This window comes from Hemicordylus capensis, chromosome 4 (genome assembly GCF_027244095.1).
Source record: "Hemicordylus capensis ecotype Gifberg chromosome 4, rHemCap1.1.pri, whole genome shotgun sequence".
Taxonomy (NCBI): domain Eukaryota; kingdom Metazoa; phylum Chordata; class Lepidosauria; order Squamata; family Cordylidae; genus Hemicordylus; species Hemicordylus capensis.
The window spans coordinates 283,910,932-283,983,020 of NC_069660.1; the positions used below are offsets into that span (position 1 = coordinate 283,910,932).

Consider the following 72,089-nt stretch of genomic DNA (forward strand, 5'->3'; position numbering starts at 1 on the left):
ACATCAGTAAAGGCAAGACTTATTTTAAAGAAATACAAGGACATAAACGAGGTTTCAAAAACAAACCTCATTGGGACCAATGATTTGTTCAACACTATGCTCATTTTGGGCAAATGGAAACTGAACCAAACAAGTCCCATTCTGTTTTTGTTTTCATTCATCCTGGAACTAATGCACACTCCTGTTGTCCACATCTAGAAGGATAAGGGGCTACCAAAACAGAAATGAGTGCTATTCACTACTTCTTTCCTGACTCTGGGTGAAGCAGGACAAGCTTCATAATTTGGAGGGCCAGCACAACAGCACAAACGGCAAGTGGGGGGGGGGCATTAGTGGAGCAATGTGTGATCAAGCAGTGCATCTCAACCTTCTCTATGCCATTACCAAGGCATGCTGGAGCATTCCCCTTTCCTCGGATCATGGGGTGTGACGATGTGGAGAGAGAGAATGTCCTGGGCTGGCCTCATGGAGCAAAAGTCCTATTGGACTGGAAAATCTCATATCCAGCCATTGTCCAATGACACTGACATCTGCAAAGTAAAGATCACATGCTACATGGTTGAATATGGCAGCACTCTGGGGAATGTGTCAGGCAAGACATTTTTGGAGATCCCAGTTGGAACGTGAAAGAACACAGGATAAGGAGGTTGTGTCAGGAGAGCTGATCTTGTGGTAACAAGCATGAATTATCCTCTTTTCTAAGCAGGGTCCACCCTGGTTTGCATTTGAATGGGAGACTACATGTGAGCACTGTAAAATATCCCCTTAGGGGATGGGGCCACTCTGGGAATAGCACCTGCATGCTGTCATGCAGAAGGTGCAAGTTCCTTCCCTGGCATCTCCAAGAAAGGACTGAGAGATACTCCTGCCTGCAACTTTGGAGAAGCCGCTGCCAGCTTGTGGAGATAATATTGAGCTCGATGGACCAATGGTCTGACTCGGTAGAAGGCAGCTTCCTGTGTTCCTATGCAGAGGCGCTCTTACCCCTGGACTTCGGTGCTGAAGTCCAGGGCCTCCACACCCCCTGGGGTACCCCCCAAATCATCTTTAGTCTGTTCTGGGTGGTGTGGTTTGTGCCCTCAAGAACCTACATGTTAAAAAATGATGCTTAACTTGCAGCGGCAGGGCCTCCAAAAGCCTTTAGGGCCAGGCTCCAAAATTACCCAGGTGTACCAAGACATCAACTGATCTTCACTAAAAGTGGGAAGAACTACAAGCTCTGCATTCATTATGCATATGACATGCAATCCTTTGTATATTTGTTAGAATCTTGAAAAGAAAGTTATATCAAGATGGAGGGAGGTATAAGTAAGAAGAATAAAGAAGTGTGTAAAGACCACCTTGATTGTTCAAAGTGATTCATTCCACACATTATCTCCGTAAGCCACATGTATTGTCTCTGCAATCCTTACAACAAACTTGTTAGGTAGGTCATTATTATCCCAGACAGCAGTTAGAGTGGGGGACAGCAACTTGCTTAGGGCCACTTAGTGAGTATGGCTCAGGTAAGATTTGAACCAAGGTCTTCCTGGCCCCTACCTCACACACTTCAGCACTATACCATATTTCACATGTGCAGACAAGTATCAGCAAACCTGAAAAACCAGATCAAGCTTATCTGGCAAAAAGGCTGCTCCTTTTCTCTCCTCCCCCCCCATCCAAAATAGCAGACGACAAATGTGTTTGCAAGGGCTATTGAGTTATTAAGAAAAAAGCTGAAGACCAGAGACACTTCATGGCAACCTTTTCCACGGCTCCTCTTTAGGTACCCAGAACATACACCATGCCCAACTGTGCATCTCAGTCCAAAGATATAGCACTTCATAATCCCAACCATGCCTATAAAGTTAAAATGAAGCAGCACACCAATCACAAACATTGCACAACACGGTTTCGTATTGACATTGGCAATGCTGAACTAGTCCATTAGAGGAAAAGGGGGGAGCTGATGACGTCACTTAGCCCTCACCCTCACACAGTGACCCACATCAAAGGCATTTTAATCACTGCCCAGAGGAATGGACATTCTAGAACGCAAAATGAATCACATTTCAAAGTCCTTAGAGGTCAGACACAGCTTCTGGCAAATCCAGAGGAGAGACGCAATGTGGACAACCTCTCTTTACAAGCAACCCCAGAGAGACTGTAATACTGACAGTTCTTGTGAAGGACTGCCTCAAAGGGGTTAGCCAGAGTCCTTCATGATGACTGATTAATGAGATGTGATCAATGACTCCCCAGAGACACCAATACATAGATTATCTTGCTGTTACCCTGCCTGACACAGCGAAGAAAATTTGTTATAAAAATCTGAAGTTAAAAAATGGTCAGGGCAGAATGGACACGCAAGTTGGTTGTGCTATGCATGCTGGCAATAGCCTAAGGCAGGGATTCTTGACCTTCTGGCTCCCCAGAAGGTGCTGGACTACAGCTCCCATCATCAATGGCCTTTAGCAATTGTAGGTGGGGATTATGGGGATTGTAGTCCAACAACATCTGGAGCCCTGAAGCTGAGAACCCCTGGCCTAAGGAGTTAATCTGTAAGTGCTGGAGCATGAAGAAAACCCAGAACCACGCTTTGCACGTGCGTGGTGTACTGGTTAGAGTGCTGGACTAGGACCGAGGAGACCTGAGTTCAAATCCCCATTCAGCCATGATACTTGCTGGGTGACTCTGGGCCAGTCACTTCTCTCTCAGCCTAACCTACTTCACAGGGTTGTTGTGAGGAGAAACTTAAGTATGTAGTACACCGCTCTGGGCTCCTTGGAGGAAGAGTGGGATATAAATTATAAAATAAAATAAAATAAAATAATAATATTTTGTTGTTGTTGTTGTTGTTGTTATTAGTGTATCGAGAGTGAAGCCCCAAGATCTTTGGCTTAGAGGTAGCAGGTCAGAAAGCTCATACCGCCAACTCCTGAAGCAACCACTAGCAGAGAGGCTACTTAAAGATGTGTGGAACATAAGGAGGTGCCTTATACTGAGTCAGGCCATTTGTCCATCTAGCTCAGTATGGTCTACACTGACTGGCAGCAGTTTTTCCAAGGCTTCAGGCAGGAGTGTTTCCCTTGGGCCTGTGCAGCACTGGAAATATCGGGTCAGTTCTGATCCAATAACTATTCTAAACAAACAAACAATGGCCTCTCCAACACTTTGGGCATCCATATATACAGTTGGAATTGACCTGATATTTTACTGAAATACTTATCAGAATCCTCCCCCCATCCACCCCGCCATTCACTGTACATTTAAAGTTTAAAAGGACTCATCACTGCCCCTGCTGCCTGATGGCCACTGATCCTGGCCCTGCCGCCCCTGTGGGGCCAGGATCCGGCCCTATGGCCACTACAGGGTTGTGCCACCATCTCCATGGGAGGCCTCCAGCACTGGCCCCACTGCTCCTGCAACCAACCCTGCTCCGCCAGGCAATCACTCCACACCACTGCCCCACCACGCCTCCATCAGAGGCTGCGGCACAGACCCCGCAGCTCCTGCCACTGTTTCTGCCACCACTCCTGCCCCTCCAGGCAGCAGGCCTGTGACACCACTGCTGCTTCAGCAGCGCTGAAGAATCTTCGGAAGCAAGAGCAGGAAGAGGCCATTTTTAAAAGGCAAAGAGTGCCTTTTTGGGCCCTTGCTTTTTTGCGAATGCCCAGAAGGAGATGGGATTGTGGGGGCATTTGCATGCAGAAGGTCCCACATTCAATCCCTGGCATCTCCAGGTAGGGCAGGGAAAGTGGGCATTTCCTGGGCATTTCCACAAAGGCAAGCACCAAGTAAGGCACCATTTGCTTTTTTTAAAAATGGACTTTCCCGCTTTCACTGCAGAAGAGCCTTTGGCGCTGTCAAAGCAGCATTGGTACCAGCCGCTCGGAAGAGCAAGGTCAGCAGCGGCAGCAGGGCCAACACCGGAGGCCTCCCATGGAGGTGTGGCCCTATAGAGGCCATTGGGCCAGAGTAAGCAGCAGGGGCAGGAATAAAGGCCATCAGGCAGCCGGATGGCAGGAAAGGCAGTGATGACTGGAGATGCAGCAATGAGTTCTTCTAAACTTTAAATGTAAAGCGGAGGGTGGGGGCAGGTTCCAATAAGCATATTGGAAATAAGTTTCATTCCAGAATGATAGGAGGGGTTAGTCTTGGAGTTTGGACTCTTGGGTGCTCTATTCCAGAATTATTGCTGATACAGGTTGAGTATCCCTTATCCGAACTGCTTGGGACCAGGAGCGTTCCGGATTTCAGGCTTTTCTGGATTTTTAAATATTTGCATACTGTATGAGATATCTTGGGCATGGGATCCAAGTCTAAATACGGAAGGTTACTGTACACTGTATTTTTTTATTTTTTTTTAGGTTTTATTTAAGTATAAAAACAAATAAGCATTGAATTTACAATAACTACAGGTAGCTGTAAATGTAATGAAAACTAATTGCGAAAACATTTTCAACGCAATAATGTTTCTGGATTTTGGAGCAGTGCAGATTTTCGGATGTCCGGATTAGGGATACTTAACCTGTAATACCAATATGGGTGTTATCAGATTTATCCAACTGCACAGGCCAACTTTCCCTGCCCTACCTGGAGATGCCAGGGATTGAACCTGGGACCTTCTGCATGCAAAGCAGATGCTCTGCCACTGAGCTATGGCTCTAGTATCAAGATGTGTGGAACATAGGAAGCTGCCTTATAATGAATCAGATCATTGATCTTTCTAGTGTGTGCCCTGAGTAGAAGGCAGAAAGGAAAGAACCCAAGTGAGGGAGCTCCTGCCATCAGCTCCTCCAGAGACCAGCACGAGCCTGAGAGAACTGAGTTGGGGTCGCACCCTTCCCCTCCAGTTCCCAGACCTGTGTGTGCCCGGAGTCAAGAAAAGAAGGAACTCCAGGCCAGGGAGTTCATGCGTTCATTTTCTGCAGGGACCACCAATGGACGGAGACAATCTAATTGCGTTGTCTTTTAGCATTTTAAACTGAAGATTGCCCTGAGTGCCTTTGCAGAACAGTGTTACAGGAATGCTGTACATAAGCAAACAGAAAGCAACTCCAGAACCCTAGAAATATTCATCAATATGTACTTTCAAAACTAAAGGCAACTTTTGATAGTCTTTTAGGGTATTTAACTATGGTAACAGAGAGAAGAATGAAGTATCAGATTAAAGGACAGAATAGATATATTTGCAAAATAATAATAATAATAATTCATGGTTTTGCCAATTGCCTCCCCCTGCAAAAAGAAAACCAGATAGCCTGCAATTTTTAACACACACACACACTGCAACTTGCATTATATGTGTGTGTGTGTGTGTATATAAAATTTGCATTGAGAGCTCTGACTTCAGTTGATTGAAAGGACTTCTTTGTGGCTCAACAGTTGAGGTGTTATAAAATATTCATAAACATTCCAAATTCTGAGGGGTCCTTTTTTTTTTTTTGCATGTACAAAACTCATATATGAAAATACTGTATGAGTACTGTGAATGTATGTGTAAGTATATGTAAATGGGGATGTGAGTGCGAGTGAAGGCAGAGTGCACATGGATGAAATATTATATGCAATGATACACAAAACACATACACAGAGGTATGCAGGTTTCCACTACTTATCGTCTGAGCAAGCATGAAGACATAGCATTCTAGTCTTTAAAGCAGCACTAATTATCCCAAAAGATGAACTGGAGCCCCACAAGGCTCTTCCTCCCAGCCAGCTGCAGGGCACAGACTTCTTCCTTCTTCACTGACTACATTCCTAGTATTTTCACTCTGGTGTCCTCCAGAGCCTATGGGGTGTTTCATAGCTAGTAACCACCAACCATCAATGCCTCTAGAAACACTAACTGTCCATTGGGACCCATTAGCAAGCAATCAAGTTATTCAGAAGATAACGATTTCTTCAGCATCATACAACAGAACATACATTTAACAAACTCCTAGGCTTACCTACAACAGAGATAAGGGAGAAGAGTGACCAAAGCAGTAAAAAAAAAGAGGAAGAGTAAGGTTTCGATGGCCTCAGTCTTACATGTGCAACAACTCCAGGGGTGATTAATTGTCATAAAATTGCCCAGCCATTTTTCAAATCCAGCTACAGTGTTTGACTCTTGGCGACCTCTTCTAGTAGCGCATTCTTCAGGTTGACGCCATGCTGTGTGAAAGAAACAGGTCCATGTATTTCTTCTCTCTTCATTTAATGGTCATTAGTTTTTAGCCTTTGGGAAATGAGAAATATGCATGATTGTGTGCAGAATTCTGGTTTTATGTGTAACTTTGCTGTAACATGGAACACATTGACTCATTTAATGAAGTCCCAGACTGGCTTGTCTTTGACGTGAGCAGCAGGAGCGACAAAGGAGTTCAGAAGTCCTTTGGAAGAGGAGGAGAACGGATGCCAGGTGTTCAATGAGCAACCTGGGAAAATGCAGAGGGTCAGGATGACAAAACCCAATCCCACCAATCTCCATACAGACATAAAGTAATTTAGCTGATTTATTCCAGATAGGCTTATACCAATTGTTTCTCTTCTTTAAATCTTTTTATAATTTTTTTCTAATAAAAATGTATTTTACAAGTCATATATATATGTCAGAAAATCAGTCACAGTAACATGCCAGTTATCATGATTCTCATTTTTCAGTCAGAACCCATCATTTCCCAAATACGTTTTGAGCAACGTGTTTCCTTTTTTTATCTCCCGCTTTTACCCTGACATAATTTTACCCTGACATAAGGGGTTCTCAAACTTGGGTCCCCAGATAACGTTGGATGACAATGACCATTGTCGCCTGCCAAAGGCCATTGTGGCAGGGATAGTGGGAGCTTTAGTCCAACAATATCACACTACATGTGATGTTAAATCTGTCTTTGTGTTTCCAGCTGTTCTTTTTTTAAACACCAGCAGCAGGGCTCTGCCCTACCCAGAAGCTGTACCCGGCTGTTTAATGAGGCAGGAGGGAAAGTAGCCTCACCCAGCAGGAGCCTCACAGATCATCATTGCCCATGCCTTGTTTCTTACTCACACAAACCCTTGTTTCACAGATCATCATTGCCCATACCTTGTTTCTTACTCACACAATGAGGCTGTTCACACGAGCAATCTCTCAACGCACTGCACCATACTCCTTGCATGGTGCATTGTGGGATTTCTGAAGGCTGGCAGCATTTCCCCAGCCTCCAGAATGCTGTGAATGTGTGGGAAATGTGGGAAACCAGGATATTACAGCTGTTACTGGGGCATCAGCAACTTCCTCCCTGCCCTCGCCAAGGCAGAAGCAAATATTTCATTACATTTCTAACTCAGGTCAATGGTTTAGTTTGCATTTATTCCCCTTCTCTGTTCCCTTCTCTTTCACCTTAATGAGTTCGTATTTGATTTCCAATAATATTTATAATTCTAAAAGGGACAGGCTTTATCTGAAATATTACAGAGGGCTAATATGTTTCTTTTTCGGTAGGAATCTCTGCTTTCTATACATTTATGGAATACGTATACTGACTACAGAAATCATCCTTTTAAAGAATACTTCATTTACACAAAATGCCAATTCAAATCTAACAGAGATAAATACTTTCTCTTAATGTCATAATGTAGGACTCTCTTGCTCAAATATCAGTTCAGAAGTACTGATATAAAATATTTTTTAATACCAGAACAGCATGTCTTTCTCTAGTAGTTTCTCTAGTTGGGATGTGTGCAATAATTGCTGTTCTTCATTGATACTGTTGTATTAGTTGGTTCTGCTGTTATTTACACCTTGTAACTAGTTGGGGTAGTTAGCAGAGACATCGGGCCAGGAGAAGGAGAGGAAATCAGTGAGTGGGGGGGCCTATTTTAAAATCTCATCTCTGGGCCCACTCCAACCTTGCTACGCCCCTGCACGCTTGACTATACTTTCCCACTCCAGCCCTGTTGATCCTTACCTGCTGCTCCTGATCCTTATCTTGTCCTGTCCTGACCACATCATCTGCCACTGCCTGCCCTATGCTGATTGTGCCAGAATCGGACCCCAGCTGCAGCCTGTCTTAGAACTCAGACAAGGCCTGGCAAGCCCATTCAAATGTGTGGTCTAATCTCTTCCTATCCAACAGTCCCAGTTGAGGAACTAAAAATTTAATGAGTGACAAAGTGAAAAAGTAAACAGGAGAAGAGTGGCCAGAACGGAAAGGGAGGAAATTTCAAGTGCTCTTGCCATAAATGCAAACACTCAGTAGTTCTTGGTCTTTTCCTCGTTTTAATTGTTAAGGTATCCAGAGATTATTCGGACCCTCCTTCGTGTATATGAACTGCTAATATTTCAAAAGTCAAATGGATTGGGCTGTTACTGCAGATTTCTATAATAATGTGCTGTTATGAACCAGGCAGTCCAGCAAAAAGGATATTACAGCTTCCCTCATTCCTAGAAAAAGTCACTTTGCTTCATTTTTCTAACGCATACTATTTTATTGCTGGTGAATTTTATACAAGCTTTGATTTGTGGGGGTTGTCCTGGATACTTTCCCCTAAACAATTACCCTGCAAACCATTCTGTTATAGCAGGACATTTAACTGATATGGCATTATCCTGTGTTAAAACGTTGCAGTGTTAAGTAAACTTGACCTGCAGCAACAAAGCATTCGTTTTCCTTTCGTTACATCATCCATTTGAAATGCATAGGCAAATATATAGCATTCTGCCTTCTACAGCTGAACAACAAACACAGAACCAGCTTTAGAGATCATTAGGCCATTTAGTTTTGCTTCTTGTATAACATAACGAAGTTGTGGCTGACAGTCTAACAAGAACAACTTTAACTCAGATTAAACTCATGAGTTTACAGGGTTATATAGATGCTATAAAAGCAACAACATTACTTTGAGGAAAGGAAATCCAAATCCCAGCTTCATGAGTACATGACCTGGATTTGGGAGCTGTGTGTGCTCCCAATTTTCAGTTGTGTAGAAGCAAGGTAGGAGGAAAACCTGGATAGAAGTGATTGTATAGAAGCAAGATAGGAGGAAAACATACCCAGGTTTTCCTCCTACTTTGCTTCCACACAATCACTTCTACCCAGATTTTCCTCCTACCTTGCTTCCACACAACCAAAATTTGGGAGCACATGCCGTTCCCAAACCTGGGTAGAACACAGTTTTTGATTGTGTGAATGGCCTCACAGAGTCAGTGGCTGACATTTTCTAGTCTAAGTACAATGAACAAAAATGTGTACACACACACACACACACACACACACGCAGAAAGGTCGCATGGCTGAGCAGACGCTTAACATGGTGCAATCTCTTATGGTCTCGCTATGCTTGTGGAAGTGTTGTGCTTGTGCAGCAAGGATTGTGGGTCACTTTGCACCATTCCTTGCAACATTTATGGGTTGAGGGAGAGGCTTTTCAGCAGAGGGCGCACCACCGCCAGTTGCGCAAGCACACCCTCTTGCGCTGGTGCAACGCTCATCTGTAATGCAAGCTCCTGACTTAGTGAAACTTGCCCATGCAACATGCTTGCACTAGTATATTAGTCTGGATGTCAGCCACAAGTGCTCATATGCTGTGCAGAGAAATGCTAATGGGGGAAAGAGGCACACCTGCACTGCTGTGAGCCTCTCCAAAGCATGCCAGCCCTGATGTGGAGGCAGGCTGCTTCACATCTCCTAAGCACTGCACAATTGCTGTTGCAGTGCTACTTCTCCTGGAGGCTTTGCACATGGGGCTTCTCCTGCGGGAGAGAGTGTGTGCGTTCACACACCAGCCGAACTTACCCCGAACTCCCGATGAGATCCTTGGACCCACTCCAAGTCGGGCTTTGTGATGTACGTTTTAGCTTATCTCGAGGTATTTCTGGTTTTTTTAAATGCTGGTTTTAAGCTACTTTTTCTGAAAACGCCAGAGCAAATGAGAGAGGCACTGACATGGAATCATTTGCATGAAAAGAGGGATACCCTCTTTAGAAATGCAGATACAGCTCTTTAGAAAGCTAGCGCTCTCTCCCTCTCTCTCTCTCCCTCTCCCTTCCCCCCATTGGGTAGAAGGAAAATACGGAGGCATGCCATGTGAACTTGCATCAAAACAAAACCTGAGAGCAGAGGAGAGGGGCTGCTTCCCACAATGCCACGAGTGTGATTCGAAGTGGCTTCGCTCAACATTTACCCCAAAGCCTGAAGCCAAGTGTGAATAACCTCCTGGAAATAATTTCCCAACTGTGATTGTACAATTTGTGCATGACAGCAGTGCAGGCGTCTCTCTCCCCCATCAGCATTTCTCTGCATAGTATGTGCTTAAGAGTTCCTGTTTTTCTAGTCCGTGTGCCAGGTGGGCCACTCTCCCATATAAATGATACACACACAGCTTTTCAATGAACCTCCCAAAGCAGCATGAGATTTTGTTCACTCTTAAAGCAGGTTGGATTGTGTCTGCCTCCACTCTTCGCCCTTCAGAGCAAGGGGGTCTTCAGGTGGCTCTGTGGTGGTAGCTGGTGGAGGGAGGGAGGGAGCGGCCTCCTCAGCTGGAAACTGGAGATTGAACCTGGGACCTTCTGCCTGCAAAGCAGCTGTGTTTTTTCTACAGACCCTGTTGGATCGGCCTTTTGCACCAACTATCCTAATGACCACTAGGGGCATTGGGAGCAGAGGTAGTTAGTGAGGGTCTCTTTCCCTGTCCGTACTTGCTTCTACTCTATGACTCCTGCTTTGACTCCTCAGGTACTTCCTGTGCTGAGTCACAATCCTTCCTTTCCTCCTAGAGGGAAGATGGAAACATCTCTCTCTCTCTCTACCTATTCATTATGTAGCTGATAGATAGGATAGGTCTTTCCTGTCTCAATAAACCAATTTAATTTAGACTCTACAGTGAACTCCACGCGTGTTACTTAAATAGTTGCAACAACTAAACTCTGCACTCTGTAACTGGAGTAGTAGTTTCCTTGGTGCTTTGCTAAATAACCACAAAGCCCAACGATCACATCATGTGGCAGCCTTGGACAGCTGTTGGGGCCCATGTTGGAGATGAACTTCCAGTGCATTGACCTTTTGCACCAACTGTCCTAATGACCACTAGGGTCATTGGGAGTAGAGACAGTGAGTAAGGGTCTCCCTATCTATCCCTACTCTATGACCCCTGCTTTGACTCCTCAGGTACTTCCTGTGCTGAGTCACAATCCTTCCTTTCCTCCTAGAGAGCAGATGGAAACATCTCTCTCTCTCTCTCTCTGTCTCTCTGTCTCTCTCTCTCTCTCTCTCTCTCTCCTTACCTATCCATTATGTAGTCCTTTAATCTAAATCTAGATCTCTAATCTAAGGTCTTTCCTATCCAAGTGTATTTAACCAATAAATATTTGGTTTTTAGTTCTACAAGGATCTCCATGTGTTTTCTCTAAACAACTGCAATATCCAAACCATCCTCTGCTACCTACTCTGTAACTGGAGTGTGTGCTCATTCCTTAGTGCTCTGTTGTTTTACCTATTGTGGGTAAAAAATCAACAACCTCTAACAGCCCAAGTGTCCTGTGGGGGCCACCTGAGGTCTGCCTGGGAGTCCCCTGGGGAGGATTGGGCTCAGCCAGCAACCAGCAACCAGCACCTACTGCCAGAGGAGCGAGCCCCCTCCCCTTACAGCTTCAGGCAGCAGACTCTGGGCCAGTTCACAGGACAGCAGGAATGGCCTGCAAAGGAAGGAAGGTGAAAGCGTGCCACGCTGCTTTTCTCCTTCTCTTCCTACTAGAACAGAAAGGAAAGGGGAGAGATTTGAAAGAAGGAAGGAACTGGGGTTATGATTTTAATAGTGGGGAAAGAGAAGGGTTAAGGAAGGGATGGGCACCATCTGGTGCTTTGCCTCAGGCAGCAAAATGTCATGGCCAGCACTGCTGCTGCATATCTACATGCTGAGAGTGATGTCTGCACAGGGCTTTTGCCTGCAAAGTAGAACACACACAGGCTTGAACGATGTGGTTGTTTCCCAGACTTTATGTGGGTTACTCACCACAGGGTTTGGCTTACAGGCATTGAAATTGATTTCCACAGGTTCTATGCAAATCGTACATTAAATGTGTGGATGTCTGCATGGCCCAAACAGGTGCATCCAGTGTTGTGTGTGTTTGTGTGTGCGTGCAACAAGCTAGGAGCATATTCTCTGAAGCAAACTGGGAGGGTAATTTAGTCCACTCCAGACTGTTTGTTAAGTAAGTTTTAGAATTATGAATAAAGTTGATGGTTGTTAAAGCCAAGATGTTGCAAGCCTGTACATGAGTGTCCAGAGATGTAACTAGGGTGGCCCTTTCATGAGGCAAGGTGAGGTAACTGCCTCAGGTGGCAAATTTTTACGGCATCAGCAAGGCAGCAAAATGTCCCTCCTCACTGCCATTGAAGCACTTCTTCAGGACCAATCTGTCTCTCCCTTGCAAATGTTGCAAGGAGCATCTCTTCTCACACTCTTTGCCAAGCTTTCAAGAAGCACAAGGGGAGAAGAGGAGGCTGCAGGCAATCACCTTCCTGCTCCTGCACCACTTTCAAAACTTGCAAGGGTCAGGATTGAAAGAGGGCTGGACCCCAGCAGGGTTGTGGGGCAAGGTAGCATTTGGTGCCTTTCCTCAGGCACTGCAATACCTGGGCCACTCCTGTGTTGACATACTATAGATGGGGTGGGAAAGTAGGCCCAATCCCTCTGCCCCACTGCACATCGGCTGTGCATATTTAGAGCCACATCTGAGCTCCCCCTCTGAAGCGACTTGGCTGCTCCATTACTGTTATCTTCTCACACGTGATCTGCAAGGAACTTATCACCCATAAGTTCTGGAGCAAAGGTTTGCTTGCTTTCCCCTCCCCTCTGCTGCAGGACACTTTTGAAGGCCTTTAGGTGCAACTTTAATGACTGGCAGTCAACATAAAACAATGGATTAAGCATTGGGCCATTGCCCTGATACATCTCAGCCATTCTGAAGAGGGAGGAAAAACTCAAATTGGTTATGCAAACCAAGCAGCTGTGCTGCAAGGGCCAAAAAGCGGCGGGGTGGGGGTGGAAACAGACCCAAAAACCCAAAAACTATTAGCTCCTGGCAGAAAGCCAACAATCCATTAATGACAGCCTGGTATCTCTCCAGGAATGTAAAATGTTTAACTGAATAAACATTAAAGCAGGAAGCCGTCGGCTTCTGTCACTAAGCGAAAACTTCAGTGTGATCCTGCCCCGCCAGAAATCAGAAGTGGGCAAGAAAACTTTGTTAAGCTGATAAAAGAGCTATTTGGTACCAGGAGAAGCCGGCAAGATGTATTCTTACTCTGTCTTACAAAGCATGATGTATGAGGTATGATACTTTTATTGGATCAAGTCACTGGTGATACATAAAGAAGAGAAGAAAGAAGGATATCGGCTGAGAACACAACAGATAATGCTTAGTAATTAAACCACAGAATTCCTGTACGATTTCAAGATGAGCAAAGAAAGAAAACATATGAAGGTGAAGGCTTAAAATATGGAGAAAGAGCAGTTGAAGAATATTTCTTCCACATAAAAACTAATCCTAATAAGATTAAAAATAGGGCTGTCAGCCAGTTAAAGGATTTTAGAGACCAGCCTTTTCATTGTAGTATCAGTTAATGAATTACATCTAAATATATTTGCATATTTCCAGAATCTCCTTATATGTGCTTCTCTGAGAAAATGGATGTTTGAGATAATTCAAAATTTAATAAACAAATATTGCAACTAGTGAGAAATGCTATCTTTATATTTTCTTTTTTCATTCTTTATTACATTAGCATACCATACAAGCAAACTAAAAAAATAAACATGCATGCCTCAGCCACCCAAATTAAAATTTAATTTTAAAATTAACCTAGTGTTTTAAATTTCATCTATTAAATTTTGACCTCCACCTATTATTCAACTTGTGCTTTAGCTGATTAATCAGCTTATTAAACCAATTAAAGCCTGCAGCCCTAATAGAATGTCTTATGTAAAATCCAATCACTATTAATTCGGGAAAGAACTCACTAGACATTTCTCATGTGCTAGTCCCATTGTTATGAATGGATTTTGCAAAGGAGAATTGTGGATCGTAGATTGTGCCCTTAGAGGGTAAATCCTAAAAATGTTTGTGGGGTGGAGGGGAGTAAATTGCAAATAATAATTTCTTCATTTTGTCTGTAAATGTTTTATGTTTGTGCATGAGTGGACCCTCTTACTGCAAAATACGCTCTTTGACTTGCACAGGCTGCAAGAGGCTCTGAACCCTACAAACTAGGCACATTGTGGCAGCAGCCAAAATCTGCAAGCACTGTAGCCACAGGGACCACTGCTATTCAGTTCACTTGTCAGTGGCAGCACCAGAAAAGTTGGGGGGGGGGGTGCAGAAGGGCTAGAATGCATTTCTTGGTGGGTGAGCTGTGCCCCACATGTTAGCTTTCTGCAACATAAAGCGGCGGAGGGGGGAGAAAACTGCTTGTCTGAGAGGGCACTCCCTGCCCCCACCCCCAGCAACCCTTATCACTGGCTCTCAAAGATATTGGCACATAAACCAATGTTTCTGTGAGGAGGTCTGCCTGCAGTTGCTACCAGCTCATCTGATAGCAACCTGGTGTTGGGCCTTCTCGGATGCTAGCTCTGAGCTTTGAAGCACAATCTCTGCAAGAGAGTTTTTAAAATGGCCTTGAATATGTACCTTTTAAATCAGGCATTGGGTGCTGGATTGTTTTGTTTTAACTGTTGATTTTAATAATTTTCATAAACTGCCTAGATATATTTTAAGTAGGCAGTAGAAGAATATAATGAACGAATGGATAAAATAAACCACTGACAAAAAATTAGAATGGTGCTAAAGCTAAGAAAAAAGTATTTAAAATGCTATGTAAGTATGAGCCTCCCCATCTCTGACAGCTTTTAAAAGGGCCATTAAGACACATTTATTCACCTAGGCTTTTAACTAAATTAAGGAATCTATCATTGTTTTAATGTTTAAACTTTGTTTTTAATCTGTTTATGGAAAACCTCCCAGAGAGGTGAGCTTTGGGCAGTATACAAACATGCTAGCAAGCTATATATATATATATATATATATATATATATATATATATATATATATATATATTTCGACCAGTTCTCCCGAATGCTGGATTTGATAGAATACTGTTCTGCAAGAATTCTATTCATTTCATCCCTATAACATTATATACTAAAATTATCTCTTTAATCTTTTAAAAGATTCATTAACTGTCAGGTACTCACTCACTTTAGCACCCTTCCTCATTGGCTGTTCTGTCACTCTATGTTACATTTTTCAAAGCTGGGAAGCGAATTTGGACAGATAGATACTACATTCAGAAAGCAGCTTGAATTTTTTGTTACTAAGAGAACTATCTCAGTAACAGACAATTGTTACTGGAAAAACAGTTAGTTGTTGTCTGCTCCTTCCACACGCCTTTAACATTTCCCACTATTATGATTTATGGGGTGGCTTTTTTTCTCTTTGCCCACTTGAGGAGGTTTTAGTAATAAGCCAATTAGCAAGAACTTCTCTACAGAAATTCTCTCCTCAAGAGGGATAAATGGATCCTCCACGTAAATGTATGAACAGTTAGAAAGCCACTGATGAAAACTCATAGTTGAAACAAGTCCATCTTACTTTACAGAAGAATTATAAGACTATATTTTGGGACTTTCCAAAAAACTTTATTTTTGCCAGTCACTTCATATTATGTTTTTATGAACCACATTATCTGATTTAATTTTTTAAGTGTTTTGACAAATATTTAGCAATTTCCTATTTATTGATGTAGGTAAAGTGTGCCATCAAGTCGGTGTTGACTCCTGGCAACCAGTGACCACGGAGCCCTGTGGTTTTGCTTTGGTAGAATACAGGAGGGGTTTACCATTGCCATCTCCCACAAAGTATGAGATGATGCCTTTCAGCATCTTCCTATATCGCTGCTGCCCGATATAGATGTTTCCCATAGTCTGGAACATACCAGGTGGGATTCGAACCGGAATATAAATGTAAACTTTTAGCGAATAAATACCATCTGTTTGCACATGATACCCCTGATCCTCTTTATAATATGAGGTGGGTCTCACGATCAGTGAGACCCACCTCGAGAGGGTTAGTGGGGAGATGAGCAGGAAGGCAGCCCTGGGCGGCCAGATCAGCTGCCCACACAACTGCTGGCTTCGTTACGGAGCCAGCGAGGGCTGGGGGAATTGGGGGCCATGCGGCCCCCGGAAGCTCCAGCATGCCCTGCGTGAGCGCGCAGGGCATGCTGGAGAGACCCCCGAGCCGGGAGGCTGCTTTTAAGCCTCCCAGTCAGGGGTCTACTTGTGAGTTGCCACGGCAACGCACAATCGAAAAGCCTGGGTTAGCGGAGTGCTTGCGCCACTAAACTCGGCTAAGGGGAGGGGCATTTCAGCAGGTTACCCGCTTTGGTGAAACCAGGCTCGGCTGTGAGCCCGTTGGTGCTCACGGTCATACAAAATCAGGCTAGGCTCCGATTTTGTATGACCATGAGAATAGCCTCTTTGTCTCTCTTTTTTAATCATTACTGCACATGGAGTCATTGGTCATGTTCCCATCTGTGAGAAAGTCTAAGAACGACATGTCTACCTCATCTGCGTTTATGTGAGCCCTAGAAGCAGCACAGGGTTTAACCTGGGCTGCATGTACTTTGTCTTTCCAGCTTCTAAGATTTCACCAGTCATTGTTTCAGTTCTGTCTTGGCCACCACTTTCAGTTCTATCTTGGCTACCTTAAGGGTTAGAAACTTGTTTTTTAATTTAATTTTTAAAAGTCAATGGTCCTATTAAAAAATAGCATTTGAATGGTCACAGAACAAGTACCATGTTATTCACCGGGTCCCCTACCCTTTCCTTCTGTGTAAATAATACCCACACTGTTTATGCGAGCATGAAGCTCCTTTATAAATATTCATGACGGCTGTGATATGGCTTAGATTGGAAGACTATGCCTGCTATCGGTAACAGAAGTGCCAATGTTTATTTCGGCGATCTTCCAATACGAAGCCACCTGTCTCTTCCCGCAGGCCACACACATATTTCTGCAACCACTCATTTCTACTACCATAAAAAGGGAGAATCCCTTTGATTTTTTTTTTTTTTAAAGAGTGCAGCAATTACGTTGTGCATGTTGTGTCAAGCTAGGTCAGGTAATAGCCTTTGTGGTATGCATGAAACACTCATATGCTTAGTAAAATGTCTATGGATGGTTATCCACTATCAGCATCTGCTTGGTCTGAGGAGCTTCTCATCTACAATACAATAAAACACAGGACCTTTCTTCCACAGAAATACATCTCAGGAATTAAGCCCATTTGCTTTCTGTGAAGAAAATGCCATTTGGAACAACATTTTGATTCTTATGTTTACTGCAGTGCTACCTGAGGACTCTGTAGAGGGGGAGAGGCAAACAGTACATTAAACAAAACCAAATATAAAGTGCCAAAGACCTGTAACCAGGGTTTTAGTCATGGGAGGGGGAGAGAGTAAGATCACCCGGCATTCCATCTGTGTGTCCGTCCATGTCCCTGCCCCTTACCTATCAACTTCGCAATGCCTGGACCAATATAAACCAAATCAGGTACAGTTCTAGGGACACATAGGGACACCTCAAGTGTGTCGTTTGTGATGATGTCATCCACCCCAATTCAAGATGGCAGCCACGTGAATGTTCAAGGTGCAAGTGGGATCTGATTTGGACCGAATTTGGTATAGTTGCAGAGACACATTTGGACTCCTCAGATGCATAGTTTGTGATGATATTGTCCATCCCAATTCAAGATGGTGGACACATGAATGTCTGAGGTGCAAGTGGACTAACTGGTGAAATGCCTGACTGATCTGGACCAAATTTAGTCCATTTGTAAGGAAACTGAAAGATAAGTAGGCAGATTAGTTCTTAATAGAACTTGTTTATTTCCTTATTTGCCCTGCTCCCCCATCCATAGTTCACACACCTTTACTGAATTTTCAGTTTCCACTTTTTAAAAAAGCAAGTCTCTGACACTTATGCTTTTGGACACACAAGAGAGTATACTACCTAATTGCTCAGCAAATTAAAACTACTCCTGTCTTCTAGAATTCAGGCCAATGAGTGCAACGATACTGGTATGCCTGAAAAGAAAGGGAAACTGATCTCCTCTATTATTTCTCTGCACTGCACAGAGACAAACCACTGTGCTCTTGCACAGCTCCACTAAGTTCCTTCTTATGGGGGCTTGTACAGGGAAGCTTGCTTGCTTGCTCTCAGTATCAGAAGCAGCCTTGGGCATGCAAAGAAGGTGGGGTGGGGGATGTTTCTGCATTTTGCATTCCTAAGAATGCAGCTCAGGCATTCTTCATAGAATTAGAAAAAGGGAACAGGCAGTACATAGTACACACTACTAATACTAATACTAATACTAATATTAATACTAATACTAATACTAATACTACTGCACCACTTTTCAACAGAAGTTCTCAAAGCAGTTTACAAAGAAAAATAAAGTAAATTAATAAGATGGTTCTTATTTATGAAAAATAATGTATTTACTTTATCCATCATATTTATTATGGATATTTTTAAAGGATAAGGTAAATAAATAAGGTAAACAATAAGATAGAAACAATGCAGCAAGCATCCTGCCCTCTCTTAAGAGGTTCATACATATGGCACAGAGTCTAGAATATTTCTTGGAAACCATGTGCTGCTGGCAATGTGAAACTGGGGTTCACCAGCTATCAGCTGGACTTTAGGTAATGAGCCCTTCGTTTCAGCACTTGACACCGAGTAGAGCAGTGCGAGAGCCAAGTCAGAACTTATTCCTCATCCCTTCTGCCTGTACATAGACTCTGACTCATCCGCACATATTTTCGTGTCCAGAGTCAACAGCTGAATGTTTTCTAGGTGTGCCCTAAATGTTACATTTGGTTTTCAGAGGGATCGGAGAGATACATGACCCTCAAATACCAGCAATGACCTGACTCTCACACCATCTTATGACTTTAACAGAATTCATAACAGAAACCTCCTTCCCAAATTGAGAGCAGGCATCGGTGGCGGAGGGGGAGCGCAGGAGGCAGCAAAGTGTTTCCTTCTGAATCATGCGCTAACCCACTCTGTTGCATCATATCGCAGCCCAGCTGCAGAGAACTTAACACTGTGTAAAACTAGACTGATGTTAAGCACTTTTGGCACCTTCGGTGAAATAGTAAAATGGTTCCTGCCCTCCCCTCCCATCTGCCTCCCAAGTCTTCTGGATTTCCAGGGCCTGGCAGGGCTCCTTTTCAGCCATCCTTTCTACCCTGTGACTGATCATCAGGACCATGCATATGCTGTAATAATTCCTCAGGGGCACAGAAAAAGCACTGGATGTTGTGTAAGGTGCAGGCTCCAGTTTTTTAAGGATCTTTTTATTAAAAAGATAAGCTTCTAGTTCTAGCCTGTGTGGGAGGGGCAGTTACTCAGTGTAGAGAACCTAATTTGCATGCAGGAGGTCCTAGGTTCCATTCCTGAGAAGGAGCCCTCTCTGACGTCCTGAGAGCCCAGTCAATATAAAGAACTCTGAGCTAGTTGAAACAATGATCTGACGCCGTATAAGGCAGCTTTATATGTTTATATACTTGACATTCTGCCAGCAATGCCTTCAGAAATCACAAAGGACTTGAGATGAAGAAATGTCCAGTGGTGTGGTGGAGATGTGAGGTTTTAAAAATCTTTTGAGGATGAGTTGTTGGCAAAATTTAAAATACACAAATAATGCCAAGTCCTGCAATGACACTTCTATGTGTATTTGAAAAATTGCATGAGGGGTTATCTCACAATGATATCTAATCACTGGGGGAGAAATCAGATCAGTTGTCATTGGAGCTGTGGTATCAGAGAGTTTGGCATATTGCTCTATTAGAAGAACTGAAAAATGAAATTAGATCAAAAGGGCTGCAGAGACTCCAATGCTTTTATTACAGTACGGTTTAATTTCATTTTATACACCAACACCATGTGACCACCATCCATTCACAACATCTGGAAGGAACTTCTTGGATGAACGTTTTGTGAACATTTTATGGTCCCTGGCCTTGGACCTTTCATTCTTAGAATCTTAAAATACCTCCCTTAAAAGAACGCCTTCTTCTTCATCAACCTCGCCACCTATTAAGATCATCTGGAGAGGTCTGGTTGCGGTTACCATTGGCTCAACTGGTAGCGACTCAAAACCGAGCCATTTCTAGAGTCGCCCCAAGGCTCTGGAATGCACTGCCTCATGGAATTAGAGTTTCTCCTTCTCTGAATGTTTTTAAGAAGAACCTAAAAACATACCTGTTCAGACAGAATTTGAGTTTATAGTTTTAAAGCTTCAGGTTTTAGAGTGTTTGCTTTTATTTTAAAATTGTTTTAATAGTGTTAAAGTTTTAATGGTTTTTGGATTGTGAACCACCTAGGGACTCTTGTGTGGGGTGGTATAGAAATGTACCAAATAAATAAATAATCATTTGTACAACAGCCTATTATATGTTTATGGAAATTATTGTTTTTTAATGTCTAGTAGCTTGGAACAAGGCATAGCTCTTTTGCCTCCTTTCATGATAAGCCAAACTAGAATAAATGATACAATTCTTTCAAAAGCAAAATGCAGGAAGCATCATGCAAAGTAAGATTAATGTACACAGGTAACAGAATCCAGATTTTCTTGGCATCAAACATGGATTGCCTTGGCATGATTTTCTTTTCTTTTAGCAGTGTCTGCACATAGCACTTATTCTTATACCTTAGTAGGGCCTCCTTCCTCCTCATCACAACCCCCACTAAGTTATTTTAAATATATAAATAACAATTAGCTATTTCTCTCCTGTCCCTCCAGCACATTATTACTTGGGTGGGGCAGCATACAGTAAAACGCAATAAAATAGTGAGGTCATTCACACACTCAAAAACTGTGTTCTGCATGGGTTTGGGAGCTGTGTGTGCTCTGAATTTTTGTTTGTGTGGAAGCAAGGTAGGAAGAAAAGCTGGGTAGAAGTGATTGTGTGGAAGCAAGGTAGGATCAAAGGCTTCCCAGGTTTTCCTCCTACCTTGCTTCCACACAACCACAAATTCAGAGCACACACAGCTCCCAAACCCAGGTAGAACATGGTTTTGGATGGTGTGAATGACCTCAAAACAAAACAAAAATAAACTTGCACGCAGCCTGTACTGACCTCCAAGACCCCATGTCTGCCTTACAAATAAATATAGGTATAGATCTTTCTGTGTTGCTGCAGCACCTCAAGGAAGGGCTCCTTTGCAGGGTCAGCATCAGGAGTTAGTGCAATTGGGCAACTGGAGTCCCTGGCCATACTGCTTCTATGGTTGCAGAATCAGACCCAGCTGATTCTGCACGTGACTTCTGTGCAGTGCAAATCTTAGATCCTGAAATCCTGGCCTTCATCAAGGCCATCAGGGCTTAACCAAATGCCATGAGCATGCGAAGCAGACGGTATGGTGGCCCAGTATTGGAAATGACTTTAAAACCAAGGTCTCTTGTGATTATTGCAGAAAGAATAGACCAACTCAGTGAAAAGAGCCTTTAATTACCACACCCTTGCCTACTAGACCTTAGAAGAGACTTGCAGCAGACCTGTGTGAATTTCAAGGCCGACACTACTTGGTCATCATAGACTATTTTCCCAGATATATTGAGATTCTTTCCTTGTCCACTATCACATGTCGCAGCGTCATTACACAACAGAATGCTGCAAATCCATCAAACAGTAGAGGAGGAGAAAAGAGGCCTTGAAGAATATATCAAGGACAGTGAAGAAGATGCACTTCAAATGGTCAATAGCGAGAAACTATTCAACACCAATCAAACAAAGCAGGCCTACAAGAAAGAACAAGTCAAGAACCGAGCAGAAAAATGGAAAAATAAGCCCCTGCATGGTCAATATTTGCACAATATAAGTGGAAAATCAGACATCACCAAGACCTGGCAATGGCTTAAGAATGGCAACTTGAAGAAAGAAACAGAGGGTTTAATACTGGCTGCACAAGAACAAGCACTAAGAACAAATGCAGTAAGAGTTAAAGTCAAAAAATCCACAACAAACAGCAAGTGCCGCCTTTGTAAAGAAGCAGATGAAACTGTGGATCACCTAATCAGCTGTTGTAAAAAGATCGCACAGACTGACTACAAACAAAGGCATGACAAGGTAGCAGGGATGATACACTGGAACATCTGCAAAACATACAAGCTACCTGTAGCCAAAAATTGGTGGGACCATAAAATTGAAAAAGTTGTAGAAAATGAAGATGTAAAAATATTATGGGACTTCCGACTACAAACAGACAAACATCTGCCACACAATACACCAGATATAACTGTAGTCGAGAAGAAAGAAAAACAAGTTAAAATAATCGACATAGCAATACTAGGGGATAGCAAAATAGAAGAAAAAGAAATAGAAAAAAATCACAAAATACAAAGATCTACAAATTGAAATTGAAAGGCTGTGGCAGAAAAAGACCAAAGTAATCCCAGTGGTAATTGGCGCCCTGGGTGCAGTTCCAAAAGACCTTGAAGAGCACCTCAACACCATAGGGGCCACAGAAATCACCATCAGCCAGTTACAAAAAGCAACTTTACTGGGAACAGCCTATATTCTGCAACGATATCTATAACAACAGCAACAGCATTGACAATAAAATTCAGCCATCCCAGGTCCTTGGGAAGGACTCCATGTCTGGATAAAACAAACCAGTCAATAACACCTGTCTGACTGTGTAAATAAATAAATAAATAAATAATAGCTTTTTGTTGCGGCTGTTGCTTTAAGAAAGCGGGGAGTGTGTGTGGAAATGTTGCTCTAATGTGTCCAGCCAGTAGGTGGCACTAGCATTTCCTACTGGTGATCCTCATTGGAGGATCCTCACTAGTGGTCCTCATTGATTTGAAACTATGAACTGGTTCCAAGTTACTTTACTCTCAGCATACCCGCATGCCTAACTAAATTCCGCTGTGTTGTGCCTCTTACCAGAGAGAATTCCCAACAAGAAGCACTCCAGCCTTCTGACATCACCACACCCCTCTTGTAAGCCAAAATCCGTGGACTCATTTAACACATTGAATCAAACAAATATTACGCACGCATGTAAACCTCCTGCTGCTATAACTGAATTCAGAAAGCCTAAAAAATCTTTACTTTTTCTTTCCTTTCCCTATTTGCCACACTAAAAGACAACCACCCTCCTTGCAGCTAACTAATTCCTTTCTCCTGCTTCTACTCTCTGTGCAACTGCTAAATAATCCCTCCCTACCGCACAAGAGTATTAAGCCCTTGAAGTTCCAACAGCTTCTCCTCGTCGTTGCTGTTTGTCTTCTGCTCCAAACATGCAAACAATGACAAGAGTGAGGAAGAGCAGCCATCGCCAGCCGCTTCTCCCTCTCCCGGCACTGCAGATGGGGCGCAAAGGGAGAGGGTGAATGAGTGGGTAGTGGTAAAAGAGGCAAGAAGATGGGTCCAGTCAGGGAGATGGGACCAGAGAGGCCGTGGGGGCACCAGGTGGTTGCAGGGAGCTTCGAGGCAAAACATGGCACTGGGTCCTCTGTGACACTTTAGGCTTTCCCACCTCCCAAGATTACCAGAGAAGGGGGGGAAGGAGTCATAGTCAGTGTTGTTGGTGGAGGCTGCTTGACTCCTGAAGCCATCCCTGCACTGAAGGCACCTTGCCCAGATTCCGCCAATACCTGGAACCAGCCCTGCTCTCATGAACAAAATTTGTAACAGAGAAAGCAGCCTTGAATGCCAGGGGCATGGCGGGGTATGAACCAGACTCAACTGCTGGGTGAAGACGTATGACCTAACAAATGGCCTGCAGTTCTGCATGATGAGCCAAGCAAGGATTGGGAATCCAGAGGCAGACCATAAAAGCAAAGCAGATCTGTAGGCAAAACATGACAGGATGGACAGCAGGTGGGATGGGGGTAACAGAAGGGATGCAAGTTGAGAACTTAGAAAGAGGTAGGCAGGTGCCCCAAAAGCAAACCTGACAAAGTGGATTGCCAGCAAGTCCCAGCCAGAATAAGTGCGGTGAAAGATTGACCTATCCCATGAAAACACATATTTTAAAATCTTGATTGGAAATTACTGATCAGAGCAAATGACAAGACTTCCTTAGCATCTGTCACTGAAGTGAAATTGCAGACCACAAAACCTTGGAAATGAAATATAATGATAATCCTGTCATTAATATCAAAATACCTTCTTGCTATATTTATATTCGGAAAGAACGAACGCAGCAATGTGAGTAAAGTGGATTGGAGACTGGCTATTTCTGCAGTTTAAATGGAAAATGGATTTCCTCCAATAAAACCGCATTAAACAAAAGTACAGAGAAGTATGTTTATTTCATCCCATTGAATTAAAAGGAAAGGGAATACGACAAATTTGATGCAGGGAGCTTTTTAAAAAGCACTCTATCCAAATACTGTCATCTGCTCAGGACAGCAGTAATTACACCCTACCGCTGCACCACATGCAGTGCCTCTTTCAACCAGCCCAAAGAAAATGGCAAGAATTTAACAGTTAACTTCAAGTGTGAACTGTACAGTGGTAGGAGCACAATCCACAGTAGTTCCATAAAGAAACCAGTGCAAATGCTATCTGTGAATGTGGTTTTTAGGCCTTTTAAAAACAAAACAAAACCCCATATTTTTGTGCTTACAAGAAGTTGTTTACCTCATATCCACATCAGCAATTAATTTCTGCTGAAGTCATATTTAACAAGAACCAGCCTAATTCCCGCATAAGCCAAGATACCAGTATTATGTAGCTCTGTTGTATTCATTCAAGCTTAGGCACACAGGTAAAGCGCTCCATTCCCTCAGTATAAACAGCAAGGGAGGCTACACCAGACTCCTCACCTATCTCTCTTCGCTGCTCACTCCCATTTGTCTGTTTTTCACCGCTTGTACCCAGGAAAAAGCAGCAAAAGGATAGTGTGAGCACTACCAGAGCCTCTGTTGTTCTTAACGCTGGAGGCGAAAGAGTCCTTTGACTGTGTCTCCACTTGAGTGAACATAAAGGTAAAGTGTGTCGTTGAGTCGATTTCAGCTCTTGGCGACCAGAGAGCCCTGTGGTCATCTTTGGTAGAATACAGGAGGGGTTTGCCATTGCCTCCTCCCATACAGTATGCGAAGATACCTTTCAGCATCTTCCAGTATTGCTGCTGTCCAATACAGTGAATATAACAGTTACATCATTGTGTGTGAGGGGCTAGTAGCTATGCTAGCGACGGGGGAATTGTCCGTCCAGCTTCCAGTTGCTTATCCCTACACTAGGCAGATGTCCCATTTTAAAACATGTGCTGTGCATCTAAGAATGTGACAGGACAGTCACTTCACTTATTTTACTGTGCTGCAGTGTGATTGGGGAAGTTGCAATATCTGTTTCCATGGCTCATCGAATCTTGCTCCCTCTTCTGGCCAGCAATGTATTTATTGAGGATTTAGATCCTGCTCTACAGGGTGGCAGTGAGCTCCCCAAAGTGGTTAATAAAGTTTCAACAAAACAAAATAATCATTCAGATTTTTTTTTTTTTAGAAACAGCATAACACAGTTATAGCAGCAGTAACTTACAAAGAAAAACAATGCATAAAACTCTGAAAAGCCTGAGCAAATAAGATCTTCATCTGGCACCAAAAAGACATCAGAGTCAGCACTAGATCAACCTCCCTGGCATGTGGATTCCAGAATTAGGGTGCCACAGAGAGGAGGCCATATCACAGCTCACCACTCATCTCCAATGGCATAGGGACCTCCAGCAGGACCTTAGGACAAATCTTAGTGTCTGGCAAGCTCATATGGGAGCAGGCGCTCCTTGAGGTATTCTTGTCCCAAGCCATTAAGGACTTTAAAAGTTAAAACCAGCTCCTTGAATTCAACACAGAAATGGACTGGGAGACAGTGTAATGTCCCCTGGAGACAGCCATCCAGGTACAACCAGGCCACCTGGCCACCACAATGTTGCTGCTCCTCGTCTGCAGTAAGAGTCATTCCAGAAAGATAGCATGGTTGGCTCAATGGTATCAAAAGCTGCTGAGAGATCCAGGACAACCAATTCATTGTGAAGGGTACAGTGCCTTCACTGCCCCACCCCTCTCCCGACATAAATACCAAGAGCCATTTTGTTGTCACAACTGGGTCCGAAACCATATTCCCAGTTCTTTCAACTTATTTTCAAACACCAAGAGGACTGAATGGAGACTTTGAATAAGAGAATCTGAAAGGAAAAGTACACTCATACCAAACAGAGAGGTATATCCTGCTTACAAGCTCTCCTACTAAATGCATTAATTTATTTTTAAAAGACAAGATTGAATATTGCATTAATAGATTTAAAAGTATTTTTTTGTTTTAGTACTTCTGATTGGAATTAGATAGGAAAGTTCTGCAGTTATTCAGTCTCATTTCCCCCCAGAAGTTACCTTCTGCATTTCTTCAGAGAATATAGCTTTAAAAAAAAAGGTTAAGGCAAAACGAAAGCATTTTAAACATGTTTAATTCTTCTGTTGAACTCTTTCATTGAAATATATGAGAGAAGTTTAAGGCAGGCAGCTCTCCTAGGTCTTGCTTCCAGAGATCTGGAATTGACGCCACAAAGCACATGCGCCACCACTCAGTTCTGCCCCACTCCCCACATGAACACACTGCACATAGAATATTTAGATGAACCAAAGCCTACATTCATATTTGCATTCAAGAAGACTCCATATGATCCTTCTACTCCAAATCAAGGATGGAACATGTGTATTGAGCCTGCTCACACACAAATATCTGCACATGGGTACTGGATCGCATAGCTCTTATGAGATTTGCTATATCGATTTGCTCAAATCTATTTCCACCATTACATGCAGAGCAGGAATCTCAAACTGCAGCCTTTCTGCAGATGTTGGCCTGCAACTGACATCATCCCTATTGGCCGTTGTGACTGGGATGATGCAAGTTGTAGTCCAACAACTTCTAGAGACCCAACGTTGGAAAGCCCTGGCTTTCCACAACAGCAATTGTGTTGGAAGCAATAGTTATCAACCCCCGCCCCCATTAAACAGGTATTCATACAATAGACTCATACACACAATCCTCAACTGGGTAGGAGCACCCAGTCAAGTTAGGAGTCAGGTGTGTTCCCAATCAGCAGTCATGTAAATCCAAACAACCAGGTAGGAAGAGGGGAGTGATTGTGTGGGAGGTGAATGCTGGGTAGGACAGGTGCACCCTAGCCAGATCCTCTCCCCAGCATTTTACCAAGGTTGGACATCCTGCCCAGCTCTCGCCTCCCACACGATCATGCTCCCCTCCTCCTACCTTGTTGTTTAGGTTTACATGACTGCTGATCACAAGTTCACCCAGTTCTCCTATTCTGGCTGGGTGCTCCTCCTACCCAGATGAGAATTGTGTGAATGAGTCTAAATGACTATTGCTTGAATAACTTCCTGGTTTACTGTGGTATAAAGGTTGCTCCGTTGAGTCAGTGTCAACTCCTGGCCACCACAGAGCCATGTGGTTTTCTTGGTAGAATACATGAGGGGTTTACCATTGCCATCTCCCGTGCAGTATGAAATGATGCCTTTCAGCACCATCCTATATCGCTGCTGCCCAATATGGGTGTTTCCATAGTCTGGGAAACACACCAGCAGGGATTCAAACCAACAGCTTCCTGCTCTCTAGGCAGGTTGCTTCCCCACTGCACCATTAGGTAGCTCTCACTGTGGTATACAAATTAGTAATATATTCTATAGAAAGAAAATATGTCTAGCACAACTTCCATCTATACATATTTTCTGCCACTGACCGATATTGCCCCCAGTAGACAATGGTGTCACATATGCATAAAAGTGGCTTCTACTCTAATGAAGTCCTTAGGTAGCTTAAAAGTTACCACTAAAAATATTAAAAGGTTTAAAGTACATCCGTCTTTGAAGATTAGAATTTTTAAGTGGTGCTTGTTTCAAGTAGACTGACATTTTAGAACTATAGCCAACATTCAGGTAAGATAAAAACCTGTCATTATTTAACTATTAGAGAACATAAAAACCAACGACCTTTAGGGGGGAAAGTTTAATAATAAAGTCATAGTTTTAGTATCATCCAGTAAAAAAAGGTACTGAGCAAATGTTCTGGATAGTAATTTACCTCGGATAGCTTTAGAGCTGTAAATATTTTGGGCAAAACCCTGCAGGAAGGCCGCCTGCTTCGTTGAAATGAACGGGAGCCGTGCAAGAGCACAATAGGCAGACTTTCCTGCTGGATCAGGCCCTTGCAACATGGTGAGGTAGACAAGAGGAAAAGAATTCTCCATTATTAGCACAGACTCTTAAACCTTGTAACAACAGTTAAGAAGAAAACCGGTAACATTACAGACATACAAATGAAATATTTGATTAATGCTTAACTCTGTACAACTCAAATATATACTTTTTAAAAATTTGACATTTTAAACTTTTGAGTGCATATAAGTGTTCTGGACATTAGAAAAGGAAATGCATGTTGTTCTCCTCCATTCTTGCACTTCTCAGTCTGTTTAAATAAAAACATATTTACAGCTTCGATATGAACAACAGTGCATCCAAACCAAAATGTGCATTTTTCTTAAAAAAAAAAAAAGTTATTGCTTCTGGCCAAGGCTTTCCTTTATTAGCATTTTTATATTATTTTCATTTATTATTACTCACTCTTCCCTCACAGTCATTTTGCTGCTCTATGAAATCAGATAGTTTAACTGCTCTAAAATGCATTGGAGGAAGAAAACTCCTAATGGACCTCAGGAATGCTTAGAAGTGCATTTTCTTTATGTAAAGCCATACTGATGGAAGGTTGAGAAGGTAAAGGTTGAGTGACGTGCTTTCCGGCCTAACATCTACATATGCCCTGTAACACTGCTGCTTTTGCAAATACTTCTTGCCTACCAGCCTCCCCTGCCTTTTCTCAGATTTATTAGGTACATGGTGACACTTACCTTGAAACTGAAAACGTGTTTCCAGACTGATTTAAACGCCCCTTATCTGTGTGTTCCAAAATTACCCAACTATTCTCTTAGCTTCTTATTACCAGATTTTAAAGCCCAAACTAGCGCTAGGTGGTAGTAACTACAATTTAGAATCAGTTTGTGTGGGGGGGAGCGTGGGTGTTAAAACTACTTGGGTCCTGTAATCTAGCAGGGGGTGGGGGAGAGAAGCGTTCCCCTCTCCACATTTCAAGCCAGCGCCTTACTCTCTCCCACTACTTCCCTTAAAAGGGAGTCTAGATTCTCATAATTACGAGAACATGATTCAGCACTTCAAGTGGCAGCATTTTGCCTTCTCTGTTCCCTAGTTCTCTTTCCGACGACAATCCCAGAGAATTCTTTCTCCTGGCTAGTTGCTTCGCTGGTCTCAATTCTGTCTTGAGCAGACACGATTCTTTCCATGCGACCTGTAGAAGGGCTAAGCTACAATTCCGAAGAGAAAGGCCCCTGGAAGCCTGCCTCTCCCACCAATCTGTGCGCACGTGTGAACGATGAGAAGTGGAAGAGAGCGACTTAAAACTTAAGCGTACGCACATCCTAGTCTACCTTCCCGAGGGAAAATACGAACACCAACATATGCGTCACTTGAGAAAACGGATTCAATTTCTGCCATTTCTCGCAACTGTGAACTAAAAAGCAGAGCTTAACCCAAGAAATAATCTAGCGTGCCTCCCCGCTCCTCCCTCCCTCCCTGCTTGCTTTCCTTCCATCCTCTCCGACAGTCACTGTTTGCAGATGGGAGGTGAGCGAAGCAAAAAACAATACTCTTCCACGTCCTCAGTTACTGCGTCAAGAGATTCATGGCCTGCAGCGGTCACACACCCAATGGGAGGATCTCCCTCCTAGTGCCAAATGCTTGGGAGTCGATTGTGTCCGGCGGTTACTCAGCAATAAGGACAAGGTATGTGCCACACACATTCACGCCCTTCCTTCCTTCGCCACGTGCTCCCCATGCTCTACGGAAGTCGCAGATTGGCTCGCGTTTCTTTGCTTGCGCGCGGAGTATACCAGCCTAGTTAGAGAACCGCCTTCCACTCTCCGTTCCAAAAAGCACCATCGCTCACTCAGGAGGAGGAACCGGAATTTTGAAAAGTGACTGGCGGCTGGGGGAGGAGAGGGCGCGCGCATTTTTGGCTGTCCCATTCGTTCATCCTTCCCCAGGAAGTTGGCTTGAGCGAGCTCCTCAACACTCCGCAGGCGGGCTTTCCTGGCGCGCGACAGACTGAGGCCACGTGAGCTCCGCAGCCGCCTTTACTCCCCTCCACGTGCGGGGCCAGCCCTCGCCTCCGGCCTCTGCTGCGAGTCCACCACCGCGCCTACTTCCCAAGTTCGCTAAGGCTTCTTTTCTGCACCCCTCCAGCGGGGGTCGTGACGCCAGAGAGGAGGCGGCACGCTGCTACCTGCACCCGCAGGACTCGACCACCATGTCCTCGTACTGCTTGTAGACAACATTGTTGCCCGCGTCCGTGTAAAGGATGCTGATGGGAGTGAGTTTGGTGGGCACGCAGCAGCTCGGCGGCGTTGAGCCCGGGTCCATGGAGTTCATGAGGGTTTGGATAATGGCGTGGTTCGTGGGCTCCAGGTGCGAGCGCAACGGGAAGTCGCAGACACCCTCGCAGTGGTAGGCTTCGTACTCCAAAGGGGCGATAATCCAGTCGTCCCAGCCCAGCTCCTTGAAGTTGACGTGCAAGGCCTTTTTGCTGCACCGCAAGCGGGCCTTCTTGCCGTGCCGCTTCCCGTGGCGGTTGTTGTAGGCCGTTCGCCTCGTGCGGCGGCTCTTGAAGCGCAGCTTGAGGGCTGCCGGCGGCTCCTGGGAAAGCACCTGCGCGCTTTGCTGCTGCGCTCCCAGCTCCTGGCGCAACTCTGCGAAAAGATTCTTCCGCCTTGACTTGGTGAAAACCACCAACAGCGCCTTTTCCTGCTGCGGCCGCGCGCCTCGCCCCAAGCCCAGACTGCGCAAGTCCAGCAGCTGCTGCTGTTGACGAGTTCGAGTCCCCGCCAAGGCTCGTAGCTCGAGGCAGAGTGGGTGCTGCTGTTGCTTCTTCCAGGCCTGGTGGGGCTGCAACGCCTGCCACACGTCGAACACTTCCCAGCCGCCACCGACCTGGGCAGACACCTCCTGCAGGTCCAGGGTCCTGGAGTCCAGGAGGCGGCCCGAAAGGCAGGAGGAGAGCTGCAAATGGGCCAGGCCTGTCTGCTCTTTGGAGAAATGATAGCCGGGGGCTTTACGAAAGACCCGCAGTTCGGCTCCCACCAGCTCTTCTTTGTCTGAGAGAGTGGATACATCAAACAAATACTTCTGTCTCCTTAAAATGCTGGGCGAAAGATCGTCTGCAAGATAAAATGCATAATTGCAATCAGTTTCTCTTAAGGGGAAACTTCCATCTGCGGGGAGAGGGGGAGGAGAGCGGGGAGAAGATGACGTTGCCCATTTGACCTCGCCAGCCTCCCAGATACCTCCTTTGCAGGAGGGAGAAAGGGGTGGGGCCTCCATAAAAGTGATTGGGTCAAACGCATTTCAACTGAACCTAAATAATCGTGGGACATTTCCTTCATGTATGATGCAAACTACATCCTCAGTGCCTGAACATCAGTTAATATAATTATTGTAAATTCTGCTCATCAGCCTTGGCAGAGTGTGTTGAGGCCTTTTACTTGAGTTTCTTAAAGTAACCGGCTCTTACTTCCAAGCAAGTTAAGAGCTCTTCGCTTTCTTTGCCTTGGGCTTTAGATCGGAGAGTACTTCACTTTCTCCCAACAACCTGCCTAAAGCCATCCATGGCGGCGGAGGAAATTTACAAGAGAATTTATTTGCAATGCGTTTCCCATTCGAACCCTCGCGGTCCCCAGAACCTACACTAAAACCAATCCAGGGCTACCGAGAGATGGAATAATGTTTAAAAACTTGTGTGTTTGTGTGTGTTGCGGTATGGGGAGGGAGGGGCCTACGTTCATTCTGAGAGTGAGACAAACCTGCTTTTCGTTTTTTGACACGTTTTGTGCATGAAGGGTAGGCCACGAAAAGCAAACCAGATTCTCCCCCCCCCCCGCCCGCCCCAGCCGCTTTCCAATAAAAAGGTTTACAAGCCAGCAAATACAAAAATTCTCCCAGCCTCCGGGTTTCCCCCAAGAGCTAGTAAAAAAGTCTGTATATATTTCAACAGTAAAAGTGTCACCACAGAGCCTGCGCCCGTGAGCCCCGCGCTGCAGTTCAAGCTGAGAAAGGGAGCCCGGTTATTTATTCCTGGCCAAGGTCACTGGTAGGATTCCTAATCAACGCATTTCGAAAGCTAAGAGGTCTGGTTGAAAGGTCTTGGGAAGTTGGGACGGGAGCGGGGGAAGGCGGATGATTGATGGGAGCCTATAGACTTGCAAAATCGCCATCAAGATTCAAGAGGGAACCAAATAAAGTCACTGTATACTCACTGGCTGCCGCCTCCTCACCCAGAGGTGTGGGACATCCATAATAGGTGTAATCCAAGCTCATTAAAACCAGTTAAGAATTCTGCAATCAACTTCAGTGGGCTATGGATTTCTCCCGGGGGGGGGGATATCCCTCCTAAGCATTTGAGGAACCCCCTGCCCTCATTTCGGTGAATTCCCCCCCTTCAAACTTAATAGCCATGGGCCCTGAAACTTGGGTCCCCAGATGCTGGACTACAATTCCTATCATCTCCAGCCACAATGTCCTTCATCCACTGTCTAGGGATAATGGGAGTTGTAGTCCAACCAGATCTGAGGAACCAAGTTTGAGAACCCCTGCAATAACCCATATAATCGTTTTTTCTCTCCCCTCCCCCAAAGTGAGGAGTTGCACCTCACAATTTGATTCTCAGGTCTGGAATCACGAAGCTTACAGCAGGATTACAGCAGGATTCAAAGTGTGCTGAGTACTTGGAAGCACTCAGGCACACAGGAATTGGAGGCTTACAGCTTAGACTTACACCAAAGGCAGTCCTATTCAGTTCAGCACTGGATCTAATTTCTAGGTAAAGGTGCTCAGGGTTTTTCAGCTAGAGAGTGATGATCAGCTAAGTCCCTTTCCCTTCCTTTCCCTCCAGAGCACATACCCAGAGAAAAGGAAATAAATGCCCCCAGCCAGCCAACGCTGGCTGGGAATGCGTGACCCTTCTGTGGGAAGAACCCTTCTGCTGGGTTCTTTGAACCCATATGCTCAATGGTGGCTCTGCCCCTAGTATGTTCACTAAGGAACAAAACTGATATTCTCTACAAATTTTCATCTTCCTAAAGAGAAATTTCAGATAACTTTCTGATATGTTTTCTCCAGGCCCCTAAGACAAAAAAAAAACAGCATAGATGCCTTCCTTCCTCCAGTGCTGTCCACACACAACCACCCTATGAGTTAGGCTACCCTGATAGTGACTAGAACAAGCCCACAAAGTAAAATTTGTGGTTAGGTGGGGCTCTGAAACTGGTTATTGCCAGCCCAAGTCCAACACCTTCTAGTCTCTACCCTATACTAGCTATTCCTGCAGAGAAAATATACCCCTATTCAGGCATTATACTGTACAAGTGTACAGTTAGTTGTCCATACACTCCTACATGTATTTGTGTGAACAGCTGTACCTGTGTTCATCTTAGAAGTGTACCTGGGTTGTTCCCTCAAATGCAGGGCACAGATAGGAAGTATACAGCAGTACCTGCATTCAACATAATACATGAATAACTGTACCTGTGCACAGATGTGTAAACTGTACATTTGTTGCATGAGTGTTGAACATAATGTCTGAATAGGGCTTATCTGTCTGCCACGCAGTAGAGGATCACCATCTTCCCCCACCCTGCCCTGCAGGCAGGGCTCCTCTGCCCTTAACAATGACCTGACCAGCAGAAACCCAACAGGTAAGGCCCTCACTAAGGCTGCTCTCTTGGGAGTAAGCCCCATTTAACATAATGGAAGGAACCTTACTTCTGAGTAAACATGAATATGATTGTGCTGCAAATCTCCGTGGGGAATAACAGTCCCTGATGAATGTATGCCTGCCGTGCAGCCAGGAACAAATGAATCCCACCCTCTGGAGGGCAGGCCCTCACAATGCTTTTGAAGCCAGAATCCCTTCAGAGCTAAAGAAAGAGCCATGAGCACTAGTTGAGTCAAAGGAAATTATTCTCTATTACCCCTGATAAGGACACTACTCCCAGGTTGGGTGGTTCTAGGCAGACTTGCTTGACCCTGGAACCTCTTTAAGAAATGATTAAATAAAGACGTTTGATGCCTCTGCCCCCCTAAGCCCATCTATCTGTAAGTCTCAGATAGAGCTCCAGTGGAACCTACCTCCAAGTGGCTTTCTGTAAACAGCCCCCCCAGCTGTTTTTGGACTACAACTCCCATAATCCCCAGCCACAGTGGCCAATAGCCAGGGATTATGGGAGTTGTAGGCCTATCTCTGCCGGAGGGCTGAAGTTGAGCAGCCCTGCTGTAGAAGGATCCTTGCCTTATAACACAGGTTATGCATATTTGCTTGGAAGTAGGTCCCACTGTGTTTGTCATCATGCAGACTGTCCATCCTAAACACATTTCCTTGGCAATCCCCTAGACAGAAGTGCCATTTCCCCAGAACCTGATGCCATCAGTGCTGCTCTTATCCCTGGACTTCAGGGCTGAATTCCAGGGCCTCCACACCCCAAATCCTCTTTAGTCTGTCCTGGGTGGTGTGTGGTCACAGCTGGCCCACACTGCAGCTGAGTGTGATTATGACCTGTGTTGGGTGCTTTAGAGACAGAGGGGGGAGAAATATGTGGGGTGGGAATATGTCAAGTGTGTTGAAATGTTTCTGCTACTGCATATTTGCATATACCTGTTTTATATTCTTACAGCCTTGTGAGTTCAGTTGCTCTTTATGCCCTCAAGAACCCATGTGTTAAAAATACTGTGTGTGCCATAGTGTGTGTAGGAAGATAATGCTTAACTTGGGGGGGGGGCCTCCAAAGGCCTTTAGGTCCAGGCTTCAAAATTACCTAAGTGCACCTCTGGGTGCCATATTTGGAAATGGAGTGCATACCACTGCAATACTAAATATTTGGAAACAAGTCCCATTTGGGGGTAAAGCAGTAGAAATTACTTCCAAGTCCACATGGTTAGAATCAGGCTGTTAGCTGCCTCAAACAGAACCGATGCTTAGGATCGGGGTGTCAACCTAAGCACTTTGCCGGTGGATCCAGCCCTCTTGCCATGTCCCTCAACAAGCCCACTAGACTGAGAGCCTTGCGTTTGACGAGCTTGTATTTTATTACGTGTATATCCCCACCCTTCCTCCAAGGTACACAGGTGAGAATACAGACATGGATCTCTGCACACGCGCACCTCGCCCATCTTTACCGAGTGAGGCAGTGACTAAGAAATAGGGACTGGCCCCAGAACACCCCGCGGCTGAGCGAGGCTTTGGAAAGCATCCTTATAGTTACTTCAGTTCTCCTAGCTTTCTTTAACCACATCTCCGGTCCTTGGCTACACCCTTTCTTTAAACAGATATGGAGTAAGATTATATAATAAGGAGAATGATCTATGAGCAGCTACAAAGTGGCATTTATCTGCTTGGAAATTAAACACTGCCCACCCCTCCCTTTATAGCCCTGAGAAAAAGAATCACGCCCAGTTCAAGCCTACACAAAGCCTACACCTTAAAGTCTTACTCTCTTACCACTGCAAAGCCTTCTTATGCTGCTCCTTCTTATGTACTCACTTTTTTAAAAGGAGGAGGCTCATGAGACAAGTTCATGGAGGGCTCTCAGCCTTGATAGCTAAAAGCAGAGCCTGCATGTACGGAGCCACCAAGCCACTGTCTAGGAGGTGCTCGTCCATCTGCTCGTGAGCTGGTCAGAGGCATCTGGCTGGGCGGTAGGAGGCTGCGTGAGCTGACTCTTGGTCTGATCCACCAGGACGATTATTACGTCATCATTCAGCTCCAAGAGATGATTATTGCGTCACTGGGATGTACAATGCTCGCGGTGGTGACCATTGGTCCATCTAGCCCAGTATTGTCTTCACAGACTGGCAGCGAGAGAGCACTGTCAGATGGAGAAGCCAGGGAGGGAACTTGGGACCTTCTGCTCTTCCCAGAGCGGCTCCATCCCCTGAGGGGAATATCTTGCAGTGCTCACACACATCAAGTCTCCCATTCAAATGCAACCAGGGCGGCCCCTGCTTAGCTAAGGGGACAAGTCGTGCTTGCTACCACAAGACCAGCTCTCCTCTCCTTTCCCTGGTTTCCTTTCCCACTAATAATGCCTATGCCCAGCATGCTACTTGAGAGCCAGCCTTTTCGTAAAGGAAGGCAATGACCAGAGGACTCTGCCTGTCAATTTACTGAACAAAACCCGGAAGCGCCCAACCCGTCCGCTCTACCTAACCTTCAGGTCACGGCCTAATCCAATGGAGTGGGGGAGGAGGAAGAGGAAGAAACCACATTCCTAGGAATCTTTCACTCTGCTCTCTCTGCAGCTCCATCAGTACCGGCCTTAGATGAGTGATGTGGGTGAGCAGCCCTTAGTCTGAGCCTATGCATGCTTACTCACGACTAAGTCCCATTGAGTTCAATGGGAGTTGCTCCCAGGCAGGTACGCATAGGGTTGCAGCCATAACTACTTCTCCGACCCACCTCTCCTACACACATGGGGTCTGCATTTGAGCTAGGTGGGGGGGATCCATAGTCACAAGCCAGTTCCAGGGGAGGGATATAGCCTACAAAGCCTACCCTGTTTGGGCTAACTCCCACCTCTACGTGCTGACCCTACATCTACACCCGATGTAGTAAAGTGGGACGAAAGGTCTACGGTGCCTGGAACTCTTTGAAAGAAGGCAGGGGACAGAATATAAATGAGATTGTTGCTCATCATCTTTGTTCAGAAGTAAAACTGAGCTAAATGGGGCTTACTCCCTTGTGCTTAGCAGTGCTACCGAAAGCAAGATGATACAGGAAGCTAACTCAAGGTGGTCGCTTCTCCAACTTGGTCCCCCAGGTGTGGTGGGACTACAACTCCCATCATGATAAAGGGAGTTGTAGTCTAACAATATCTGAATAGGTCCTGAAGAGGCTTTTAATTTGCCCCCAGCCTAGCTTTAGTTGGAAGTCAGTCCCTGAGAGTAGTAAGATGGCCCTAGATTCAGTCCTGTGGCTATGCTATGGTGAAGCAAATCCTTCTTTCTCAACTCTCTCTTCCCACCAACAGTGAAATAACCGAGATCGGATCTCTCCTTTTGCAGCCTGCCGACCCCACACTGGTGGTGAATAAAGTATAATGTGCACGCTTACTCTAGTGTGACTCCCATTGGTTTCAAGGAAGCTTCATACCCCAGTACATGGGATGCAGCCCAATGTGCTTCACCTCTTCAGTTGAGTTCTCAGAAATTGAACGTGAATGAGTTCCCTTTCTGGGTTATGGATGAAGGAAAAGCAGGGAGGGGGAATAACTGTTCTTCTGTGGAGGTTTTCAAGCTAAGGCTGGGCACTGCGGTCATCATTCAGAGAGGCTGGAGCCGTTTGGACCAGCAAGGTCCCTCCCAGCTGTAACATTCTAACGTTCTGTTTCTATGCCAACGGATTTCGATGGAACGAACGTCACATTTACATGGAAGGAAACGCTACTCCTAAGGCAGCCTGCATAGAATTTCAGCCTCAGTTCCGCACAAGTTTGTGTAGGAACAACACACAGTAACACTCACTGGGGTGTGAGTGGCTCTCTGACTTCCAACTGCATTTTAGGATGGGTACTGGCTTAACCTCTACAGTCGATTTACAGCCCCATAGAAATTCCTTTCCCAGTCGGTTCTAAACTGGCCAGCCAAATCAGGGGATAAAACTGATTGTATTCAGTTTTTCAGTATGTATAGATGCCCACACCCATCTATTTTGGAATAATTCCTGTAGAATTTACTTTCGAGGAAGAAACCACAGGATCGGAATGCAGGGCAAATTGGCTTCCATTTCAAAGGGGATCTGAAGATTTGTGTATTCCTGTTATTAAGCAAATTCCTCCCAGGCTAAAGAGCCGACATCTCCCGGTTAGGGCTGACTGAAACCCTGGAGAACCGCTGCCTGTCAGAGTAGACAACACTGAGCTAGATGGGCCAATGCTATGGCTTGTATAAAGCAACTTCCTATGTACCTATTATTCCAGTGTGGCTATTGACTAGTCTAAAAACCCAACCACACGTCCCATGAATGATCCAAAGGGAAAACCTAAGCGAAGATATGATGAACATGTATGTAGCTCGCTTGCCGTTTGTCTCCTGCGCCTTAACCTCTTGGAGACTAACCATTTTGATTTCTGCTCCCCCCGTCGCAGTAGATGGTTATGTCGACCAAACTCACAACTTCTTGTGGGGAAAGATTTCGAAGGCAAGGCAAGGCTGCTCCCATCTCAGCCCTATTTGGACAACCAGAATTGTTCAATAACCTGAATAAGCGAAGCTCCCCGAATGGGTTCCAGAACCTACTTCAGAATGGCAAGGAGAGACATTCTTTTGGCAAACAGCTTCCAACCCTACAGCCCGGGATTCTCAAACTTGGGTCCTCAGATGTTGTTGGATTACAACTCCCAACATACCCATCACCCCTTGGACGTTTAGGCTGAGGATTATGGGAGTTGTAGTCCAGCATTTGGGGACGCAAGTTTGAGAAGCCCTGCCTTACTTGTAACCAAACAACTGCGAAAGAACTCATAAAAGGAGGTAGAATTCTACGGCAAGCTGCCAAGAGCCATCGGAGCCAGAAAAATCATAATGGAAGGCTGCATTGATTCCTGTCCACCTAGTACACCAGGCAAGGAACCCAATTAAGCAAGGTGGGACCTACTTCTGAGTAAACATGCACGGGATTGCCCTGCACGGCATGTCTGGCTTTTGCATATCATCACTCACACCGACAAGGTGAAGAGGAGACAGAAGGAAGTAAACAAAGACTAGGCAGATCTCAGGGCTGCTTTTTTTTTTTTAACGATTGAGAAATACAAATGATTTCCATTCCACCACTCACACCTCATTAGTACACCACAAACAGCACAACTCAAAATAGCCACCTTTTAGTGGAAATAATGCACTTTTGTATCTGGCTTAAGCCCGTAGCCAATCTAAAGGGGGGGGGAATTGGAGGGCAGACAGCTTCCAGTCTGGAACATTTATCCAGGGGTGTAGCTAGGGGAGAGAGGGCCCTCAGAGTGAGGAAGGAAATGAAGGGAGCTTGGGGGGCTGGGTTCTTTGAACCCATCCGCTCAATTATAGCTACACCTCTGCAATGAGAGGGGACACGGCAGGATGGAGCGCAGGTACTTCTCGGCTTTTCTGGCTATTGGGGTGGGCATGGCCATGGGGGCTGCAAACTGGGAACTAAGAATATTTATATACCGTTTTTCAACCAAAGTTCTCAAAGCGGTTTACATAGAAAAATAAATAATACATAAATAAGATGGCCCCCCTTCCCAAAGGGCTCACAATCTAAAAAGAAACATTAGACAGATACCACAACACCCGCTGGAGGGATGCTGTGCTGGGGCTGGATGGGGCCAGTTGCTCTCCGCCTGCTAAATATAAAAGATCACCACTTTAAAAGGTGTGTTTGTACTCAGCAGGGATAACTGTCATGGAGAGGCTTGCACTTCCGAATTTGCAACTACATCTCTGACACTTATACTTATTTGTAAAAGTTGGGGAGGGGATTGGGGGGAGAAAAGATTGGGGAGAATTGGGCCCGCCCTGCCCTAGTCCCCCCCCCCAGCTTTGTGTACACAAGCCAGTTAAACTAAGGTTTTTGCAACTGATTGAACAGAATTTGATTTGCTTCTAAACCAGGGGTTCTTTTACTTTTTTTGCACCTAGGTATCCCCTAGATCCTCAATTATTACCTATGGATCCCCATCTCATTTATATAGAATATATTTTCATAGGACTCCTGTAAACATTAGAGGAACAAATAAGTAATCAGGATAGCTATTTTCAACTGTCTTCTGCCTCACCACAAAACAAATTACATTCAGTGCAGCCAAGATTTTCCAGGGACCACCTGGACCTACCCCATGGACCTCAGGTCAAGAAGCCCTGTTGTAAACACACGTGCTCATAACCTACAATGTATCCTTGCCTTCAACTGAAGTTTAATTGAGGGTGTGGATTTCCGAGAAGCGACGTTCGCCTTTTCAGAGACCGAGTTCTCATTTACCCTCTCTGAGGCGCGCTGCGGTTATTCATACACGGAGAGGCAGTTTAGCCCTCAATTTGTGGTTATTAATGAATGGTAATAGATGTCAGCCCGCAATTGAAATACGATTCCCATCCGCCCCTCTTGAAGGGAGAGAAACCTGGCACATTAATTCCATACGTGTATTTCCGAATAAAAACCCACTGATTTAAAAAGACCCGTCTTACAAGTAAGTAGTTTAAGGGTGGCGGCCGATTTCTTAGGAATCCGGTGTATTTAGGTTACATCACAGCTTAATTCACTACCCAGTGGCTTTACCGCCCGTCCTGTCCCCCGCCCGGTTTTTGTCAGCCAAACTAGTGCAGAAATATAAGATACATCCAAATCGTGATACAATTCACTCCGGTGGCTTCCTAAAGGGCTGTGATCTGAAGGCTGGAGGGGCTTGAAGCCTGGTGGGGGGGGCGGTATTTAGAACAGGGGTTCTTGACCGTGTGTCCGCAGATGCTGCAGGACTACAACTCCCATAATCCCCAGTCACAGTGGCCAAAAACCATTGTGGCTAGTCATGAGAGAAGTAGAAGTCCAATAACACCTGCGGTCACACGCTTGAGAACCACTAAGAAGATACCAAACATATTTACTCTCCAGGACAGTCTCTCATTCGTTGCCATACAACTTATTTCCAAGCAAGTGATTTTGAAGGTGGGCCGACCCAACACTGTGACCCTTCAAACCAAATTTTCCCAAATACATTGACATTTTCTAAATACATTGACAGCACCGAAAATCTATGCACTCGAAACGGAAGTAAGCCCCATCATCCAGTTTGAAAGGATTTACATATGATGTAGATCGCAGCCCTAAGCAGAGTTCAGTTCTTCCTTGCGGATCATCTGAGCCATCTCCAGGGTGAAAATAACTGTGGCTCCGAATCTGCTTAAACTCACTCCCGACCTCTCTCTCTTTCCGTTGTTTTCCAAGTCAGAGGCAAGCTTAGAGTTAATGAAAGAAAACGAGACGGAGGGGGGGTGGAGAGGAGATACGAAGTCTCAAAATGGTATTTCAAAATAAGAATATGGGGACATAGGAAGCTGCTATGTACTGAGTCAGACCATAGGTCCATCTAGCTCAGTATTGTCTACACAGACTGGCAGCAGCTTCTCCAAGGCTGCAGGCAGGAATCTCTCTCAGCCTCTCTCTCAGCCGTATCTTGGAGATGCCAGGGAGGTAACTTGGAACCTTCTGCTCTTCCCAGAGCGGCTCCATCCCCTGAGGGGAATATCTTACAGTGCTCACACTTCTAGTCTCCCATTCATATGCAACCAGGGCAGACCCTGCTTAGCTAGGGGGACAAGGCATGCTTGCTACCACAAGACCAGCTCTCCTCTCTGAGGAAAACACTTCCTGAAGAAATAATTCTGGGTAAGCTACTCTAAATGCTTTACATCAGGGTTCCCAGATATTGGACTACAACTCCCATCATCCCCATTCACAATGGCCTTCAGCCGTTGTTTACCATTGTGGCTGTGGATGATGGGAGTTGTAGTCCACTGTCCAACAATATCTGGGGGCTCGAGATTGGGAATTCCTACCTTAGATCATCAGAAAGAAAAGTTCTATCCCAGGGACGCCAATGTCCTAATAGCACGCACACCCTTAACTTTCTTTAGCCTGGGACTGGGAGTGTGGGTGAACATTTAAAAAACCTGATCCCCTCCTGCCGGGTTGAAGTAGCACAGCCTTCAAGAAGACTGTCACCTCGTTCTGCTGCTTGTGTAGACCAGGCCTTTATTACCTATTGGCGGAGAGAGATAGTAAAGCCGGAGGCACTGTTCTACCCAATTGCTCCAGAAGTAGTTATGCAATTAAATAATTTGGAAACCTATTAGGCTACCGCTATTTAGGTTCTGTCAGTTTCGCAGTAATCCCCACCGACTTGGGTCCCCTCGCCCCTACATTTCTGGCCAGGGGCCCGAAGACCCCTTTGCTTTTGAAGAAGGCTCCTCCCCTCCCCCCGCCTTACGCGTGGGGTATTTTAATCTTATCAATTTCATTAGTTTGCGGGGCTTGCCGCCCGCGTCCCCGCCCACACACACACTCTGGAGTGCTGCATGGTCTCTAGTCTTATTGCTGGGTTTAAGGCAAGCCATCCCCCGTCCCCTTTCCTTCTTTGGATGCCACAAGTCCCTAGTCCTCAAGGCTCCGTTCTCCAGAAGATCTGTGCGCTCTCCCTGGTCGTTTCCAGGCTGCCTCGCAGCTCCTGGAGGGAGGGCGGCTCATTCGCCGTCGAGCTTCGCTCCAAAGTCGAGCAAGGCCCTCCTGGTGACAGGCTGAGAAACACGCGCGGCCTGCACAGTAACAACCCTGACAGGTCCTGCTCTAGGGCTGCTGGGAGAGGCGTTTATTCTGCTATGCAGACGGCTGCAGCCCCATCGAGAGCCAGGCGGGCCTTTCGCCTTGTGTGGCATTTCCCCTCCGGGAGATTTTATGACACGAGCCGACCGGATTTTGAAAGAAACGTTGCAGGAGAATTATTAGCCGCTCCCTGTGTTTGGAAAGAGCGGGGAGGGGAAGGGCGGGCGTGGAAAGAGGACGACACTCCCCATTCCCTTCCTGACCAAATCGCAACCAATAAATAGGCGAACCACGCTCGGCTCCCAGGGGCCGTTTATAAGGAAAGTCACCGATTCAAACCACGTGGGCGAGCCGAGATTGAAGGATCGCCCAGCTGAACGCAAAATGCAACAGTTCAGCGCCATTTCAGATGGGGGGGGGGAGATTGGGGAAGGGGGCGACTGCCCACATTCTCAACACGCTTAGAAGACCCACTCTTTGTGGAAACACTAAATGTATTCAGCAGGTACTAAGCCATACATTTTCTAAGTAGTAGGTCGGGCAGCTGCGCTATAGGAAGATGCTGAAAGGCATCATCTCATACTGCGCGGGAGATGGCAATGGTAAACTCCTCCTGTATTCTACCAAAGACAACCACAAGGCTCTGTGGTCGCCAGGAGTCCACCCCGACTGAAGGGCACACTTCACTTGAAGTCCATGTGTTAGTTTGGAATAAGCTTTGGCGTGTACAACTCGATCCTAAGCAATAGTTGTTATGGGGAGGTAAAAACATATCTCCACACAGGGCAGCCTCTTTCTCCTTAAGCAAATGGAATTGTGCTTCTGGGCAATGCAGAGCGAGTACTTGGAAAGTTCACCCAGGGAGGTCAGTTCCGCGGGACAACAGCCAGACCCGGACGCCAGACTAAGTAAGTTCCATTGAAAGTAATGAGGCTTGAGTTAGTCGCAAGTAAGTAACTTGTCTCATTGATTTCAATAGTGCATAGTAGTCATGACCAACGAGTCTAGATGTGTTGCCCACTCTGCACTGGGGCTTACTTCCAAGTCTAGGTAGGGTTGCAGCCTACATGATTTATGACTGAAAACCAGTGGTCTGAAAAGGAGGTACCGTCCCCCCCCCCCACCGCCCAGGAGCCTCTGGCAGAAAGTTTTAAATTGGCGAGCTCAGAGCCATTGTCCATACTGAGCAGAATAAAATGGCAGAAGAGAACTGTATCCCTTTAAAAAGTGCTAGTTTTCTCCATGGCGGAAGTGGAGGGGGTTGTCTGTTGTTTTTTGTTTCTTAAAAAACACATGCAAAAGCATTTGTAAAAAATCCAAAGCCCGCACCTACGGTTTGAAATGGTAGCACCCTGAAACTGCGTAATAATGCGTAGCGTGATTACGAAAAATTTCTTTTCTTTCGATCGCTGAACACATTCAACAAAGAGAAGCGCACCGCCAGGTTCTCATGAACTCCAAATTCTGGGCATTTGGGCAGTTTTTTTGGCTGTCCTCTCTCGCGGTGGAAACATCAGGAGAAGAAGGGCAGAGAAGTGGAGTTTACTTATTCAGAATCATTCAGGGCTCTTCTCCATCCTTTCAGTCAGCTCAAAATCAGCAGCTAGGCAACCGAGCGCAGCGTTTCTTGAGATATGAAGCCCGGAAGCTTAATCGGAATCCTAATGTGCAGAGGCGAAAGGTTCGAGCTAATACGGGTGATAAATGACCCGGGGCGGGAACTTGTTTTCTTCTCCCTGGGACAACTCCATAGAAATGAATGGGAAACTATTTCCAGCAGTTCCAAGGGCCAACCCTGCGGAATTGGCTGGTTGCCCAGAATCTGACGTGCCACCGCAGTGGAAACGAGACTGTAGCTTCCCATTAACCACACTCTTAGCTAGCATCGCATAATGGAAGAGATCCCCCTTTTGCAGTCCTCCCCACCGTAAAGTAAAGTGTGCTGTCAAGTCGATTTCGACTCCTGGCGACCACAGAGACCTGTGGTTGTCTTTGGTAGAATACAGGAGGGGTTTACCATTGCCTCCTCCCACACAGTGGGAGATGATGCCTTTCAGCATCTTCCTATATCGCTGCTACCCGAAATAGGTTCAAGGGATTCGAACTAGCCACTTTCTGTTTGTTAGTTAAGCATTTCTCCGCTGCGCCACTGAAGGTGACTCATCAGCCAACTGCCTAAATGTACTATTCATTAGGCAAGGGGAGGCAGTTGTCTTGGGGCCCCACTGCCTCAAGGGGCCCCCCAGAGGCACATCACCTGGCTCCCCACCCACCCATGTTGCACCCCCTATGAACTATGTTGAGTCTCTTGGAGATCGGCAGGAGCAGAGAGTAAAAAAACTAGATTCAATGTGAACTAGATATTCACCGTATTCATAATGGGAATGTGAGTGGAGTGCACTATATATTGTGAAGTGTGTTTGTGTGTGTGTATGAGCGAGGGGCCCATTTTAAAATCTTATCTCTGGGCCCCCTCCAACCTTGCTACGCCCCTGGTACTATTGGTCAAAGCTGAAACGAACCAGCTTCCTGGAAAGTCCCACAAACCAGTTTTATCACCCCATCCAGAGTCTAGTGAGTTCATCTGGGTCAGCCTGTTAAATAGCCTGCTGTAATTCTAATGGCTCAACAGAGAAGCAAACTGCCTAGAGACAAGAAGGCTGTTGGTGTGTTTCCCCAGAATACGGGAAACACCTATATAGGAAAGTGCTGAAAAGGCATGATCTCATACTGCGAGGGAGAAGGCAATGGTAAACCACTCCTGCATTCTATCAAGAACACCATAGGGCTCTGTGGTGTGGTCGCTGCACAACTTTTCCTTTCCAATTCCTTAAATAGCAGCTTCCAGTTAAATAGCGCAATTAAAACGCTGCCAGCCAATGAGATGCAATGAGGGTGGGGTCAGAAACAGCGGGGTTCCCAGTGGAACTCTCTCAATTTCTTGAGTTTGAGCCCGCACACTCGGATTAGGAAACCGGAAATAAAATCAGGCGGGCAATGCAGATGCGCAGTAAGTGCGCAATCCTAGCGCTTACCGGAAGAATTGTGTGCCTCTCCCGCTGTGTGTAGAGGTTTTTCTCCCAACAGGATCTCACTATTATTGAGAGTCGCTTGAGGAAAGTAAGAGCAAGTGTTTTCTAGGATATAATGCTGATAAACTGAAGGAGTAGCGAGTGAAGGTTGCGATTGGACCTCCAGCTCGATCCCGTGCTTGCTTAAACGGAAGCAAGCGACCTACTTCCAAGTGATTGTGCATAAAATCGCAGCTGCTATTCAGGTTTCAATCCGAATTCCCATTGAAATCATTATCATTCAGAGACCTCCTCCCTGGTTGTTTTCCAGATCAAATGTGGACCATTATTTTCAGTAGGGGTAGGTATTTTCAATACCTATTCTAAGTATTTTAGTCCTCCCTCATGTTACTTAACTCCTCTCCACCTCCATCCCAATCGTTCCCCCCCCCACCCCAAACCACTCATATTCACGATAGCAAAACTAAATAGTAGTGGTGACGGGTTTTTAAATGATGTTTAAATAGAGCTCCTGTTAAAGTAGCCTACAGTGTTGGGCTCCGAAATACAAACAGCCGTAAAATGGAAACTTGGCTTTGGATGGTTAAAGGCCTTGGGCTGCGAGGGAAGCGGGCAGGAGTCGCTCTCCAGCAGCCTGGTCTGAAGGCAGGAGCGTTGGTTTCCCCAGAAAAGATAAGGCCAAGACCGCAACCTCGGCAAACTCCATTAGGGGCGAGGCTCGGGCCTGCCTTCTGCATAAACATCTACAGGATTGAAATTTTGCACAGAGAAATTATCTGCATTTCGTTTCCAGCAGCTTTCGTTCGCTCCACCAGGCGGTGAAAAGCCTGGGGAAGAAATCCTTCTTTAAGACGCAAGAAAACAGATCCCTGCTGTCCTTCCTGAGCCACGCAAGGCTTTAAAAATGGGGGCGGCCTCTGCCCTGAAACCGAGTCGCCCTGAAGAAACTGCTGCCCTCGATTTTCGCACGTTGTGTCAACCAGGCAGTTGCACGTCTGAATGGAGAGGATACGGGTAAAACTATACTCGGGTAGGGTTCTCTCCATACCACCTGGAAAAGCAGAACTCCCAGCTACAGCCGAATATACTCCCTACAGGCTTTCAAGGAAAGGCACTGTAGGTCTCCCCTCTCTACCTACGTTTTCTCACCATGGATAGGCGATCTACTACTACTATGTCGTGCACATGGCTTGTATCTCAACCTAGCTCATAGAATGGGAGAGACGGCCAACTGGGCAAAGAGGCACCTTTTAACAAGCTTTATTTAGCTGGTGCAAAGTAATTGGCCCTATCCATCCCTAGCACACACAGTACCTCCAGGGACTTCTGCTGGCATTTAACATGTTTCTTTTTAGATTGTGAGGCCTTTGGGGAGAGGGTTTCATTTAATTTAATTTATCTGCGTAAACTGCTTTGGAAACTTTTGTTTAAAGCGGTATATAAATCTTTGTTGTTGTGAGGAAGGATGCAGGCTGTTCCGAGGAAAGATGGTGTGAATACTCTTTTAAACCAAACGTATCGTAGAAATTTATAATTAACTCCAGGCAACACATCTTTTCAAAGCCAGTTAGGTGTAGTGGGTAGATGGGTCTTTGGATCACAGAGACGGAAGTTGAAATGAAGCCCACTAGACCAGGGGTTCCCAACCGGTGATACTCCAGAAGTTGCTGGACTACAGCTCCCATCACCCGCAGCTACAGTTGATTGTGACTGGGGATGATGGGAGTTGTAGTTCAGCAACATCTGGAGTACCACAGGTTGGGAACCCCGGTGCTAGACCACCCACTCTGGGCCCATCATCAGCCCTTCTCCTTATAGCTTTCTCCACAGGCAGATGTTGCCAGAATTAAACGGGGACAGTCCATATAGGCCACTATACAGAGGGTAACACAGGTTACTCACGAGGATAACCCCATTCAGACGACAATTCCAGCCCAAAGAGCTCCTTCCCTCTGCGCAGAATCCGGGCAGTTGCTGCTGGGACTCTGTTTCAAAAACAGCAGAGAAAAAGCCACCAGCCATGCACTACAAGGACTCTTAAGCTATTTATAGTAGACTCTTCAAAGGTAAGACCCGAGGATTTCCATGGGGATCACTGCCTAAGCATGCATAGAATGGCAGCCTCAGGCATGGAAGCCTCGCTCCCGCATGCTTAGTTGGGCCGAGGAAGTCCCTCTGGACATGGGATCATCAAGCCCTGCATAAGACCATCCGACTGTGCACAGTATCCATTTAAGCTTACTCATCGCACCCAGGCCGGGAGGATGATGGCGCTGGGAATACTGGCATTTTGCCTGCTTACCTCGCGATGCCAGAAAAAAACGAGGCGGAAGCCCAAACTCCACCAAATCGACAAAGTCCTCAAAGACCTCCCCTGGGACAGGACTTCCCAGACCACGACCCAGACAGCCCCTCCCCATCAAATCTCTGTTAACTTAACTGGTTACATGCTGCTCTCATCTCTTCTCCGCCTCCTACCTCCACCTGGGACCAGCCCCGCCCGCTCCAGTCCAGCTTCAAAATCTGTACGCGATAATAAGGTAAGAATTAGGGCTTGAGGTGGAGGATTTAGACGACCAGAGCATGCTCCAATCCAAGTTAGTTTAAAAACAAAAAACAAACATGAGTCACGTGATCGTGCGATTATGTCGTGACAGTTTGGCTCTGAGTAAGATCTACAAGTTGCTTGCATTGGAGTAATCCAACGTGACTCCTGAACTAACCCTCACTTGTACTAGAGGGAGAAAAATCCTGGATCCAAAATCAGTTTCCTTGGATGAAAACCCCAACCCAGGGGCTATCACATTTGGATCCCCAGCCGTGCTCCCACTAACAGGGATTCCCAGATGTTGTTGACTACAACTCCCAGAATCCCCAAGCAAAAGTCATGGCAGCTGGGGATTCTGGGAGTTGTAGTCAACACCTGGGAATCCCCGTTAGAGGGACTACAATGGACTACAATCCTATCATCCTGGCTCAAGGTTGACTCAGCCTTCCATCCTTCCGAGGTTGGTAAAATGAGTACCCAGAATGTTGGGGGCAATATGCTAAATCATTGTAAACCACTTAGAGAGCTCTGGCTATAGAGCGGTATATAAATGTAAGTGCTATTGCTACAGCTCCAATCTTCCCACCCACAGTGTGTCTGGGGATGGTGGAAGCTGGAATCCCAACCTCATCAGGGGCCCCAGTGTGAGTGCCCCTATCTAACTGGTTTCCTGGGACCAAATCCTGAAACCCATTACCTGGAAAGAAATACCCACACTCCAGACTTAGCTCTCCCACATAAAGTTGCGTGCAGCTCGATCCGAAGGATATTTACCGGTACTCACAGGGCAAGTCCCATTGAGTCGCATCGGACTTGCCGTGCAGTCCTGCGCATGCCGACTTAGAAGCGAGCTTCGGGGACTGTTCAGTGGGGAGTGGATTGCTCCTAGGAAAGCGAGCCCAACACTGCAGCCTCCCTCTATACAAGAAGCAGCAAGAAAGCGCTTGTAGACTACGCTACACTGCAGTCTTATTGACACTTTGGGGGGAGTCCGCCCCATCGAGCACAGTGCGACTTGCTTCACAGCAGACACGAATGGGATCGAGGCACACACCAATCCCAGACTTCTGGTGCGCCCAGGACAGGCCAAGACGCCCCCTTCCCATGCCCCCAAGTCCTGGGCAGAGGGGGCGCCCGAGCTTCCTCCTCCCTCTGTCCGCTTCTTCTACCCCTTCGGAGGGCAGCGAAGCGCAGATGGGAACCTTCTGCCGCGTTGCCTCCCCTGGCTCGGGCCGTCTGGTCTGCATTAGTGCTTTTATAAGGGGCTCAAACAAATCGAATACAAGGGTCACCAAATAATTAAGAGCGGGGAATTCCCTCCTTGCCCATTAAAATACTTCCCTGCTTGGATTTCATCCGCCTTTCGCCAACCACAACACGGCCCGGGTGAAGGCGCTGCCCGGACTGGGCTCCGCTGAAGGAGCAGCCGCCGGAGCTGTGCGGATCCACCCCGGAACCCACCCGCGGAGTCGCATCCAAGAGGGACCCGCATTCCTCAGCCGCAACAGACAGGCCGGCCCGGCCATCTTTTGCAACGGGAGCCCCCTCCCATGGGAATATCCTCCCACCCACAAACAAACCCGAGACTCTCAGAAAGCACATCATCAAGTCGATCAAAACAAGGGGGAAAGGGAGGAAGATGCACGTGCTTAAAAACGGCTTGCCTGCCCCCCCCCCACTCGCACCCGCGTTTCTGCTGCAGAAAAACCAGCAACCGTTTTGGACAAAGGTCACCGCAAACAGCGACTTCACGCCCGAAGTTTCTCAGGGCTTCGGCTTAAATCCCCAAGCGAACGGAAAACCAAGCAAGGCGATCCTTTTCACACGTGACCCTGGAATTTCACGCACCCTTCTCCCCGGAGGAAATTCAGCACCGCGGGACTTTCACTTCCCAATACACTTGCATAGGGCGAGGCCACCAATTTGCTATTCCTTAACTGTACAACACGCCAGTGTGAAATCTACACCATCTGCTTTCTGACTGCAGCGCACCTTATGGTTTCACGTGTGAACGGCGTGCAGACACAGCGCATTTCTCTTCTACTTTGCATTTCTTATTCACAGAGATGCAAGTGGCTGAAACGGTGGGGGGGAAGCCTCAGAAGACCAATTTTGTTCGTGTCATGTGTGAAAACGCTCTTTCCGCAGTGTTCCTCAGCACCTATTCCTGGAAACTGTGCTGAAAAATTCGCGAATTTTTAGGATTTATTATCGCATGGAGACCATAATCCCGATCCTAACATAGTTGTGGCTGGCAGAAGGGACTCCTAGGTTTCTATTATGCGGAAACCAGTCAGATTCTCATCCAAGGCGGATTAGCATCAAAACATACGCCCCTACAGCAATCAAACGATTTAGGCTTGCAATATAAGGCTGCAACGTCGTTAGGAAGCCCAACAGAACTAATGAGCCTCAAGTCAAAATGCTCACTTTGTACTGCAGAGGAACACATCAGAGACTACGATCACAAAAGCACAGTTCTTGGGAGAAAGCTCGATTGAAAGCACGGTGGGCTGCAATATCCTACGCACACTTCCCTGGGAGTAATCCCCACCTAAAACGCAGGGACTTACTTCCCAGTAAATATGCAGGGGGTTGCTCTGTGTGTTACTTTCTTCTTTCACCCGAGCCTTGAGGATGGCGCATCAGACACGCGGACTTCAGCGGCATGTTCTACAATACTACTAAGGTGGGGGCTGTTTTGATGGTGGTGGTGGGGCGTCGTTTCGAAGCCTGTGTTTATTTCTCTCTCCTTGTAACGAATCCCTAGGGAGGCCTGGTTCACAAGCCGCATTCTTGGACTTCGCGACTGCCACGAATGCGACGCCAAACCAGTCTTACCTTTTTTTACCTTCCTCGGAGCTCGGGATCAGGGCTGTCCATCCAGCAATGGTCCGTCCGTGGGGCTGGCTTTTATTGTATTTATCACCCCAGCCCCTTCCTGAACTGGCTTCCTTACAGTCTCCCATTGAATTCAACGGGTCTGGCTGAGTGTTTAGGGCCAGAAGAAACTTTTCTTTTTAAAGGCGCTCTTTTAATTTTTTTTTTTTTGAAATTTTTATTTATATATTTATAAATACAGTTTATCAAGTTCTGCCTTTCCCCGCTCGCGCTTTAATCTGGCGAGTTCTTGCAGTTCTTAATTGTCCTGCTTTACTGTAGACTGAGCTTCGATGCTTGGGGGGTGGGGCGGAGGGAGGGAGTGGGGTGGAAAAGAGAGAGGCTGGGGCCAGCGAGTCGAGCACCATCTGCGTTTTAATGAGTTACTTCATGTGCCAACAGTAATTTTCCTACATTCACCGAGGTCCTGTCTCAGGCTGTCTGATCTTGCGACCGTAACTGGGAGGGGTGAGCTGGGGCGGGGGGGGGGCGTATGGTAAGTGGCAGAGGTAATGCTAACTATTTCCCCCAGCCCAACACATACACATAAACCTCTTTCTGAACTCCTAAAAAAAATATTAAAATTTAAAAAACGAGATAAGAGCTTTTTCTGGTTAATGAATTCTACTGGAAAATCTCTGCTCAAGAGAAGAAACTAGCTACTTCAGTGGCTGTGTGGGTGTGTTAAAAAAAGGTTTATAATCCCTCTTTCTAAATGCTCATGCGTTGTGGAAACTAATCTAGCCCCACTGATTTCAAAGAAATGTCCCCTTTGCCATTTAAAAACGCCGTCCAAATTAGTCTCCTTCTGAACTCTTCTTCTGAACTTATTGCTGTGAAATGATGGTGTTTGGGCGTGGTGCGGTGTCTGTATCTTCCTTCTTGACCTGATTTTCATGACCTTATTCACTGCATTGGTTGGTGCGTGGTGGCGGGGAGGAAAAAGGATTTCTTCTCTTCCAATCTAGCTTATTCAACAGCAAGAGGAATGCTGCAGCTCCATTTAGTACCACCAAATCCTTTCCCCAAAAGTGGGGTGGGGGGGAGAGAAAGGACCTGCTAACTTGGCAAAGAGGCATCTTTTAACTGGTGATTCTGTTTATTTAGCAGGGGGAGAGTAACTGGCCCTACCCACCCCCAGCGCGGTACCTCCAGTGACTGTTGCTGCTGTCTATCTTATATTTCTTTTTAGATTGCGAGCCCTTTGGGGACAGGGATCCATCTTATTTATTTATTATTTCTCTGTGCAAACCTCTCTGAGCCATTTTTGGAAGGGCGGTATAGAAATAGAATAAATAAATAAATAAATAAATAAAGGAGGGAGGAGAACAGAGACAATCCACCTCCAAAGAAGTCTCAGTGGGAGAGAAAAGACCAGGGACATTTCCGATTTTCAAAAAGGAAGAAGTATAAATCCAGTCTCGTCCCCAGCCTTCTTTCTGCTTACCTGAAATGTACAAGGCAGAGCCAAATGAAAATCTCTAGACAAGATTTATGTTGTCTACAAATAAATGGATAGAAACCTTTCTGAGCTACTACAGCACAAGCCCACCTCGCCAATTAACAGGGGAAGGCGACCGCAGGGAGGTGGGCTGTAATTTTTTTTAATTTAATTTTTATTACTTTGGTGGTGGTGGTGAGACTAAAGAAAGGCCCTGGCATTTCAGAGGAACGGAAGTTCTCTTGAAGTTCTCTCTGGCGACGTGCTATTGGCTGGTCCCCCTTCATTATGGGAGACTAGACAATCTTTGATATGTTATGACATGAACACTCAATTAGATCACTGAGTTGAAATACTCCAATCAGGGGCCTGATGCTAAGCAACCCTCAGAAGGTCCAGCACGAGGTCACAGCCTGTGACACATCAAATCAAAATCAGTAGGGGGGGGGAGGCTTCAGCAAACCAGGGTTTCTGGTCTCAGATGGCCCTGTTTGCTCTATGCCTCCCTTCCAACTAGTCTCTCCCAGAAGTTAAGACTCCAAGGCAAGCTCTCGGTTTAGACCTATACTTATTCCCCAGATATCGCTCCTACAAGATGTTCTTCTCGTCTCTTCCTCTTCATTTCAGGCTGGAAGTGTTTCCAGGCCAAACAGGCCACTTACACACAGAACAACAGAGGGAGACCCGTTCTCTCCTTGAGGAGGTGGTGGGGAATTTACTTGGTTGGGGTGGGGGGGTGTTGCTGAATTTTTCGTCCACCCCTTTAACAAAGGTATCCCATCTAGAGATCGAGAAAGACTTCATCTCACTTCATTCAGGTCTCCCACCAGTCAAGGCTAGCATCTCAAACAACTGTCCGCGGAAAGTTGTAAAGATGCCCAGTTAATGCACCAGCAGCACTAATGACTAGTAAAGATGTGTGGCGTGGGGGGAGATTAGGGACACACACGGGCGTCCAACTCTTCCTAGAAAAACAGAAAAGAGAATGTTCCCCTTCCTTCCCCTTTCCAGTGGATGGGGGGGGGGGGAGGAATTGGCCGTGTGTGTGTGTGTGTGTGTGTGTGTGTGATTAATGCAGCGAAAGGCAAGTGAATAGCATTGCCAGCTAGCCGTCTTGTGAACACCTTACTGTTCCTTTCGCAGTATCAAGACAAACATTTATTTAAGCCTAGAGAGGGGGCAACTTACTAGAGACAAGGTGGGAGGAAAAAACTACTCGGTTGCTGCAGCTTACCTCGAAGATAGGACGGGGATAAGCGGCCACTGCAGGGGTAACAGATACTTTACCCCGGAATAAAGGCCGCAATGTAGTGTACACACACGAGCACCGTGGAAGTGGGTAGCAGTGACCGGGAAATATCGGTGCTTCATCGTGAGGGAAGAAGTGGGGTCTCTTTTTTAATGAGGGTTTTTCTTGCACCCCCATCTCCGCCGTCCCCCGGGCGGCCCCTCCTTTAGACGGAGACTTTTCGAACCGTCCAACCGAGCGACAAAAGACCTTCGTGAGTCTTTCCGAAAGGATTGGATGTATTGCTCTGAAAACCAACCGCCTACCCGGGGTTTTTTATGCCCCCATCTCCGCGTCCAGCCTTTCAACAGCTCATGAACCCCACACGGTCCCAGGTGGGACGGCAGGCGGTTCTGCAGCAGCAGGCACTGCGAAAGGAGGCAGACAGCCCTGGGCAGGTAGGAGGAGGGCAGCCGTGGGAAAGTGATCTAGAGGGAGAACAGTGTAAATAGCCGGGTTTCCAGCCCGTATGGAGAGGGTCAATTAATTAGCAGGTCATTAATGGCCTGTCTACCCAAGCAATCCAGAGCGGGATCCCCAAAGCGCCCTGAGAGATTTCAGAGACAACCCCACCCCCCTCAATTCCCTCCCAAAGAGCTCACAATTGACGAAGAGGGGCAGCTACAAGGGGGCGAGGGCAGGGGCGGGGAAAAGCGGCCCCGAGATTCAGGTTGGCCGTGTGAATCCTACCCTAGTTATGGCTCCGTTTGAGGCAGAGCAGGGGCCGGCGGGGAACGGCTGGTTTCCGTGAGAAAGAGACAAAGCTAGGGGTTTAAAAAGCCCACTAAAGGTGCCATCCAACACATCTGAGAAGAAGCCCTGTTAAATGCAATACAATGTATTCTGTAGGAGTCACCATGAGTTCTTCTACTACCCGCGTACTTTCCCCAATCGAATGTCTACAGTAGCCAATGATTCGAATTAAAGACTTGAGGTCGGCAGAGACCGATTTCACCTTGCAGTGAAAACGGAGCAAGCGCTATATCACCCCTGCAAAGTGCACTTGAAGGTTGGCTGAAAGGAAGAATCCCCCTCCGTATGCCGGGCTTGTTTCAAGCGGATCGGGCCGAGGGAGGGAAGACAAAAGCGAACCCGAGCTTTCCCCTCGAGGAGCCGGATGTGGATTCCCACAAACAAGCCGCGAACCGTTATACTCCGACCCCGGGTTCACTCCGAAGTCAGTCCCTCTTTAATCCACGGGACCTGGAATACCACCAGAAGGGCTCCCGAGGAGGTCGCCCTCGCCCAGAAAACCGGGAGAATGTGCCGCTAACGCTGATGGAAAGAAACCTTCTGGCAAACTAGAGGAGCCCCCTTAGTCTTGGTCGGGTTGAAGTTTGCAGATTTGCTTTCAAGCCCGAGTGGGAAGAGGAGTTGGGGGGGGGGGGAGAGAAGGAGAAAAGATTGGGGGGTTGAACTGAGAAGAGTCTAAGCCCTGATGGTTTATATTTTAGTGCATTTTCGAAGTTAATTTTGGGATTACTCACCCGGAGGGAGATTAGGAACCTGCATCGTTTTTAGTCGGAGCCACAGTCCCCAACCTCCTCCGCGCGTTTACCCAGCAGTGAATCCCACGGAGTTCCGTGGGGCTCACTCTGAAATACGTTCGCACCGGATTGTACCCAGAGAGCCACCCCAACCCCCGCTCGATGTGCTTTTACTCAGTAGAAAGCCCCGCGCGGCGGAGCCTGGTGGGACATGCTTATTCCCAGTAAGTATGCCTGGGAGGGATTGCAGCCGCAGAATCCCCTTTCCTGACTGGTCTCTGGAGGATGCTGGCGAAAATGGATACAAAAAGGGATTTGGGAGTCCTGCTGGAGTGGGGGAAAGCCAGTTTTAGCAAATCGGGTGAGGGATCATCTGTGCTTTCTTGGGAGAAGGTGCGTGTCAGTGGGGTTGGAGCAAGAGAGCAGAGGGACTGCCTGGGGCAGAAGCTCGACTAAGGACACCCCTGCCCCCCTCAGGGTGGACCAGATTTTTGGGGATGGGAGGAGAACGGAGGTCTCGCTCAAGGCGGGCGGGAGGCGCGGGGAGACGAAGCAGGCGCTCGGCCGCTGCGCTGGAGCGCTTACCTCGCCCTCGGTCCACGAAGCTGGTGATGGTGTTGGCGGCTTTGGAGGACTGGAAGAAGCTGGCGTTGATGCCCAGTTTCTCGGCGATGGAGTAGGTCCGGTAGAGGGAGAGCATGTACTCGTGGGGCTCCACGCGCGGCTGGGCGCCCAAGGACCCCCCCTTCCGGGCGTCTCTGGGCGATCGAGGCGATTTGCCCTCCCGGCGGCTCCGCATGCCCTTGGGCGGCTCCCTGACAGAGGGCGAGACCACGGCGGCGGCGGCGGCGGGGATGGGAGCCTGCTGGCAACACGGCAGTTCCCCCCAGAAGAAGCAGGCGAGGAACACGGCGGAGAGCAGGGCCCGGGCCGCATTCATAGCGAGCGAGCACTGCTGCCCCGGAGCAAAGCGCGGCCCCGCTTCGCTCGGCGCCCACGGCCAGCAGCACCAGCCCAGCCCGGCTCCCTCTGCTCGTCTGAAGCGCGGCGCCCAGAGAGCGAGAGGCCAGAGCCTGCCCGGGGCACGCCCCGCCCCCGCCGGCACGCCCCTTCGCCGCAGACCACGCCCCCCGCCCTGGAGCCGCCGGGGACCGCGGGCAGCTGGCAGAGAAGCCGCAACACTGAGGCGTAGGCAGCTGCTCGTAGATAGAGACAGTCCCCCTCAGAACATGTGCAGAGTGCCTCGCCCTCTCCCCCACCCGCTCCCAGTCAGGAAGGACAAGGAACGCAGTCCGGTGTAGCTCGCAGGGTGCAACCCGGAGACAGCCGTTCGTAAACAAAGAGTTCTTCAGGGTATGTACAGAGTGCCACGGCCACCCGCTTCTAATCAGAAACAACGAGGAACCTTGCGGGACAAGGGGCAAGCCCCCTGGAGGCAACAGAGAGAAACAATTGAGCGGGGTCGGGGAGGTATAGAAGGGGCAAAGTGCATTTATGGGTGGGCGGGCTGTGTCCTATACATTAGATTTCTGAAACAGAAAAGGGAGGGGCAAGTGGGGGGAAAGGGGAGGGCGGGACACTTGTCCCTTGCTCCCCTTGCCCCGTCTTTCCGAGTGAACATGCTAAGGATAAGGCGACATGCGGGGGCGGAGGACCTTTTAGACCTCTTGCGGCTTTAGCGCGGTGACGAGACAGACAGAAACGGCAGATTCCTACAGATGCAGGGCGGGGGGTGGATATGTCTGAATATTTACTGCGTGAACAGTCCGCCTCCACGCAACTCCTCCAAGGAATTAGAAGTCAGACAGTGCAATGCAGGCAGGTTCCGGCGGCGGCTGAGAGTTTAGAAGTGAAGCTCGGAAGTGCAATCCCAAACAAGCCTTGCTGTGGATTCTCCCTCCGTGCTTCCCTTCTAAATTGCTTGGGATCCCACCACCACGCTTCACTTCTAAAACCAGAACCGAAGGGAGCCGAGCAGCTGCAGAGAAAGCCTGTGCTGAACTGAGATCGGCTGTCTGGCACTGAGCTGGCTGGAAGCCACGCCCTCTTGAGCTGGAGGGCTTCTTCCCAACACCGAGGGGGCAGCTGAGCAGCACTGGCAGCAGTTCCTCCAGCGTGAGACAGGTGCTCTCTGCACCCGCTCAAAGGCATTCTCTGGCTTGCCTTTGCCCTGGTGAGCTTTGGCTCGAAATAATCTCTGGAGGGGATGCAGGTTATCAGAGTTCCAGGAAGGGATGCACTTCCACTTGTGTTATTCCACCCGTCATGCAGCTGATTAGAAACAAGAATGGAAAGAATGGCATTTCGCATTCCAAATGTTTTAAATGTCGATTTGTTCAGTTGAGCAACCCAGCTCAAGAAGAAGACCTCTTCCAATCCCAACACACAACTTCCAAAGAACCAAGGAGGGGTCCATGGGAGGAGAGCTGATCTTAGTGGGCTCCAGAGTTCTGGACTCCTCCTCCTCTGGAGGTTGATCAAAGCCTGAGTGTTCTGGACGTGCTTCCCTAGCTGCCTCTTTGACAAGCAGCCCTTAAAGTTTTACCCATAAAGTATGGAGGAGAACTGGTCTTGTGGCAGCAAGCATGACCTGTCCCATTCGCTAATCAGGGTCTGCCCTGGTTGCATATGAATTGGAGACTAGAAGTATGAGCACTGTGAGATAATCGCTTTAGGGGATGGAGCTGCTCTGGGAAGAGCAGAAGGTTTCGAGTTCCCTCCCTGGCATTTCCAAGAAAGGGCTGAGAGAAATTCCTGCCTGCAATCTTGGAGAAGCCACTGCCAGTCTGTGAAGACAATACTGAACTAGATAGACCAATGGTCCGACTCAGTATATGGCAGCTTCCTGTGTTCCTATGACATGGCAAATATTTATATACCACTTTTCAACAAAAGTTCCCAAAGCAGTTTACATAGATATAAATAAATTAATAAAAAGGCTCCCTGTCCCCAAAGGGTTCACAATCGGAAAAAGAAACATAAGATAGACACCAGCAACAGCCACTGGAGGGATGCTGTGCTGGGGATGGAGAGGGTTAGTTGCTCTCCCCCCTGCTAAATAGAGGGAATCATCACTTTAAAAGGCACCTCTGCTCAGCAGGGGGTTTCCTACATGGAAAGTACTGGTTATATATAGAAAAATGTGTGAGCACTGTATGTATACAGCACAGCATACAATGATTCCCAGGTGCCTTTTTTTCCACAGCATATGTGCACGTAAGCCCTATTCACACATTATGTTCAACACTTGTGGAATCTAACCCTTTCCAGACAATATTTCCCAGAAGTTGTTCTCACGTACAGACTCCAAAAGCATGCAGGAAGTTCCGCTCAGTCATGTTGCTCATGGTTAGCAGGATTCGTCTGATGATGAGGCAAAGACTGTAAGCGTGATGGCCAGCATTTCCGCGCTCAGCAGGCTTGGGTGCCCCCAGACCCTGGATCATGGACCTGCCGTCAGGGTTACAGCATTTGCCTCTTCAGATGAATGCTGCTGGAACCTTGCTGGAACTGGAAACAGTGCCAGGGGGAGAAGGTGAGTGGTGGCAGGGCAGGATTTCAGGCATGCTTTGAGATGCTCAACTCATGTCCCTTCACAGTGTCCAAATAGGGCTCGCTACAGATCTGTGCGCATGCACAATTATTCACATGTTTGGTTGAATGCAGCTACAGCTGTACCCAACATTTGTATTGGATACAATATCCGTAGACAACATTTGAAAGGGCTACTTTTAAAATGAATGCAGGTACATTCAAAACATGTACCATCTGAGTGTAGGTACAGTATAATGTCTGAATAGGGCTAAGTGAGTGAACTCAAGACAGTGGTGCCCATGCTGGTAAACTTTAGGCTTGACTACTGCAATGCACTCTACATGGGGCTGCCTTTGTATGTAGTCTAGAAGCTGCAATTGGTGCAGAATGCTGCTGCCAGATTGGTCTCTCTGGGATGTCCAATAGAGACCATATATTACTCCAGTTCTAGAAGAGCTACACTGGCTACCGATAGGTTTCTGGGCAAAATACAAAGTGCTGGTTATTACCTATAAAGCCCTTAATGGCTTGGGCCCATGGTATTTAAGAGAACGCCTTCTTCATTATGAACCCCGCTGCCTATTAAGAAAATCAGGGGAGGTTCGTATGAGGGTGCCACCGGCTTGTCTGGTGGCAACAAAAAGGCGACCCTTCTCTGTAGTTGCCCCAGAGCTGTGGAACACACTTCCTGCTGACCTTAGAGTTGCTCCATCCTTGTTGGCTTTTTAAACAACTAAACAGACATCTCTTCAACCAAGCTTTTTAGTTAGTTGGTGTGTTTTTATGGATATTTTAATTTGATTTTTTATATGTTTTAACTGTTAAATTCTTGGTTTGTTTTATGCTGTAAACTGCCTAGAGACTTTGGTAGTGGCCGATATACAAATTCATTAAATGAATGAATGAATGAATGAATGAATGAAGTAGTTACATTTTGGGACTTCGTGGCCAACTATACCTTTATAGCTCATGTCTTCACCAAGGAAAAAATGATGTGTGACATCATCAGTTGCATTATATGTTTAGTGCTTTCCATGTAGGGACATTTTTCTGAAGTAGTAATAATAATATTTTGCATTTGTATAACACTTCCAACATTCAAAATAAAATGCTACTTAGCATTTTTAGCATTCTCAGTTGCTCAAGGTGCTTTCCATGATCTTGCAATCTTTACAACAACCATAAAAAGGCAAGTGACTAGCATTATTCCCATGCTTTGGCTGGGGACCTGAGGTGGAGTGGTTTGCCTATGGCTATGGCAGTGGCAATATAGGAAGATGCTGAAAGGCATCATCTCATACTGCATGGGAAGAGGCAATGGTAAACCCCTCCTGTATTCTACCAAAGACAACCACAGAGTTCTGTGGTCGCCAGGAGTTGAAATCGACTTGACGACACATTTTACTTTACCTGATGATCTCATGGCAGAGGTGAAATGCAGACTGGGAGTTTTTGTTTCATAGTTCAGCCATTACACTATAATATAGCAGCTCTCAAGTGGCTCTAGATAGGCTTTTGGTGGCCAAGATTGACCAGGATGGTGGATGAAGGATTTCTCAGATTAATGGGACCTGAGGTCAAAACCATGCTGGGTGGCTTTGAGCAAATTGTGTATAATCATTTTGAGGACCTACCTTACAGGACTGTTTTGAAAATGAAGGAGATCATTACTCTATAATAAGATCACTGCTGTAGTATGTTTGAATCATAACGTACTTCAGCAGTGACCAAGGATAATGTGTGGATGAGATGGTGTTTCTCGTGTTGCAGGTATTCTGTGCTTTAAAAAAGAAAGAAAGAAATAGAAATCTGTTCCAGATACACTGAAACCTTTAAGATGGTGTTTCCTAAGCTGCTTCTGAAACAATGGGCAATTACCCTCTATACCTTCTGTAAATTATGGCCTTTTTAATGCCACCCTTATTCCAAAGAGCTCAGGGAAGCTTACAAGTTGATCCCCCTCCCATTTTAGCTGCACTAAGGCAGCAGGGAAAGACTTGACTAGCAAGCCAGAGGTTGCTGGTTTGAATCCCTGCTGGTATGTTTCCCAGACTATGGGAAACACATAAGATGCTAAAAGGCATCATCTCACACTGCGCAGGAGATGGCAATGGTAAACCCCTCCTGTATTCTACGAAAGACAACCACAGGGCTCTGTGGTCGCCAGGAGTCGACACCAACTCGACAGGACACACTTTACAACTATGTAAGGTAAAGGTAAAATGTGCCATCAAGCCGGTGTTGAGGAAGGTAGATTAGGCTAAAAGAGAGAAGCCCTCTTCAGACATTATAGTGTATAGATGTCTGCACACTTGTACATGCCTTTGTGTGAATGACTGTACCAGTGTTCATTTTAGAAGTGAACTTAGGTATAGGCCCTTCAAATTCATGGTACAGATAGGAAGTGTACTGCTGCACCTGTGTTCAACATAACATGTGAATAACTGTACCTGTGTACAGATCTGTATATGTGCAGACTGTATACTTGCTGTACAAGTGTTGAACATAATGTGTGAATATGCTAGTGAGAGTGTGTGACTGGCTCAAGATCACCTACTAGACCAGGGATTCTCAAACTTGGGTCCTCAGGTGTTATTGGACTTCAACTCCCATAATCCCCAGCCTCAGTAGCCTTTGGTTGGAGATTATGGGAGTTGAAGTCCAATAACACCTGAGGACCCAAGTTTGAGAATCACTGTACTGGACGTATTCTGATATTCTGTTGTACAAGAGTATAGATGTCTGTACCTTTGCATGTATTTTTGCATGAATGACTGTACATTCATCCATTCATTCATTCATTCATTCGATTTCTATACCTCCCTTCCAAAAATGGCTCAGGGCAGTTTACACAGAGAAATAATAAACAAACAAACAAACAAACAAACAAACAAACAAACAAACAAACAAGATGGATCCCTGTCCCCAAAGGGCTCACAATCTTAAAAGAAACACAAGACAGACACCAGCAACAGTCACTGCAAGTACTGTGTTGGGGGTGGATAGGGCCAGTTACTCTCCCCCTGCTAAATAAAGAGAATCACCACATTAAAAGGTGCCTCTTTGCCAAGTTAGCAGGGGTTCATTTAAAAGTGAACCTAGGTACAGGTCCCTCAAATGCAAGGTACAGATAGAAAGTGTACAGCTCTACCTGCATCCCATGTAACATGTACCCATATACAGATCTGTACCTTTGTACATTGTAAATCCATTGTACAAGTGTTGATCATGAATTCTGGCTAGCTCCATGACAGATTTGAAGCCAGGTTGGAGTCCATTGCTCTAACCATACTCCATAATGGCTCTCATTTGTATTTTGGGAATCACATTTGCCTAGAAAGATAGTCCTAGAGAGAGGCATGAGGGTACTGAGGGCTTCCTCCCTGCCCATTAGAAAGCTCACTCCACTCTCTCTCCTTTATGAGCTTTCCCCAGGCATGACCCACAAGCTTTCAGGATGTTGAAATCCTCATACCAAATGCCATGCTTACAAATACAAATGTGGCAAATATTAAGATACCGCTTTTCAACAAAAGTTCCCAAAGCAGTTTACATAGATATACATAAATAAATAAATAAATAAAGATGGCTCCCTGTCCCCAAAGGGTTCACAATCTAAAAAAGAAACAAGATAGACACCAGCAACAGCCATTGGAGGGATGCTGTGCAGGGGATGGATAGGGCCAGTTGTTCTCCTTTTGCTAAATAATCACCATTTCAAAAAGGTGCCTCTTTGCTCAGTTAGCAGGGGACATGCTTGGCAGGTACAGTTGCAGAATTGCCATTTAACAGGGTCCCCCAGCCTTGGTTCCCGAGGTGTTGGATTATAACTCCCATCATCCCTCACCAAGAAGAACCAATTAAACACTAATACTCTCTTTTTAATGTTTTGGAATGTGGTGGGGTTTCTGCCATCATTTAGAGTTGGGTTTGTTTGGGGCTGTGCCTTTTACAGTGTGACCTACACTATACCTCTAGAATGGATCAGGATAAATATCCCAAGAAACATTAAAAAACAAAAAACAAAACAACAACCTACCACCATGAAACTCTGTGATCTTCAGGGGTATTGTGGGACTATTCCTAATGGACAGTGGTCAAGGCTGAATAATATACACACAAGTGCTCTTACCCAACCGGAATTTGCTCTTCTAAAATCTATAAAACCAACACTGAGGGCAGCCAGGGCAAGCAGGCGCCCCAAACGAGGCTATGACAAGTGGTCAAAGGTTGACAGACCCTCCTAGTGAACATGGATGACAGGATGAAGACAGATAAGGACTATTCAGCTGAGAGCAGCTAAGACTTCTTTTGATACTCACCTGGTGCCTTTCCTGGTAATTAAGACTTTGCAAGGTTAAAAAGCACTGACTGAAGGAAGGTCTTCTTCAGAGACACATAGGGTCTTCTTCCTACCCCTTTTGCTCAACAGAAATATGCTCTCCTATGGACATGCAGTGCACAATCACACCAAATCACGGCTGAGTGAATCCATCCCATGTTCTCACCTCCACCTCCATAAATGTGCTTTCTGGTGTACCAGTTATTTATTTATTTATTTATTTATTTATTTATTTATTTATTTTATTAAAACATTTTTATACCGCCCAAACTTACATCTCTGGGCGGTTTACAACAGAATAAAAATAAAATAAAACATTTGTTAAGAAAAAATGGGGGTGGGGGGAAAGAAACACATTTACAACAATTAAAAATTTTTAAAATAATATTTTAAAACAGCATTAAAACAATTAAAACAACATTAACTAAAAGCCTGGGTGAAGAGATGTGTTTTTAAAGACTTTAAAAAAGCTGTCAGGGATCGGGAGGCTCTTCTTTCACTAGGGAGCGCATTCCAAAGCCTCAGGGCAACAGTGGAGAAGGCCCGTCCATGAGTGGCCACCAGACGAGCCGGTGGCAGCTGCAGACGGACCTCTCCAGCAGATCTCAGTGGGTGGTGGGGTTCATGATGAAGAAGGTGTTCTCTTAAATACCCAGGGCCCAAACTGTTTAGGGCTTTATAGATTATAACCAGCACCTTATATTTTGCCCAGAAACATATCGGCAGCCAGTGGAGCTCCTTCAGTACAGGAGTTAGATGGTCTCTCCGAGATGACCTAAAGACCAGCCTGGCTGCCGCATTCTGGACCAACTGTAGTTTCCGGACTACGTACAAGGGCAGCCCCACATAGAGCTCATTACAGTAATCCAGTCTGGAGGTTACCAGCAGATGTACCACTGTTTTGAGGTCGTTCACCTCAAGAAACGGACGCAGCTGGCGTATCAGCCGAAGCTGATAGAAGGCACTTCTGGCCACTGCCTCAATCTGGGAGACCAGGGAGAGGCTCGGATCCAGAAGCACTCCTAGGCTGCGTACCTGTTCCTTCTAGGGAAGTGTGACCCCATCCAGAACAGGCAGATCAAAATAATCTCTCGAGTTCCGACCCCGCACAATGAGTACCTCTGTCTTAGCCGGATTCAGTCTCAGTTTGTTATCCCTCATCCAGCCCATCACTGACTCCAGGCAGGCATTTAGGGAGGTTATGCCCTCTCCCAATGATGCTGACATGGAGAAATAGATTTGGGTGTCATCAGCATACTGATAGCACCCTGCACCAAATCTCCTGATGATCTCTCCCAGCGGTTTCATGTAGATGTTAAACAACATTGGAGACAATATGGAGCCCTGGGGCACACCATACAGGAGTTCAGATTTTGAAGAACAGCAGTCTCCAAGGGACACCATCTGGAACCTACCCGAGAGGTAGATTTACCTAAACAATAGATTTACCATTCATTGTTTAGTTAAGAAGACTAAACTAATGACAACGGGTACAGCAACCAGCCTCAGAAGTGACAATGAAGACGTTGAAGTGGTGGATAGCTTCTGCCTTTCAGGATCGGCCATCAACAGTAAAGGATCCAGCAGTCAGGAAATACGCTGCAGACTAGCACTTGGTAGCACTTCGTCTGACCTCAAAGTGCTGCTTCACATAGAGGTTTTCTACATGGAAGTCACTGCTCTCTATGAATCTCATATGTAGTTTGCCATGTGAGAGCCAGTGTGGTTTAATGATTAAAATGTGTTAGCTGGGATCAGGGAGAGACCCATGTTCATTCAGTCATAGAACTCAACAACAACAACAACAATTTATTTATTTATTTACTTACTTACTTCTTGTTGAATTTATATACCGCCTTTCATTAAAAACAATCTCAAGGCAGTTTACAAAATTGCTTTTCTGCAAAAGTTTCCAAAGCGGTTTACACAGAGAACTAATAAATAAATAAACAAGATGGATCTCTGTCCCCAAAGGGCTCACAATCTAAAAAGAAACATAAGACAGACAGCAGCAACAGTCACTGGAGGGGTACTGTGCTCGGGGTGGACAGGGCCAGTTGCTCTCCCAATGCTAAATAAAGAGGATCGTCACTTCAAAAAGGTGCCTCTTTGCTCAGTTAGCAGGGGTGACTCACTGGGTGACTCTGGGCCAGTCACTTATCTCTCAGCCTAACCTAACTCACAGGGTTGTTGTGAGGTGAAACATAGCCATGTACTCTGGGCTTCTTGGAGGAGAAGCAGGATTTATTTATTTATTTAACATATTTGTATACCATTCAAAATACAAGTTCTCTGGGAGGTTTACAAAACAATGAAAATAACCAATAAAAAGATTGACACATTTCAACAATTAAAATTTAAAAAGTTAAAACTATTAAAACACAATTAAAACAATCTCTAATTAAAAGCCTGGGTGAACAAATGTATCTTGACTGCCTTTTTAAAAATTGTCAGAGATGGGGAGGCTCTTATTTCAGCAGGAAGTGTGTTCCAAAGCTTCGGGGCAGCAATGGAGAAGGCCCGTCCCCGAGTAGCCACCAGAGGTGCCGGTGGCTCATAAATGTAAAAATAAAATAAATAAAAAAAACCATGAGAGAAATGCACACACAGTGTGTCCTAATCAGGAAAGTATTTATGGTAAGTAGATGACTGTGCATTTATTACACATGGCACATTTTGTTTTCTTTATGTATCATATTTATATACCACCTGATACAGAGATCTCTAGGCAGTGTACACAATCCAAATTACAATCTAAAAATAATAATTAAAAAATACTTTCACAGAATAAAAACAATTAAAAACAATTCACAGAGTGAAACAATTAAAATAATTTCCCAGGGTAAAAACAGTTAAACAGTTTAAAATTAATTTTAATTAAAAGCCTGATTAAAAATGGTGTGTCAAGCTATCAGAAATGGAGAAGCTCCTATTTTGACAGGGAGTGCCTTCCAAAGCCCTGGAGCAGCCACAGAGAAGGCCTGGCCCCGAGTCTCCACCAGATGAACCGGCAGCAACTGTAACTGGACCTCCGCAGATGATCTTAATAGGTGGCAGGTTTCATAACAAAGAAGGTGGTCTCTTAAGTATTCTGGAGCTATACCATTGAGGGCTTTATAAGTTATGACCTGCAATTTGTATTTTGCTCAGAAACAGATCGGCAAACAGTGCAGTTCTTCTAGAATCGTTGTTATATGGTCCTTTTGTGTTGATTCAGAGACCAACCTGGCTGCCAAATTCTACACCAGTTACAGTTTCCAAACTATGTACAAAGGCAGCCCCACATAGAGTGCATTGCAATTGTTAAGTCTGGAGGTCACCAGCATATGTACTACTGTTTTAAGATAATTTACCTCCAGAAATGGGTGTACCACTACCTCAACCTGAGAAACCAGAGAGAGTTCAGGATCCAGGAGCACTCCCAAGCTACATACTTGATCTTTCAGGGGAAGTGTAATCCCATCCAGAACAGGCAGATCTAAACCATCTTATGTTTCTTTTTAGAATGTGAGCCCTTTGGGGACAGGGAGCCATCTTGTTTGTTTGTTGTTTCTCTTTGTAAACCACCCTGAGCCATTTTTGGAAGGGCGGTATAGAAATCGAATTATTATGAATCATCATCATCATCATCATCATCATCATCATCATCTGTCAGGTCTTGCTCCCAACCCCCACAATCAGTACCTCCATCTTGATATACCCATACAAACCATCCACGCTGGGAAGGCAGTCTAACCTAAAACTAAGGAACCACAGCACAGCCATCTTAATATGGAGTCTCATAATCCTCTTTCAACACTGGAAACTAAGGGGTAATTCCCCCAGTGTCTTTCTGCATAGGGAAATAACTTTTGCCTCTTAAGGAGTAAATCTGCTGCAGCTGTTGGTATCTTACTCTTCCGCTAAGAGAAACATAGACAAGGGGCCCATATAACACCTCTAAGAAGATAAGGGAAGGGGCAACGAACAATAGACGGCAGATGTTGGGAAACTGATACAAGTTAAGGGATGGTCAATTGTCCTGTTCTGATGTAAACAAAGGTGGATCTGCACTGATGATAGGCTTTGTATTCCTTCTAAGACTTTTGTTACACCATGGTAGATGACTAAGCTATGTCTGTGTATAAATACTTACCTGTAACTGGGGGTCTTCGCTCTCAATTTGGGTGTGCCCCGAAAGCCTTACTTGCTAGCAGTAAACATCCCATAAGCTTTTCCCTCTGTGTGTGTATTATTTGGCGCCGTACACCACCCAGACAAGAACCGGCTTTCTTGGTTATATCAATCTTATTTGGTTTAAACTTCAGTTTGTTATCCCTCATCCAGTCCATTACTGCCTCCAGGCAGGGATTTAGGGAAGTTATGCCATTTCCTGATGCAGTTGATAAGGAGAAATAGATTTGGGTGACATCAACATATTGATAACACCCTGCACCAAATCTCCTGATGATCTCTCCAAGCACTTTCTTGTAGATGTTAAAGAGCACTGGAGACAGTATGGAGCCTTGTGGAACTCCATACATTAACTCCCGCTTTGCAGAGCAACAGTCTCCAAGTGACACCATCTGAAATCTACCTCGTCTTGTGCTCTTAAATCCCACGTATCAGTGTTTATGATGATTTGGAACTTAGACGTGTCATTGAGACAGAACTCTCACAAACCTAGCAAAATCCAGCCATTAGTGAGACAATGGTTCCCCTTTCCCTTCAACCATGCATTCAGTCCAACTGCAGCAGGAACATAGAAATAAGTGAGTTTTAATTTGCAAGCCTTTTAAGTGGCCTTCAACTTGGTGACTGTAACAACGGAGGCTCCTCATTTGGGGGCAGAGGTGGCATTGCAAGATCCTCCTTGCCAGCCCTACATTCTTGCCAGACCCTCCACCATTCTCTCACCAAACATATCATCACTTCCTCTCTTTCTTTTTCTCTGTGTGTCTGTCTCGCTTGCTTGAATGTTGCTCTTGCATTTCTGCTGCTTGCCAGTAGATGGCACTGGCTCTTGGCTGTTTTTCTAGAATCCCTTGTAAATCCTTTAGGGTATTCAGTGGGGTCCATTGCCCCCAAATGAAGTGATTTCCATACTTAGTCACTAACCGAATTGCATATTTAGTGCCCCAGCACCAATCAGGCTTTGCCTTTCTTTTCTTTCCCACTTCCAAGGGTGGGCAAGGGCTAGCCCTGTCCTCAAACAATCAGAAGTCAGAATAGCTTACAGGCACCTATTCCGACCAACAGCCAGCAAACAAAGCCAGCCCAGTAATATGATTTCCCAGGGTCCTTATAGACAGGCTGAGCAGAATTTTTGGAGACCTTTGTGCAAAATGGAAGCACCCAACTTGCATGCAAATGAAATTCAGTAGGAGTCCTGACTACTTTTCTCCAGCCTAGTCCCACCCCCATCTCCAGAGGGAAGCCAGCCCTTTTCTTCTCACTCAGCACCACGACCAAGCTCTCAGGAGGCATTGGATTTCACTAGCATTTGCTGGGAGCTCTCTTCCCCACCACAACCCTGTTTTTAAAAAATGTCACTGGCAAATCTTCGCGACATTAAGAGATCTAGAGAATGTGTGGGGAAGTGGGAGATGTGGACAGGTCCTTCCTCAGGGTAGGTCTTTTACTAAGAGGCAAACATGCAAGCAGCCCCCTTGCCTTTGCTCTTTTTCTGGGACTTTAAACAAAGCCTTTTTCTAGCTCTCTTATCTTCCTCCTACTCTCTCATCTCTCTTGAGGGCAAAAAAGAGGGAGGGGGTTATGGCTTCCAAATAAAACGAGGCATTTTAACTGAAATTACTAATTGTATAACCAAATGTATCCTGTTTGAAATGTGTGTGTCTTTTATGCAGGCCAGAACAGTCAAGTAGTTCCACCACTCTGTAGTCCTTATGCCAGTTTTTGTTTGCTGCAGGTTAGTTATTTTTGGGTGTATGTGTGATTGAGAGAGAGAGAGAGAGAGAGTATTGAAAAGAGAAGTCCTTAGCATAAGTTCTTTGGCAGGTTGTGATGTATGTAGTTTAATTTTAAAATCTGATAAAGGATTCTCTCAACAAAGTGTTGGATAGAACTGCTGCCAATTCTATACAGTTCATTCCAAGTAAAGCCTTAATGAACGCACTCACCTGGGGCTTTCTCCCAAGTAACTGCTGTGTGCATAGGATTACCTCCAGGGGCTGTTGCTGGTGTCTATCTTATGTTTCTTTTCAGACTGTGAGCCCTTTGGGGACAGGGAGCCTTCCTTTCTATCTTTCTTCCTTTCTTTACCACTTTGTGGACTTTTGTTGAAAAGCAATATATAAATATTCATCATATTCATATTCATATTCGTATTGCAGCCCAAGGACATATCACAGAAATGTTTACATTGTGAGAAAGAGAGAAATAGGGCTTGCTTTTTTTTTTTAAAGGATGTACTGTATGTGCATATTTGTGAGTAGAAAGGAAACAAGTGGGCTCTCTGTGTGGCCAAATACATTGTGGTATTTTCAAGTAGTGTAAACGTGTGTATGCAGGTCCTACCTTGTAAATAACGGCTCAAGACTCCAACCCGTCTCTCCCGCCACTTCAGTTGATCTTCTTAGCCTAGTCCTGCCTGGGGTGAGGAGGAGAGGGCTGAGATTGCAAGGAGGAGGAGAAGTGGAGGCAATGCTGATAGAAGATGGGATGGAGCGACTGAGGGAAAGAGGAGGCATGGTGATGAGGGGAGAAGGGGGACATTGCTACTTTCCACACGGACACCTACAATTAACCACTCTAAGGGCAGGATTTCTTTACTCACAGCCAACCAAGGGGCAAAAATAGCACTAGATCAGCACTAGGTAGCCAACTGCCAAGTGCTGGTGTGAATGATGGAGATTTTGGTTTAGACAAGTAAACAACTTTACAGATGGAGACAACCATGGCTGGTTCTTTCTAACTTATGGTTGGACCTGCCTGTTATTCACCCAGCCTCTGATTACCCTGACTTTCTTCCTTCCCCTCTGCCCCTTCCTTCCCCTCTGCCCTCCAAGGCAGCAGCTACCACTGGACGGTAACATGACAAAATGTGATAGTCCAAAATTATAAACTTGCCCAAGTAGTGGTCTGCAGTCTAGTAAAATGTAAGGCTGCAGCCCTAAGCAAACTTAGTACTTACTTGGACATGCGTTCCATTGAACCCGATGGGACATAAGTGGTGGTGAGTGGTGCAAGAAGTCCCGCCCACCTTGGCAAATCACTCCCACCACACCTTCCCTCAGTGCCAGACAATCAGAGCTCCTCCCATGTGCTCCATCCAGCTCTGCCCATGGTCTCTCAGCCAACATGGTAGCTAAGCAGAACTTCACACTGCATGAATGGTCAACTATTGATCAAAAGCTCTAGGTTTCTGCTTCTCTCCTCATCCAGATCTCTTCCCTACTGTTTTCTTTGCTTCTTACCTTATTCCTGTGTTTAAAAAAGAGATATATAAAGGTTCAAAAGACTTCTTGGGTCTTAATTGCATATAAGGAAATTGTGGTCCTCATGAAATCAGTGCAAGCAATCGCCATATTGCTGTCAAAGAAAGACAGCAGCCCAAATCATTCTGAACATAGCATTTGCTGGGTCAGCTGTAGCTTGGATATTGTTGGCCAAATCAGGTATAATATTCTGAGCTCTCCTGGGTGCTACCTTTTGAGTTGGGGGTGAAAGAAGTGCTTTCAGAAGAGAGACAAAATATTTATGGGATGAAAATCCCTTCCAAATTATGCAATTATTCATATTGTTTGCTGTCTTTTACTGCTGTTGTTTCCCTGATCTGAGGCTTTGGTGCATTTTTAAAAGAACTGTTCTCCTTCCTGGGAATAGCCAAAAGGGCAGTCTTGTTGGATGTAGTGAACAGTTCTATTCACATGTTAACGTTCAACACTCATACCATGAGTGTACAGTGTATACTGGTATAGTTATTCACACAATATGTTGAACACAGGGACAGCACCATACTCCCCATCTGTATCATGCATCTGAAGGCCTATAACCAGGTTCATTTTTAAAATGGACACAGGTACAATCAGAGATGCACCTAGGTGATTTTGGAGCCTGGACCTAAAGGCCTTTGGAGACCCCTCCCCCCCTGCAAGTTAAGCATAATTTTTTAACATGTAGGTTCTTGAGGGCACAAACCACACCACCCAGAACAGACTAAAGAGGATTTGCGGGGGCCCAGGGGGTGTGGAGGCCCTGGACCTCTGCCCTGACGTCCAGTGGTAAGAGTGCCCCTGAATACAATTATTCACATAGAAACATGCATGAATGTACAGACATCTGTACAATCATACAATATAATGTTGGAACAGTGCTAAAATTATGATGATATGTTGTCATTTGGAATGGTCTATATGCTGACATCACTGACTTCAAGTAAAGTCTTTGGTCAGCACTGCCTTCCATCTTAATGGGTGAACAGTTTTGCTTTCTTTCCCAACAGTCTGAAAAATTGCCCCAAACCAGGATGCTTTTCATCAGTGCTGCCCAAATGTTCGTGAATAAAGCACTCCCCCTTTCAGTTCAGTCCTACCCAGAAGTTTATTCAAGCATCTTTCTTAAATAGGGAGTGAACAGGACCATATTTTCTATATCACTTCTGTTCTGGTTTATACATTTATATCCCAGTTGTCTCGCATCCAAAATATCCAGCAAGAACACAAAGGAATAATTAAATCCACAAAAGTTAAAAGAATGAAAAGACAGTAAAGTGTGCCGTCAAGTCGATTTTGGCTCCTGGTGCCCACAGAGCCCTGTGGTTGCCTTTGGTAGAATACAGGAGGGCTTTACCATTGCCATCTCCCACGCAGTATGAGATGATGCCTTTCAGCATCTTCCTATATCGCTGCTGCCCAATATAGGTGTTTTCCCATAGTATGGGAAACATACGCCCAATATAGGTGTTTCCTATACTCCATAATATGGGAATCTTACCAGCACGGATTTGAACCGGCAACCTTCTGCTTGTTAGTCAAGCATTTCCCCACTGCACCACTTAAGGTGGTTGAAAAGACAGCGCTGGGTTTTAAAACC

The 72,089-nt window shown here is 45.9% G+C and overlaps 1 protein-coding gene across 3 annotated transcripts; it reads right to left on the reverse strand.

Annotated features, from left to right (window-relative positions):
- Positions 1 to 28,028: 28,028 nt before the first annotated feature.
- On the reverse strand, positions 28,029 to 56,202 carry GDF6 (growth differentiation factor 6). Of its 3 annotated transcripts, none has more exons than XM_053250760.1 (2): positions 55,766 to 56,202; positions 28,029 to 31,324 (listed from the first exon to the last, which is right to left on the reverse strand). In XM_053250760.1, the coding sequence occupies exons 1-2, from the start codon at positions 56,118 to 56,120 to the stop codon at positions 30,390 to 30,392; spliced, it is 1,290 nt and encodes a 429-aa protein (XP_053106735.1). In that variant the 5' UTR covers positions 56,121 to 56,202; the 3' UTR covers positions 28,029 to 30,389. The 3 variants fall into 3 exon arrangements, 1 of the variants encoding a protein (XP_053106735.1); XR_008307314.1 differs by lacking the exon at positions 55,766 to 56,202 and adding an exon at positions 37,267 to 37,471 and having other exon boundaries at positions 31,188 to 31,324; XR_008307313.1 differs by lacking the exon at positions 55,766 to 56,202 and adding an exon at positions 35,698 to 36,329 and having other exon boundaries at positions 31,191 to 31,324.
- Positions 56,203 to 72,089: the final 15,887 nt, after the last annotated feature.

Coding starts and splice junctions, on each gene's coding strand:
- GDF6 (XM_053250760.1), bottom strand. CDS start 56,120: ATGAATGCGGCCCGGGCCCTGCTCTCCGCCGTGTTCCTCGCCTGCTTC. Junction 31,325..55,765: donor CTTCGTGGACCGAGGGCGAG/GTAAGCGCTCCA, acceptor TTTATCTTGCAG/ACGATCTTTCGCCCAGCATT.